Genomic DNA, 72,089 nt, shown 5'->3' on the forward strand with positions numbered 1-72,089 from the left:
TAACGATTCTTTATTTGCATCTTGTTTAATGAAGATCAATAGAACTTACAAACAAAAACTGCAAATTATTAATTCATCTTGAAACATTTTCACTAATTCACAGTCTCTCTCTCTCTCTCTCTCTCTCTCTCTCTCTCTCTCTCTCTCTCTCTCTCTCTCTCTCTCTCTCTCTCTCTCTCTCTCTCTCTCTCTCTCTCTCTCTATCTCTCTCTCTCTCTCTCTCTCTCTCTCTCTATCTCTCTCTCTCTCTCTCTCTCTCCTCTCTCTCTCTCTATCTCTCTCTCTCTCTCTCTCTCTCTCTATCTCTCTCTCTCTCTCTCTCTATCTCTCTCTCTCTCTCTCTCTTTCTCTCTCTCTCTCTCTCTCTCTCTCTCTCTCTCTCTCTCTCTCTTTTTCTCTCTCTCTCTCTCTCTCTCTCTCTCTCTCTCTCTCTCTCTCTCTCTCTCTCTCTCTGTGTGTGTGTGTGTGCTTGTGTTTATCCTACACTCCTGTAGTCGTGTTGTCTGAACACACACAAGCTCAACACTTTCACTAAATCATGTTTGTGTAGTTTTACATGGAGATGATGACTGTGTGTTTTTCAGAATCGTACATTTTGAAACTTGCTTTTAAAATATTTTCAGGCCTCCAAAACCCTGTTATCATGCAAATAATTAATGAAATGTCTAAATATATAAAGTGATGTAAATCCTATTTTCAGACAGGAGGTCAAAGAATTAGTAGTAGTAGTGGTATAGTAGAAAGTATTAAAATAAATAGCATGTATGGGAGTTTGTTGTGTTTGGGTGTTGGCAGGAACAGATCTCAAGAAGACAAAGGAAAAGCCCTCTTTAAAGGAAAATGAAACTAAATAGAGGAAGATGTTCTCCGTTTAATTTCCTGCTGTTGTCATATTCTGGGCTACTGTTTGTTTTTCTTTATCTCCACATGATGTCGCCATTTCCCCTAGTGTTTCTGTTTGGGTTCATCTGTGTTAATCTTGTTCAGCTGTGTCTTGTGAGACTATCCTATTTATTCTACTCTCTTGTCTTCACTTGTCTTTTGGTTTTCGAGTTTGATCTGCTCCTGTCCTTGCTGTGAGTTCTCTAGCCAGATCCTCTAGTTATTTATTACACATCTTTGTTTTGTTTGTTTTGTATTTTTAGCTAAAAAACATTTGCTCTACTGAGGATTTTAAGTTTGTTATTTGTTTGTCCTGTGGACTTTCTATTATTTTGCCTTGCTGTTTATTTAATGATATTGTTTGACTTCCTGAATAGACCCCTTTTTTGGACTAGACCTTGTGCCTTGGCAGTTTGGGGGTTATCACTCCTCCCTGTGGATAAACGGTAGAGCATTGGTCTACCAGTACAGAGACCTGGCTTTGTAGTATAGATGTCCAATCTGTTTAATCTTTGACATCAAGGAAATCTTGGGGATTATTTTCTAAAACTGAGTAAGCTACAGAGAAAGCCACACTATTAAATGTTTAATTTTGTTTAATCTAATGCTTAAATGTTTATATTTAAAAATAAGCAGGGTGTTTTCACACCTCTAATTTGGAAAAAGGAAGTGGGTGAGTCCAGCTCTGTTTAGGTGGGAGTGGCGAAAGAGGGAAGAGTTTGCATAAAAATGGGAGTTTTCGGTGCGAGTTCAACACAACACACAGACGCAGGGGAGAAAGGAAGTGAACATCAGTAATCAAATTACTTGCCAAATTATTAATTTGTCAACTTTAACTATAATTTGGCACTTTCACTTTCTATCAGGAACATTTCATGCATGCCCCCTGTGACAAACGAGATATTTGAAACAAGGAACTGCTGGAAGAGTGTAGTTTTAATGGAATGTTTGAAACGGCACACCTCATGGGAGAAAAGGTCCTCTGCATTTCTCTATGACTTAGATGCACTCAGTAGGTAGTGTAAGAAATCTGTGTGTGTATGGAATATCCTTTCACAAAATGCGGCGAAAATCCTACACGACAGTAATAGTTTGTTTAGGGTGTTTACATTTAGAGAGCAGCATTTACAGCAGATCTTTCAGTCCATAATGGCCCGTTTCCACTGAGTGGTACGGTTCGGTTTGGTACGCTTTTATGGCCGTTTCCACTGTCAAAAGGTGTACCGAACCGTACCACTTTTTCGGCACCCTTTCGAAAGGGTACCAAACACGAGAAAGGGTACCAAAAGGCAGAGCTAGACGCGCAGCTGAACGCTATTGGTTTACAGAGATACGTCATTCGCTTGCGCAACAAGCCAGAATGAAAACAAAAAACCTGCCAAGTTTAAAATACACAGCCGACGAGCCGAGACATTACAGCGGAATTATATATACATATAATAACGAGCCATGGTCAACCTGGGCTCAAACAAACCTTGTCGTCTTGTACGAGGCAGTCTGAAGCGCGAGTGATTTCGCTTTCTTCCTTGCGTTCGCCGCGCGTCTATATCTGAAATAACAAACTTCTTGAGCTGATGATAATAGCGTGCACTTGATTATTGACATGCTTTTGAAACCTGATCCTGTCAGACACTGACAAACGCGAGAGTGAAGCGCGAAAAAGCAAAGAAGACTATCGGAGACTGTAAGGGGCTGTATGTGTTTATATATGTTCATTTATATATTTATTTAATATAATTACAGACGTTACAGTAGGCTGTTTCGCACTGTTATAATCAACTCATGTTCAAAGAAAAGTTAGTAATAAACATTTATACAGAAATATTTATGTGTGTAAAGCATCTGTTTTGTGAGAAGAGCTTCTCATATGATATGTGAGCGACCCGTACAGCTTTATTGTAGACATTTCCTCGAGCCAGAATGACGTCATCTGAAACTATTTGTCATACACCACGCCCACCAAAAGGGTACCATTGTTAGTGGAAACGCAAGCCTGATAAAGGTGACCCGACCCGAACCGTACCAGTCAGTGGAAACGAGCCTTAATATTGTAGTTATATTAACACAGTGTAAACTTTAGTAACTTAGCAATCATTTTGACTAAGGTCTGTCTTTAAACACCGATAAAGTACTGCTGACGATACGAACTATAACTTTGCCATCTGAATGAACAAACAAAGGGCACTGATCGCACACACTTACCAAATCTGTAGAGACAGGACAATCAACACCAACTGGAGCCGTGTCTTTATTAAAAGGAGATCAGCGGCAAATCAGGACTTCACCATTTCCGGATGCGAAAAGCTCTCGGGTAAAACAAAAATTTCCTTACAAACGTATTTCTGTCGCTTGTTAGCAGACCACTGTAATCCACACGAGTCCAGCTGCGCTCTCATAGCAGGGAATTAAAAACAATACCTTTGTCGCAGCACATTTATAAACACAACACTGACGACCCGTATCTCCAAACAATTATTCTTCTTCCACTTGTTTTGACAACACAATATGTTGTCTCTCTGAACACTGTCAACAAAGCTATCATGCATTTTAATGAAGTTGCACCTTATACACAATAGAGAGCGCTGATTGGCAGTCTGGAAAGACTTGAAGTCTTTCTTATGAATTAATGCTGAAAGACGTCACGTTGTACTCGCTGGTACAGACATCCAGTCTCCACGCTGGAATTTACACAAGGATCTAATCTCCGGGACGCAGCTTCAAAATTTCTTTTCAAAACCAGAAGAATGAATTTGCTCAAAATAACACAAAAACAACCAATTTTTTACTTTTTTGTGAAATATATGTGTCCTAATAGTGTTTTAAATATTGAATGTTTAATGTAAGTCTAATTGACAGTAGTTGAAGCATCCAGTTTAACAACTTAAATAATGTGTACCTTTTTATATTGAGTGGACAGTTCCTGTGGAGTGACCATGTACATTGATATCACAAGGTGAAACCTTCTAATGCAGCATTAGTTCTGCCATACAATGTTCAGAAGTACATGGTATGCAAACAGGTGTGGGAGTGGGAAAACACCTGCAAGTACATATTGTTGTTACTCAATGCACTTACATAATTCTTAGTGTTGTTACCAAAGTCCTGTTACACATTGGAACTTACGCATACTCTTTAGTGGGTTGTTAGATGTGTGTAGTTACACCAGTATTACACAAGTAAATACTATGTACCAGTGTGTACATACACTGTAGATACATACTACTTACACATCTAGTTACCATATAAGTTCACAGGTATAAGCGACACTTAATATAAAGTGGGACCAAAGTTACGTGTGGAAAAGGGAAGGATCTGTGGTTTTAGGAAAACTGGACTGCTTTAAATAAAAACACAATCAAGTGATTTGTAAAACTTTATTTTAATACCAAACTTCAAATCTTTTGGACATTCCTGTAAAGAAAATCACAGCTGATTTATATAGTGGTTGTGTTAAAGAACACCGGAGTGATTCAGTGAAACACACACACACACACACACACACACACACACACACACACTGACAGTGACACAAATGAACAGGAAAGCAATGAGCATTCAAATCAGTTTTATTTATACAGTGTGAAATACATGTGATTATTATGCATAGTCACAGAAAATGATCAAGTATTCTCTTGTTAGTCATTGATTAATGTCCATGTCAGAAATTACAGTTTTTAATAGTAAGATGTTACACAGGCAATGCAGTGGCGCAGTAGGTAGTGCTGTCGCCTCACAGCAAGAAAGTCGCTAGTTCGAGCCTCGGCTTGGTCAGTTGGCGTTTCTCTGTGGAGTTTGCATGTTCTCCTTGCGTTCGCGTGGGTTTCCTCCGGGTGCTCCGGTTTCCCCCACAGTCCAAACACATGCGGTACAGGTGAATTGGGTAGGCTAAATTGTCCTTAGTGTATGAGTGTGAGTGAGTGTTTGTGGATGTTTCCCAGTGATGGGTTACAGCTGGAAGGGCATCCGCTGAGTAAAACATATGCTGGATAAGTTGGCGGTTCATTCCGTTGTGGCGACCCCAGATTAATAAAGGGACTAAGCTGAAAATAAAATAAATGAATGAATGAATATGTTACACAAAAAATGTATAACAATAATTTTCACCAAAATACAATTTAAATATCTGAACCCAAAACGCATACTGGTTTTTAGACCAATAGAGAATTGTGTCATAGGGGATTTCTGCAATCTTAAACAGCTTAATACTACCAACTGTCAATAACTGAATCTTTGCAAAAGTAGAATAAAATGCAACTGTAAAATTTATGAATTAGGACACAGGTGTCAAATCCAGTTCCTGGAGGGCCGCTGCTCTGCACAGTTTATTTCCAACCCTGCTTTAACACACTTACCTATAGGCTTCAAACAAGCTTGAAGGACTCAGTTAGTCTGATTAGGTGTGTTTAATTAGGGTTAAAGCTAAACTGTGCAGAGCCGCGGCCCTCCAGGAACTGGATTTGACACCTGTGAATTAGGAGTTGATGCAAAATCGAATCCAGGTCAGACGATTGGCTTTGTAGTAAAATGCAAATTTATTAAAGCTCTAAAAATGTCAATAATCAATAAAGAGAATCATAACTTGAAAAAGTAACTAAATGTAATTAAAATGTAATAGTCAATAAGCAGTAATATCAGCATTCCAATTATTAAGAGAACATATGAGACTAAAGATAATCCACAGACCAATTTAATTCACTAGGTAGTTGGGAACGCCTGAGAAAGAGGAAGTTTGAAGAGATGTGAGTCAAGGAGCTTTGCAGATTGCTGACAGAAAGTGTGAGCTCTATATTTATTAGGATTTAGTGTAAAACTTTTAAAACTCTGACTTGTGAAAATAACAGAGAATAAGATTTATAATGGGTACAAAGATTGTTATCGTTATAGTTGTCATCTTCTGCAATTGTTGATGTCCATTAATCTTCACAAAGGTTGGATCCAAACAGGTGTAATCTAATGAAAGCCACCTGCAAAAAACCCCCAAAAAGAAATATTTATTCTTAAATGAAAGTCTAAACAATTGTAAAATTACTAATATAAAACAAAACAGTTTGCTCTTGTTAACATATAATGTACAACTCTAAAATTGGATAAAGCTTATAAAGGAAATGTGTTCAAGTTTCTAATTTTGTCATTATGATAGGGTATTAAAATGTTTTGCATCAATATTTGAGAGTTTTTAATACCTGTATGTCTACATGACTGAACATGACACTTCTGATCCCAGAAAAGAAATACTGGTTCTTGGACCAACTGAGAATCCAATTCCCAGGACTTTGACCTCCAGGCCGTCCACACCAATAGATGCACCGGTGTCGACTCCAAGTCCTAGTTTCACACCGACTGGACCAGCATTAGCTGATACACTGCCGATTTCAGCTCGAGCCATTGCTCCTGCTGTTAGAGCTGTACTGGCTTCAGCTCCAGCTGATGCATTGGGGCCTTTAGCTTCTGCATCAAAAACACTGTATTCAGCTCGAGCTCGACCAACTCCTGCTTCAGCATAAGCTCCAGCCTTGGGGAGTCGTTTTTCCTGGTTATCTCTCACTACCAGTGCATATGCACCAGTGTTAACATAAACCCCTTCTGCAGTGGTCGCCGCTGGTCTGTCAATAGTGTCAGCCATGCCTATGACACCGCTTGCGGATACACCAACGGATCCAATATGCACACTTGGCTTTTTGGAAATCTCTTGTTTGGTCAACTTGCCTTTCAGTGTTGTTGACCTTTCAATCTCAGCAAAATCACTTGAAACAGTGAAACCTGGTTTAAAGGGTTTTTTACACAGATTTTTGGTATAAATTTCTTCATCTGAAAAAAAATGAAAATATAATTAGATATGTTAACAATAACACACTTTAAATGAATAAACCTCATGCTAAATGCACAGCACAAAGGAGGTACAGAAGGTGTCATTTAGAGTATGTGTATTTAGACAATGTTTACAGTTTTATTTTTTGGTTAGGTTCTATTTTCATAAGTAAGGTGTGCATAAAAATGTAATCAAACAACCCATATATATATCTGATATACAGCAATATGCAAATTATATATATGGCACAAAGTTTATTTATTTATTTATTTATTTATTTATAATCATGTATATAGTCAAGCCCAAAATTATTCATACCCCTGGCAAATTCTGACTTAAATTTACTCAAGCAGTAAGTTTTTTTTTTTGACAGGAAATGACACAAGCTTATCCAAAATGATAATAAGATAAGAGGAATCATTGTTAAAAATATGTATATGTTTCTCTTTTATTTACATTTCCATGTCCAAAATTATTCATACCCTTTGCAAACTGTCCAGTCTGTAGCCAAATGTAACCACAAGAAAACAACATTAACTTTAAACCAGACGTGCTGTAAAAAGCTCTTTCACTGCCACCAAACGTCTGACAGACTGTACTGTTTTATCAAAGTCATCAGGCAAGCATATCAGAATCTCCGAATAATTCTTCTACTACTTGCAACAACGTACACAACGTGCTGTCTCTCTGAACACTGTAACAGGTAAAAAAGAGCCTCAGTAGTTGCCTTGGTAAGGCAATGTGAACGGGTCCTTTTGTTCAATTTAAATAATAGCCGAAACTAGTTTTTTTTCAGCCTGATCTCACGAGAAAACATAAGTATTTTATGTTTTGTCAGTTTAGTGGCTAATTCGTACGAATTTGTACAAGTTCAGTCGTACGAAATGGTACGATTTTAAAAAGGAGGCGTGGCACCTAACCCCGCCCCTACACCTAACCGTCATTAGGGGATGAGCAAATCGTACTAAACTGTACGAATTAGATCGTACAAATTCGTACGAATTAGCCACTAAATCAAAAAGTTACGAATTGCCGTGAGATTGTGTTGTTTTTTTTATGTTCATAAAAGCGAAAGCAACCGCGTGACTAAACACTGCTATGCCGCTCTCTCATATAGGGGTGCTAAATATAGGTACATGTCACAGCACCCTTATGTATTTAGAGGTCATATGTTGAGCAGCTCTGGGCAAATTTCATTTGGACTGAAAATGACCAAAATGTAACGTGATGATTGAAAATGATTGGAGGGGAAATAAATAATACATTTCAAATCTCTGTACATAACCGAAAAATCAACAAGGATAATGCAACAATAATAGTGCATTTGTATTATAGTGGCTGAAATATATTTTTGGAAATGCCTTGTCAAAAGTGAGCGGGCACTAATAAAATATAATATATAATAAAATTTAGCACTTAAATTATTTCATTTTTAACAATCAATTAAATAACTCAGCGGTTTTATATCAAAAGTTGATAATGATATAAAATGTACTATATTTTGATGGTAAAATATAACCACCTCTAAGCTATGGCTGTTATTTGTTTCAGTATTATAACATTAAAGAGCCCCTATTATGGGTTTTTGAAAATGCTCTTCCATATAGTGTGTAACACAGCTCTAAGTGAAGTGAAATATCCAGCTAAGGCTTAAATCTGTAAGTGTACAGTGTTTAAAACTATTGATTCATCTATAAAAGAGTCGACTCATAGTGCTTCAAACGAGTCGTCTTGATAACGAGTCATTAGGTGTTTCGTGATGACGCGGCTACGAAACACAAGTAGTTGGGCGCGCAAACCCGGGAGATTTGAAACCTGCGGCCCCGCCCACTAACACAGAAAAAAAGCAACACACACACACACAGAGACACACACAGACACCGGTCTTTATTATTCGCGGATATAACTGAGGACGCGGGTGGTGAGGGAGGTGTCGCCGACGCCGCTATGGACGCGCCGGCCCTGTGTGTGTGTGTGTGTGTGTGCGTGTGTGCGTGCGTGCGTGCGTGCGTGCGTGCGTGCGTGCGTGCGTGCGTGCGTGTGTGTGAAAACAGCAGGTAGACTGTGATGGGCTAGGAGATCTCCTCGCCAGTTCTTGGACTTTTTGCTTGATAAAATAGTTAGTCGTCGGTATTTTCTAGTCCATCGTCTGTATTTACATTCACCCACTGGCAGCCAAAATCCACACCTTACACTATGAAGCGTGTGTGCACTGTGACTACTTTTATATTGTTGATTAGCAGCTGGGCATTTCACTCTGTCTCGCGCTGAAGCCTGTCAGTGTCGTCGACCAATCGCAACAGGCTGTCATCGGTCCAATCAGCGCAGATTAGCTTCGCGCTGAGGAGGGGTTTGGGAACAAATGAATCGCTGAACGATTCATATGGGAGTCGCTGGGATAATTAGGTAAAAATAAATGCAGATTATAAGACCATTAAAGTGTTTTTTGACCTTGCATGCATATTAGACTGTTGTTGGAGACCCTTACAACCTAAATATGACCCTATTTCATGTATAATATGGGCTCTTTAAATAACAAATGCATCAAGTGAAATAAAAAACGAATATGAAACTACACACATATATATATATCAGGATATAAAGCATATAAAGGACTATTATATTTAGCATAATGCTGCGCTTTTATCCTTGTATTTTTTTTATCATTTTATTTTGGTTATTTTAATTATTTTTTGTCTTCATAATTAGCTAACAAGCTGTAGGCAAATACTTGCTTGACATTTAGAAAATATTTGCGTAGCTACCTTCATTAAAGATCACCGAGAACAAAAAAATAAATAAATAAAAACACAGAAACATGTAACAGGCCCCCATAAATGTCAAACGGATGTAACTGAATCATATAATGGCGTATAGCTGAAATTATGAAAATTGCTCATTTTATTTTTAAAAACATTTGTCAAAACATATTGATATTTTTTGAGTAAAACCGACATTTAAGAATCTATATTTATTTTATTTATTCATTCGTTTGACTTGTTTATTGGTGCATATATAGGCTATGCTTTAAATCAACAGTACATTGGACAGCTAGTGTCACTCTATAAACCTTTCAAACAAAGTCCAAAAATGATAGAAAGAGTTGAGTTTCTACTGTAGACTTTTGGACGGCAGACATTACATCACACCATAATCGTCCTTCAGGTGGTCTAGCTGGTATTAACAAACCGTCTGGGCTTTGACTCAATAGATACTACGTATTTTTAGCTGCACAAACCACTGCAAATTGAGCACAGAAAAATGACACGAGTCTTGTGCAATTTAGAGGAAGTGCGGTGGAGAGTGACATGACATGGGCAAAACAAAAAGTTCACAGACCCTAAACCAGCACAATCCAAACAAGGAAAATAGATACATCATTTGTTTTAATGGCACAAATCGAGCACAAATGAACTGTGCTGATTTGGAGCAATATGAGCAATATGGGGTGGAGAGTAAAACCAGCCAAACTAGCACAAACTAATGGCATAGTTTTGGGAATCATTTATTTTTATTGGGTGCCAACTGTTGCCTTCTAAACAAGCAGAGAACACTTTATGAAAATATTCACAATTGCTATATACACACTTGGGCGTCGCTAGGCCTATTTTAGGGGGGCTGTAACCCCCCCCCCCCCCCCCCCCCCCTATATTTCTGCTCAGCCCCCTAAAACTTTTGCGATTAGCTCATAAACTTCAGATCAATTTATCGTCTCTTTCCCCTTTAAATTTGATATGAAGACGTCGGCAGAATTCGGCTCCAACTTTCGTTTTTCATTTGATTAAACCACAGCTGTGCTGAACGAGAGAACAAGGTGTGTGTTTATCGATAAATTGTTATAAAATATGCTTATTTGCAGTTCTTTGCTGGATACTCTTGTATCACTTGTACCCAGATGTCATATAGGAGCAATCGGATTTCCGATCCAGTTTCCTCAGTGCTCACCTCATAATCACAGCTGTTTCCTCCAGCGAAAATATAACTCTTAACGAGCATTTTACTATTTTTGCTTCAAAATGAACTACCATTATAAAACACATTACAGTGCATGTGGCATTATCTATACCACAGTCATGCACAAAGTATTACACACAGTGAAAGAACCACTTAGTGCATGGACTCAACTGTCAGAGTCACTGACAGAGATAGAAACATCATGTGCTGTCTTGTGTTAAAAATATTCCCTCTTTTAATTTTATGATTTAGTTCATGAATTATGTGAAATAGATCAAATATATTTATATATATATATATGAGCAATATCACACTCGTAGCAGTGTGGTATAGCTGTATATCAGCACTGATGGGAGGGGTGCGTTGGGCTGATATACAGCCATATCACACTGCTACGAATGTGATATTGCGTTTATACAACAGTTCGACGGTACAATTGTGCATATAAAACAGAAAATCAAACATGGAGAGTCTAAAAACCCTTTTGTATTAGGAACTACTTTCTTCCACCATTCATTCACATCTGCAGCTGACATCAAAACAGCAGAAGTTCACCAACGTCACATTAGAGGTAGTGTTTGAATGATTCTCTATAGCGTATAAGGTGATGACAAAACAGGTGATTTTGCTCACATTTTAAGATTATAAGGCTGAACGTGACATGAAAAGCCATCCGTCTACAGAGATATCTCTCTACAGTCTATTACAGTCTACAGTATATCTCTGTTGCTGTCGGTATTGTGACGGATGCCAGGTGTCCCAGCGTTTACTCAAAGACTTTAAGGAATAAAAAAAAGGAGACAGAAACTATTTCGCTCTTCCTATTGGCCTTTATGCATCTCTCCCAAGTGCTGTCGACTATATACATGCCAGTCAACGACAATGAGTAGGCAAAAGGAAAAGAAAAAGACCCTCAAACATCCGTCGCAAAATAAAATGTTACATTATTGAAATAAAAGATGATACAGCGGTAGAGCGACCATCACACACTTCTCAGAGCTCGCCAGAACTGAACTGAGCTCCCATACATGCGTGCTTACATCTAAAAGGTAAAACAACCACAGAAATAGTCCTCTTAAAGTAGACATTCATACACAATGCATATCAAACATTAAGCGACCGTTACAATAGCACAATAATTATCCTCGAAAAAAGCAGAGCAATCACTACTAGACTGCTGTTGTGTTTACGATAAGGAGGGACGAGGCTGAATCCAGCTTCTTATTCGCAGCTTCTTTATGACTCTATCCGGTCCAACTTAAAAACTGTGATGCCTTCGTTTTTCTGCTTTTTAATCACACTCAAGAAAACACACTAAGCAAGGGCTTATTATGCGGTCCTGGCGCATTCTTGTGGATAGACAACAACAACGTCAACGTCTTTGATCTACTACACTATATGGCAGAATAATGGCTGCCGACGAGCTCTCTCAGAAATTGTAAATATTTTAAAATAGGCACTCTTATTACAAATAAACTGCATAGTTGCAATCTAAACAACTACATTCTCGACTAAAAAAGCTTTAAAAGTACATTTTGTTGTCTAACAACAGTAATATTTTTCAAACTGTAGCATCTCTGCTTGTTGCTGGCTGTATGTGGGCGGAATAATACACAGAGGTGAAGGGTGAAGAGACCTTTGTGTGATGTTACTGGCAAAATATCGCACGGCTATCAGACAACCAGATTCAAGAACCAGACAGAACTGTTGGATAAATATACTTATATGTATGCAATTTAATTAGAAATGTGGCAGTTTTGTTTATTAAATGCATGGAAACAAAAATGGTACTTTTACTACAGTAAACAGCTTTGATGACTATACAATACAGTGGAATACTGCTAGCATACAACCCTACCATATTAGTCAAACATTTTTAAGTGTATTACTATTAATTTAGTACTTATAAATACATTAGGGATATATATGTATATATATATTTTATTTATTTATTTATTCTCATAAGGAGCTGAGCCCCCCCCCCCCCCCAAAATGAAAATCCTCAAATTGCCCCTGTATACACATGAAACATAGTTTACCACAATTAGAAAACTAAACACAAACAACCAAACTGAATTGAAAAAATGTGATTGTTTGACTGAGATGTACTGATTTTGTAATAAATCATGGATACCAACTTTATTTAAATGCAGGATTTAAATGCACTTACCATTTTCAGAACGTTGAACTTGTGTCATCACAGACATCTTAAAAGTGGAGCTTCAGAGGAACTGAATTCTTTTAAAAGTGCTTCTTTTGTCAAGCAGCTTCAAGGTTGCCAGGTCTCAGAAACTTTTATAGCCCTAAAGTGACTCAGACCACACCCAGAAGAAAAAAGAAATCTGCCCTGTCCAATCACAGCAATAATATGTCATGTGAATAATTTATGATTCAGTTTTTTTTATTCCTTTTAAACCATTCTGTTTTATTTTAATTACCAGCACTTCGCACGATAAGTTGGTTAAATAAAGTGCATTTAGTGAAGAATGACAGTATACATCTTATGAGTGTTATTTTATAGTAAGCTAGTGTTTGTTTGCTTAGAAGATTTTCTGCTAGTCTTTCTGCAAGTATTTTTGGCCTTCAAGTTTTGCAGTCGGAAATAATTACTTTGGGGTAACACTGTGGTTAGCACTGTGGCCTCACAGCAAGAAGGTCGCTGGTTCGAGTCCCAGCTGGGTTAGTTGGCATTTTGTGTAGAGTTTTCATGTTCTCCCCGTGTTGGTGTGGGTTTCCTCCAGGTGCTCCGGTTTCCCCCACAGTCCAGACACATGTGCTGGATAAACTAAAGTGGGCATAGTGTAAGAGTGTACAAATGAGTGTGTTTGGGTGTTTCCCAGTAATACTTCAGTCAGTAAAGTCCTGTGGATTGCCAAAGCAGTTCCATTCTGCTTTTCTGGACCTGTCTGCTGCTTCTTATACAGCGAATTACCAGATCAACACATTCAGTGGAACCCCGCTCTGCTTGTTGGTGTCTTACCTCACTGGCAGATCATTCAGGGTTGCCTGGAGAGGAGAGGTATCCAAAGTCCATCAGCTAGCGAGTGCCTGTAGGGATCTGTTCATCCAGATGACCCCACTGTAGCTGCAAGGATCTCAGACTGCCTGGAGGATATCTCGGCTTGACAAGACATTACTTGTGAATATTTCACTTTTATTTAGGCTAACAGTTAACACTTTTTTTTAGCCGCTGTGCGGAAGCGGCCTTTGACGCAATTAATTTCACCTTAATGTTATTTGTTTTTCTTGTTTATTTTGTAAATAACTGCAGGCAAAAATGTATTAAAATTAATATACAAATTAAACCTACATTTTTCAATAAAAATATAAAATTCTAAAAATAATTAGCATGCCCTTATGACAAACAAACGAAAAGCAAGTAATAGGATATTAAAACAAATAAAACAATTTTAAAAATACAACAATTTCCCTTGCGAGAGAGCGAATGAGTGTGCTTTGATGCACCGTCTGTCACTCTTTTTATTTTAAAAATAAGGTTTTGGTAACCCTCTATGGCATGATTTTTTGTTTTAGGGGGAAAAAATATTTCATCCCAATTTTTGGGTGCTTGGGGGTCCCTTATAATAAATCATTCGTAAAATGTGCTCCCACTAGCCCCCCCTGGCAGATTTTGGTTTGTTGTCTTAGGCAGGGCAACAACGTGCAGTTAGGGCACTAAAACACCAAGGTTTTCTGTATATAATTATATGTGAAATGAGGCACAAACAAGCCATAAATACATTATAAAAAGTGTTAACTTAACATAAACAATATCAGCAAGTAATATTTCATCAATAACTAGCTATATGGTGTATTGTGTGTTATTCCTGTGGGGTACCGATTGAATGTACTTATTTACCAATGTTTATTATTCACTGTGGAACTTCAGAAAGCAGTTGTTGTTGGATATGAAGCAAAGGTGGGTGCCACATTTTTGTCACTTGGCTTTAGGTCAGGGGTTTCTAAATTTGGTCCTGGTGGGCCGGTGTCCTGCAGAGTATCGCTCCAACCTCAATTACACACCTGAACCAGCTACTCAAGCTCTAACTTGCATACTAGAAACATATTAGCAGATTGACTGAACTAAATTTTGCAGGACACCGGCCCTCCAGGACAGAGTTTGGGCACCTTCCTTTAGATGAACTTTTGCATCCTCGTACTCTCACCTACAGGTTTCAAACAAGCCTGAACAGCTCAATAAGTTTAATCAGGTTTGTTTAATCAGGGTAAAAGATAAACCGTGCAGAACTGTGGCTTTTGCAAGTTCAATTCACATCTTTGAATGAAAGCTCACTGCCAGAAGGAATGAGCCTAACTACTCAATGTTGTTCTTTACATGTATGAAATGTTTGAACATCCATTTCCTGTGAGTAATAGTTTACAGTAAAACTAAAATATAGAAATTGGTAATAACTATACATTTCCGGACATTGTTTTTACAAAAGTGGTCCAACTGCACAATGTTGCCCTGAGGCAACCAATGAAAATCTAGCATTTTAGTATATAGGTAATAACAAAGTGTCTTTTATCAGTCAAATGTGCTTCTTCACATATCCATGCATATCACACATATTTGTAATATAAAGATATTTCAATTTAAACATGATAAAACATGATCATACTTTCTACTGGCAGTGTGCTCAAGCAGGCTATGGTCCCAAAAATGGCTCTTTTGCCCCCAGAGGACAGGTCAAATCCACACACACCTCAAATTTCATTGATCACCAACTTTTTTTGTGATATTTTAGTTTTTAAAAAATTAAAGGAGGGTCAAAAAAATGGTTTGTTGCCTGAGGGTAACACCATGCCATATAGGAACTATTCCAGTTAGCACTGGAACGATGTTAATTCTAGGCCATATAGTCATTTCGTTCTTATATAAGATGTCCTATTTTCACATCATATTTATATTCAAAGCTTCTATTGAGATATTAGAATTATGCATTGAATGCCTGTCATTAGATTTTAAGAAGTCATTCTAAAAGTGTTATCTTTTTTGCAATACATCCTGCAAATGTATATGAGGAACTAGACTGTCAGCACACCGGGAGAGCAAGTTTTACATTTTTTTTTGCAGACCCCTATGTTATTTCGAAAGACTTATCTGAAGTAAAGATAAGGGTTTTTTCCCCATCATAAAGTTATGTTTATGTTAAAAGGAAGTTGAGGAACAGAGGCATGAATATTCAAATGCACCGGGGAAAATAAGACTGAAATGCGGAAATTCTGACTGCAGGAAGAAATAATAAGAACTCTCTTGTGTTATGCAATTTATGGAAACACCAACTATTCCAGCATACGTTTTACACAGCGGATGCCCTTCCAGCTGGAACCCAGTACAGGGAAACATCCATACACACTCACATTCACACACACACACTCATACAGTACGGCCAGTTTAGTTCATCAATTCCCCAATAGCGCATGTGTTTGGACTGTGATTTTGTTATTTTTTTTTTTCTGTGGCATTAGAGAATATAAAAAATGTTTGGTCAAAGCAGACTTTACAAAGCACAAATCTCATGGTTGAGAACACATTGCTGTTTTTGAGTCACAGATCGGACCATTATTTTGAGACAAGTGTAATATGCTTTTCATTTATTGCAAAAACAGCACTGCAAGAAACTTTTTTGTTTTAACAAACAGAACATAAAACCTGTAATTTTATTAACAAAATTGAAGAAATAATCGACTGAATAAAAATAAATTGTAAAGAACACTGTAAAAATGAGGGTTCCATACGGTTTCTTCATGTTGTCCCAACACAAATTGATTAATTTAATTTAAGGTGCAGTATGTAAGTTTGACACCATGGTTGAACTAGGTATTGCACACCTGGATCAAAGCACATTTTCACATTTGAAGAGTTCAGCTAGTGCAGGTTGCCAGATTAGACTGTCGAGCCTAAAGGCTGATTTAAGGCTGATTTGAACAGTTTTCTAAATAACAGCAACGGCACGCAATAGAAAAAATATTTTCCATATTAAAAGGAGTTTTTGTCCCAACCAACACCTGAAATTTCTATTTTAGAAAGGACTTCTATTCCTTACAGATTAACAAGAAGATAAATGACAATGATCACCTCAGGTACAGTACACCTCATGTGCTTTATTCAGTGTTCAAGGGCTGTGAAACCCCCCTTTTTCAGTTCAAGTCTACCTCAGAAAAAAAAAAAAATGAGACACAAACTGTGAGACACATGATTTTATAGTTAAAATGCAAAGAAATAAACTGCAAGTAATGTAATGTCCTGCTACATTTGTCATTCATATTTTCATATACACATAACCACAATTTGTTCTATCACTATAAAGATAATCATGTTTAAATAAACACTATAAATGAGGAGGACTTCTCTCCTCCTGAATCCCCAGGTCTGAATGCAGACACAGATTTTAAACATAGGCGAACACAGCAGCACGGATATAGGCGATGTGTCTGAATGGTAACAAACTCAACTGATTAAAGACAAAGTCCGCCATTCTCCAATTCTCGTACAGCACTCCAGACAAAAATGCTTGCTGCACACAAACAGCTTTGCTGTATCGGCCCTGACAGCGTCGCAGGGAAAAACATGCAACAAACCCCGTGGATCATGGAAACATACATACGACCCTTTATGAATTGCTAAGAACTGCCCAACGTGTGCAGTCGCCGTCTCACCCAGTCAGTAGGTCTCACAGCTTGGCAGGTCTGCTTTGACTCCGGAAAGCATGTGTAAGTCATGAATAATTAAGAAGCAGGGTTTTCTCATTGGCTAAAAAAAACTCAGCTATTAATAATAATGAGAAACCGACATCTGTGGACAGGCAGATTGTCGATACGTCACCGATTTTGATCCCGCTCCAAAAATTATTTTAAACCCGAAATATGAAATTAGCTGACAAAAGCTATTATCAAGTTAATTATGCAGTTTTCTCCACAATTAAAGCTGACCGGTGCTAATGTTGTCTTAACTGATGCTCAACACACACAAATCTGTTAACATCTCAAAAAAGTACTCCAGGGTGTCTTGAACTTTAAATGCTAACAATGTGAGTTTGAATACCATTTTACAGGGCATTTATTGCCATAAACTGAAAGCAGCAGCAGATAGTTCACCTCAGATCTGGAAAATAAAATAAACTGTTTGAAATTGAACTTTAGAACTGTGAATCAAAACCAACACATATCAGTGATTCAGCATCTACATTTAATAATGTTAAAGAGTATGGATTAATTCGATTGTAAGCCTTACAATTTCGCTGGAGTGCAGTGAGTGCACTATTCTGTGCTTCTGAGTGGCTGTATTTAAAGTTTTGTCGTGTTTCGTCAGGTGCAAATCACTGCAAATCTCATCATGTAGCATGTTTTTAGGATACAATGTAACCTACTTACCTAATGTTTACGTTCATAATATTTATATTATTTGCTAAATAATAACCACCTCGAGTTTAAATCATTAAATTAGTTTGAACCAGCAGCAAAAGTAATTTTTGGAGCGTATTCTGTGAAAAATTATCTTCCCTACTGTTGCTAATAATAATAAATGTATAAATTAACCACATTAAACAATGTTTCCTGTATTGTCTCCAATGGAATAGAAGTCAAAGTAAATTTAGAAATTACTTCTTTCTATTTTTTATTTGTGTTTTCCAAACGGTCACAACTTTTCTGATTTGGGGTTGTAGGAAAATGAGCTTTATTTAGATGTATGCCATCATATGCTGCCATTTAAACATTGTAAATGCTTAATATTTCAAGCTTGTGTTTCTGTATTTGATCTAAGACTTAATACCTCTATTATTTAAAAAAGCCTTCAAATATATACAAAATATGTTATTAAAATAATTTTAATTGGGCACATACATACATTTTAATACAATTTTAGGTAAAACATGAGCAAATTTAACCCAACTTTGGGTTCAAATAACCCAGCTTTTTTAGTTTTTATGTTTAGCAATATATTTTATAATAATAAACAAAATATTTTAGATTTTACATTTTGTATTACAATGTAATTGTATTACAATGTAATATTTTGTAAAATATTATACCCATGGCATATTCTACACACTGGATGTTTGGAAAAAATCAAATAAATGTCTGTAATCTCAGTTGGAAAACAAACATAACACACACAAGTGAACAAACAACAGTAAGAGGTCGAGTGACTATTACAGTAATCATACCATTTTCCTCATGACGGGAGCGTTTGGTGATCTCAGACATTTCGAGGGGGGTCTCAGCCCTTCAGTGTCAGTAAGTCTTTTGTCAGAGTCCTCTGTTCTTCTTATTTATGCAGTCAGAGATGGGCATCAACTGAAACTGAGAGCCAAAAGAGAGAAGTTCATCAGTGGTTCTCACACAGAGCCTGAGGCTCTTAAAACTTAAAGGAACTCTTTTAAACACAAACGAAGTCTGAAATTATTTATTATAATGTCATGTTATTTATTGGCATCACTGTGGCTCAATGCTAACCACTTCTTGTTGCCTCACAGCAATAAGGTCACTGGTTTAAGTCTTGGCTGGGTCAGTTGGCGTTTATGTGTGCAGTTTGCATGTTCTCTCCGTGTTGCCGTGGGTTTCCTCCGGGTGCTCCGGTTTCCCCCACAAGTCCAAACACATGCGCTATAGGGGAATTGATGAACAAAACTGGCTGTAGTGTATGAGTGTGTGTGGATGTTTTCGTGTACTGGGTTGTAGTTGGAAGGACATCCGCTGTGTAAAACATATGCTGGAATAGTTGGTGGTTCATTTTGCTGTGGCGATTACTGATGAATAAGGGGACTAAGTCAAAAAAATAAAAATAAAGAATGAATGAATGTTTAAATATAAGCATTTTAAGCAACCGGAAAGTATTATTCTTTGACGTTTGAAACTATTATATTACATTAATACAGTCTATTCTAAAACACATTAACACTGTAGTCAAGGCGGTCATTGTGACAGTTTTTTATTAACTCTTAAACCTAAACCCACAAATCAAGACCCTGATTTTTCCTATGTGTAAACCTATTTATTTCAAACATTGTTATTTTATTAAAATGATATAACACAAAAGAGTTCTGATTATTTCTTCCTGCAGTCAGAATTACTGCGTTTCAGTCTTATTTTCCCCGGTGCATTTGAATATTCATGCCTCTGTTGCTTAACTTCCTTTTAACATAAACATAACTTTATGATGGGGAAAAAACCCTTATCTTTACTTCAGATAAGTCTTTCGAAATAACATAGGAGTCTGCAAAAAAAGAAAAGAAAAACTTGCTCTCCCGGTGCGTGGACAGTCTAGTTCCTCATATACATTTGAATGAATGATGATTAATGAATGAATGTTATTTATTAAAGAATAACATCATATTCAATCTGAAATAAAAAAAGGTAAAGAAGTTAAAGAAAAAGTCCAGTTTGAGCATCTTCCTGAGAGAGAAATACAACATACACATACACACACATACACACACACGCACAGTGAAACAGATAACAATCTTAATGCACTGTGTCTCACTGAAACCTGGCTGAAACAAATGACTACATTAGTTTAAATGAAGCAACTCCTCCAGGATTCTTATATAAGCATGAGGCTCGTCAAACTGGTCGTGGTGGTGGAGTCGCGTCAATCTTTAGTGATATTCTTAATGTTAATCAGAGAAACGGACTTATGTTTAGCTCCTTTGAAGTATTAGCGCTTAATGTTATGCTTCCAAACACTATGCAAAAACCTATGTTATCTCTCGCTCTAATCACCATATATAGACCTCCAGGACCCTATGTCAATTTTCTAAAAGAGTTTTCTGATTTTATCTCTGACTTACTAGTTAAAACTGATAAAATACTAATTGTAGGAGACTTTAACATCCACATAGATGACGCTAACGACACATTAGGGCTCGCGTTTATAGACTTACTACATTCACTAGGGATAAAGCAAAACGTTATTGGTCCAACCCATCGCCTAAAGCATACACTAGATCTAATTCTGTCTTATGGAATTGAGGTCATTGATGTAGACATTATACCACAAAGTGATGATATTACAGACTACTACCTACTACTATATAAGCTGTGTTTACCTGAAATTAGCAGATCCGCTCCGATATATCATCCTAGTAGAACTATTGTTCCATCCACCAAAGATGAATTTATAAATAACTTACCTGATCTTTCTCTACTTCGAAATGCACCCGCAAACGCAAATGACCTTGATGTAGTAACCAGCAGTATGGATGCCATCTTTACTAGCACTCTAAATACTGTGGCACCCATCAAACTAAAAAACGCTAGAGAGAATAAAACTACACCATGGTATAATAGTCATACCCGCGCTCTCAAAACAGCAACCCGTGCTCTGGAACGTAAATGGAAAAAAACTAATTTAGAAGTTTTTAGAATTGCGTACAAAGACAGTATGTCCAGCTATAGGAGGGCTTTAAAATCTGCCAGGGCTGAGCACCTCCGCAAACTGATAGAAAATAATCATAACAATCCTAGATTCTTATTTAACACCATCGCGAAATTAACAAATAATCGGTCATCTTTGGAACAAAATGTTCCACCGCAAATTAGTAGTGATGACTTCATGAATTTTTTCAGTGATAAAATAGAAGGCTTTAGACAGAAAATAGGAGATATTAAACTTTCTGCACCGCCTTATACTTCAGATCCAGTAAACACGCCTCTGAATCTAAATAACCTACAGTGCTTTAAAATCATAGAACAGGAAGAGCTAGACAAAATTATAAATAGCTCTAAATCAGCTACGTGTATATTGGACCCAATTCCAACAAAGTTACTGAAAGAATTGCTACCTGTTATAGGAGAACCTCTTCTTAACATTATCAACTCTTCTTTATCTTTAGGCCATGTTCCAAATCCTTACAAGTTAGCTGTTATTAAACCTATTATTAAGAAACCACAACTGGACCCCAGCAACTTATAGGCCTAAATAAGTTATAGGCCTATTTCAAACCTTCCATTTATGTCTAAAATACTAAAAAAAGTTGTTTCTGCTCAATTATGCTCCTTTCTGCAGACCAACAATGTGTTTGAAGTGTTTCAGTCAGGTTTCAGAGCTCATCACAGTACAGAAACTGCATTAGTGAAAATAACCAACGATTTACTCTTAGCTGCTGACCAAGGGTGCATCTCGCTATTAGTTCTACTCGATCTTAGTGTGGCATTTGACACCTTTGACCACGGTATCCTCCTTAATCGCTTAAAGTCTACAGGTGTCCAGGGACAGGCCCTACAATGGTTAAGTCATACTTAGCTAACGTAACAAGTTTGTGAATATTAATGGACAGCCTTCACAAATCAGCCCAGTAAAATACGGGGTGCCTCAAGGATCAGTTTTAGGCCCTTTGCTGTTTACAATATACATGCTACCCCTGGGAGACATTATTAGAAGACATGGGATCAGCTTTCACTGCTATGCAGATGATACTCAATTATATATTTCAACTAAACCTGACGAGACGTCTAATCTGTCCAAGCTAACTGAGTGTATTAAAGATGTTAAAGACTGGATGACCAACAATTATCTTCTCTTAAACTCAGACAAAACAGAATTATTACTTATTGGGCCTAAATCCTGTACACAGCAGATCTCACAACTCGACCTACAATTAGAGGGATACAAAGTTAGCGTTAGCTCTACTATAAAAGATCTGGGTGTCATATTAGACAGCAATTTAACTTTTAAAAATCATATATCCCATGTCACAAAAACTGCTTTCTTTCATCTGAGAAATATCGCTAAGTTACGAAGTATGCTATCCATCTCAGATGCAGAAAAGCTAGTCCATGCTTTTATGACTTCTAGGCTGGACTACTGTAATGCTCTGTTTGCTGGCTGCCCAGCATCCTCTATTAACAAACTTCAATTAGTACAAAATGCAGCTGCCAGAGTTCTAACCAGGTCTAGAAAATTTGATCACATCACCCCAATTTTATCCTCCTTACACTGGCTGCCTGTTAAGTTTCGAATTGAATTTAAAATATTGTTTCTTACATATAAAGCTTTAAATAATCTAGCTCCTGTTTATCTAACCAATCTTCTGTCTCGCTACAATCCAACTCGCTCTTTAAGATCTCAAAACTCAGGGCTTCTGGTAGTACCTAGAATAGCTAAGTCGAGCAAAGGAGATCGAGCCTTCTCATTTATAGCTCCTAAACTTTGGAATAGCCTTCCTGAGAACGTCCGAGGCTCAGACACACTCTCCCAATTCAAAACTAGATTAAAGACCTATCTGTTCAGTAAAGCATACACTCAGTGCAACAATTAGCGGTATGATACATGAATGTGCTTCACACAGGTTTTTGCACCTTGTTGATATACACTATGAACAGCAGCTACGCTAATTATTCTCTTTATTCTCTATTTCCACCTGGGGATACTCTTGCCGAGGCCCTCAGACTATGCAGCGCCATTGATTCGATCCAAGACCAGTGACGAGATGATCCCAAGGTTTTCATATCCTGGACCAGGCCGTACCCTTAGCAGCTGCTGTGGTGGTCATGGAGGAGTGGAGAACATGAGACTGATTCCTGTGACGACCCAGGGACAGACGAGTCTTTGCTGAGGTTCAGCTTCCAGTCTCCGGTGCCTTGACTGCAGCTCTGCACAAGACGTTTGGCCAGAGGAGAAATGGTCGTGCCCAACTGAGTCTGGTTTCTCTCGAGGTTTTTTAATTCTTCACTGTCGCCAATTGGTGAAGTTTTTTCCTCTCCGCTGTCGCCACTGGCTTGCATGGTTCGGGATCTGTAGAGCTGCGCATCGATGGATTTGCTCTTCAGTGTTTGGACTCTCAGTAGGGATTTATTAAACCACACTGAACTGAACTGAAAAATGAACTACGCTGTTTCAATTCCCTATAAATCTTCTATGTGAAGCTGCTTTGACACAATCTACATTGTAAAAGCGCTATACAAATAAAGGTGAATTGAATTGAATTGAATATATCCCATAAGTGTAGAAAATTATTTTGAAGAAACAGGAAACTGAAAATGCTAAAAAAATCTTCATAATATAATAAAAGCCACTTAGAGTAAATTAATTGGCTGATCATGATCAACAGTCTCTATTTTTAGAAAACAAACAAAAAAGAGTTGTTAACTAAAAGATTTGGTTTGTATTTCCACAGCATTGCAGCTGAAATCCTTTTTGGAAAACTGTCACGTGTGTTCTAGGAATCGCTTGGGAGAACTTGGAACTTTCCTTCGTGAAAGCAAAAGTGAAAGGGCTACCACCTGATTCTCATACATGGAAACCTCAGGGTTTGGATTAATGCCAGATTCAGTTTATGGGCACTGAGTCACTATCTGTGTCATTAAAGAGATTTTTTGGGACCCAAAGTTTTATGTATTGACAGCTGCGTATTATCATGTCTTAGTAAGAACATGTTATTATGTCCACAAGACGGAATTTGCTAAGAATCTGGAATGAAAAAATATGTTCCAACTAACTGTGATATCCAGCTGCACCTGAAGAAGGAATTTAAGGAGGAGTTTATTTTTATCATATACATTTATTTATCATATACATTTTATACATTGCTTTGATTTTTTTTCAATATTTATGGACTCTTTAAAAAGAGTAAGAGTTTTTTTTAGCAGCTTTGCATTGTGTTTACTCTTATGATTCACAAGTGTGAGAGCTATTTTGAGTATATTGAAGTCAGACTAACATAAAGTCAGAGTTAATACTACCAGCTAATAATAATCTGAAGTGACCCTGAGTATAAATCGGTATATACTGTATAAATTGTTTATTAGAACCAAAGTTGATGCAAAACTGAATCTTGGCCAGATGATTGGTTTAGAGTCAAATTCAAATGTTCAATAAAGAATAGCATAACTTTTTATCATAACCTTTAAATGTAATAGACAAAAAGCAGCAATATCAGAAGTACTGTACATTAAATAATTTGGTCAACAGCATTCCTATTAATAAGAGTAAAATATGAGTCTAAAGATAATCCAAAAACCAATCAAAGGTAATTAAGTTAAACTAAACCAAATTGAAGTCAAAATAATTTAGATTAAACACAGGGTTAAAGGGCACCTAGGTTACCCCTTTTTTCAGATTTAATATAAGTCTTTTTTGTCTCCAGAATGTGTCTGTACAGTTTCAGCTCAAAACACCCATCAGATTATTTTAAGAGTTCACACTTAGATATTGTTTGACAACTGTTAGCAGGTTTGGCATGCTGTCCCGGGAGAGAACCCTGAGCTCGGAGATAGGTGAGCCCAGGGCTCCCGCCTGGTCCATAGAGCATATGCGGGGAGTACGAGATCAGGTGGTTCTCGAGAGCTCCCCGTGGTAAGAGGTAGAAAGGAGGAGGAGATGGGGTGGATGGGGGGTTTCTTCGGAAAACGAAGATAAGAGAGTAGTTCTAGCTAGGCTACTTATAGTGAGTTGGGGTTAATCTGATTGGCTAACTAGTGAATGTAGATGAGTGGCCAGCTGCAGTCAATCATATCACGTGCTCCTCTCGAAATTAGTTTGAAAACTTCACTTATTATACCAGTCATAAATTTGGTCGGTTTTGTTGTACTGCACCTTTAAGGTTAGTCCTCCCCACCCACCGTTTCTACGTGCCTTTCAGCGTGCCTTAATCTCCTCCCTCGGCAGATTCAGACAACAGACAGACTTAAAGGAAGCAGATCTCACGTAGCGTTTGTGAGAAATACTACAGTAAGAACTTTACCAATGAGTATTTGATGCATTTGTTGTTGATTTGTAACGATCAGTCACACACAATGTCGTTACAAAGTTCACGCGCACACACACAGATGCGCACACACACATCGCTGCGCAGACACGCGCGCGCGCGCGCGCACACACACACACAGACAACGCCCTCGTTAGGCTTTGCACTCTTTTTGCACGCATATGTGACAGGATACAGGTTAATCTCCACTGCTGTATGGATATCTGTTATGTTAATGTACAAAATAAACCTGATTTAACGTCCACAAACCGGGACTGAAGCGTCTTCCTTTATAATTGTTCTGACATGCGGCTGTGCTGATGAAGTAAAGCTAAGCTAAATCGCTATAATTCATCACACACATGCTCTGTTTTAAAACATTTTAAACGTGAAACTCACTCTTGGTCACATTTGATGATGATTGATGATCCTAGCGAACTGAACACACTTTTTATTCCCGGTTGCTTTGCGCTTGTCCTGTCTTGTTGGTATGATTATACACGTGACTACCGGACATGTTAAAGCTGCGGTCACACTGGGCTTTTCCTCCCATTGACTTCCATTCATACGTACACAAATGCTCAGTTCAGTGTGGTTTAATTTTTACAGCTGAGAGTCCAAACACTAAGGCCCAATCCCAATTCTACCTCTTAGCCCTTCCCCCTACCCCTTGTTTTGCGAATTTTCGTGAAAGGGTAGGGGTGTCCCAATTTTCTTTAGCGTAAAGGCATAGGGCTAAGAACAAGAGGGACCACACTCGAAACCAAGGGGTAAGAAAATTTCCCGGAATTCACCAGCCACAGCTGCACCCAGCAGTAAGGAGATCCACAAGTTAATATTGTTTATCATTAATACAAATTTTACAACAAACAAGCACATGTTTTAATATATTCATAACCGTGTTCATGTTTTACCGTCATGCTTTTAATAAAAACCGCTAAAATAAAAACCGCTAAATTTTGCGATCTATAATCCATAATCATAACTCCTGTACAGCAGTCCCACACCATTCTGACACTCGATGACACTGGAATACCCTGTCAGAAAAGTCTAGTGGCTGTCAATGGGCTTTTTACAGTGTCTGCTATAATGTTAATGTGGTTATAGTGTGTTTACATTGATGAATATGACCACGGTGTAAATACACAGTATATTTATTATCTTATTGCCACATTAGATCTCTATGATAACATGATATATGCCTTCAGTGATCTCCTGAAGATCAATACCAAAAAATAGTACAACTGGAATCACTACAGCAATCGCCATTGTCTTATGAAGCAAGAGATCACGATGATGTGTGCAGGTGCTGTAGTGCTGTCTCAATTTTAAGGGGTAAATTTTGAAGCCTTCCCCTTCACACTCGGTTTTAAGGGCCATGGGGAAAAGGAAGGGGTAGGGGTACAAAAACAGTATTGGGATTGGGCCTAAAAGAGCAAGTCCATTGATGCGCAGCATGTGTACATGCAGAAAAAGGCACACAAACAGGAGGTCATTAACATACTGCTTATTACCTCAGATGTATTAGACAGATTGGTACAGGCAGTTCTTTGGTTTCCAACATGCCAACAAACAACTGGAAAAATACAGAACTCTTTGCCTATGTACCCAGTGAAGAAAAGCAGCAAAAACGTTTAACTAAGCTTTTGGTTGATGCAAGCATAAGTGCCACAGAACTAAAAAGGAATATTAATAAAAATATTATAATGTATAATAAGATACATCACATCTTATACTCCATCTATATATATATATACACACACACATACACATACACACACCATACCAATGTAACTGACAGACTTCAGAGCATAGCAGTGTTTTATAGCAGTGAGCAACTTGTGAAATGACTAGAACATTTATAATGGGTACAGAGATTATCATCATTAGTTGTCATCTTCTGCAATTGTTAGTGTCCATTAATCTGTTAGGGAAGCAGACGGACAAACAAGGTGAGTAAACAATGAATGATGTTTATCCTCACAGCGGAGCACAAAGGTATGATGGGAAGTAAATGAAGTTCGGTAGAACTGATTATCCTTCTTTGGAGTAGGATGGATGACAGACACTGAGGATGACCGAATGCACACACCAGAGGGCTTGCGGGGAAGACAGACTGACGACACACACAACTCTCACAGGACACCGGGAACGCTGGACAGACTGGAAGGAAACAGAGATCAGGTAAGTACAAGAGATGAGTTAAGTAGATCGGGACTACCAGGAGGTACTCTCTATGAGTCCACTTCATTGGACCAAGCCCGGACAATGAGTGAAGTGAGATGTGTACTTTTATAGTGAGTTGGAGTGATTAGGTGCAGCTGTGCGTAATTAGTACTCAGGTGATGATGCACATTGCGTGATACTGTTGGAATACTGGCCAATCCGTGACATAATCTTCACAATGGTTGGATCCAAACAGGTGTAATCTAATGAAAGCCACCTGCAAAAAACTTAAATAATTATTTATTTTTAAATGTAATCAAGTTGTACAATTAAAAAAAATAAAACAAAACATTTTACTATTGCTAAAATATAATGTATAACTCTAAAATCGGGTTATTAAAATGTTATGCACAAATATTGGAAGGTATTTAATACCTGTATTTCTACAAGATTGAACATGACACTTCTGATCCCAGAAAAGAAATACTGGTTCTTGGACCAACTGAGAATCCAATTCCCAGGACTCTGACCTCCAGCCCATCCAAACCAACAGATACACCGGTGTCGACTCCAAGACCCAATCTCACACCGACTGGACCAGCATTAGCTGATACACTGCCGATTTCAGCTCGAGCCATTGCTGACGCTGTTAGAGCTGTACTGGCAGCAGCCTCAGCTGGTGCATTGGGGCCTTTAGCTTCTGCTTCAAAAACACTGTATTCAGCTCGAGCTCGACCAACTCCGGCTTCTGCAAAAGCTCCAGCCTTGGGGAGTCTCTTTCCTGGTTTATATTCATTACCAGTTGCATACGCTCCAGTATTAGCATAAACACCTTCTGCAATTGCGCCTGCTGGTCTTTAACAGTTCCAAGTTGCACACTTGGTTTTTTAGAAATATCCTTTTTGGTCAGCTTTTTTTTCCACGTTTTTGACCTCGTAATCTCAGCAACATCACTTGAAACATTTACATTTACTTTAGGTTTTTTTTCCCGCAGATTGCAGGTATAAATTTCTCCATTTACGTCTTCATCTGAAAATGAAGGAAAATATAGTTTAGACATTTCAAAATGCTAAATGCACAGTGCAAACCAAGCACAGAAGGTTTCATTTTCAGTAGGTGTATTTACACACTTTTTTAATCGCTTTGTTACTACTTTCATAAGTAAGGTTTGCATTTTCAAACCTCTTAGTGCAAACTGATCACGCGTGTAACACCACTACACCAGTCATTCTTTCAAATCTGATGTCATCATTTCACTGCAGCTGCACAGATATGTACACAAATGTTTAACGATCAAAGATATTATAATATTATAAAATAAAGTACCGGCCCCCATTACGTTGGTAGTGATTCACTCTCTGTATTATGCTGCCTGACTGCCTGTGGTTTCAACTAGGTCCGGTGCTGATGTAATGGGGGCGTGGGGGCTTTCACTTTTCACTGCTACACCCCCTCACCTCTGCTCGTGTTCAAACCAAATTGAGATTGGTGCGGTGTTGCTTATTGCAGGTTTTATTATCCTTCATACATGTTGAGAGATCGAGTTGATCAATCTGTTAAGGGAATATGTCTTGACAATCCACAGAGACGTGACCTAATAAAGCATGAAGTCATGTACTTTAATCGTTGCATTAGTCTGAGTGTAAATCCCCTCATCAGGCAGCGCTTGAGCAGCATGAGAGAGTGGACCACCGCGCATCAACAGAACGGCATTATCAAAAGAAAAATACACAACTTAAGACACTTAAATGCCTGTATTTATTGTATTTGCAGCAGCTCTGTGATGCACGTCCACAACTTCATGCATTGGGTTAAATTAGGCTGTTCAGTCTCTGTGTTCAGTCCGTTACAATCACTGACAGTCAGTCAGGCAGCGTAACAGAGAGTGAATCAAAGCGCATGAAATGATTGGTAAATAAAAGGGGAAAAATAGAATAAAAATATATATTCTTTTATATTAGACACACATCTGATGCTTGTATTTGCAGCAGCTCCACATTCACAACTTCACACATTGGGTTAAACTAGGCTTTGCAGTCTCCTTTACTTCCACTGTATCTGTTTAGCTGAGGGAACGAAACCAACCCCGTGACGTCAGACACAGTGACATTCCAAGATGGCTAGGTCTAAAATCTATAGTAAAACATGCCGTTTTCTTCTAAATGGTTACATTAATTGAGTTTGTTTAATATATTTTCATTAAAGAGGAATCCAATGTACAAAATAAGGGAAACTTGACTGAGTGCTTACTTTCCCCTTTAAATGGTCTGTGCAGTGCAGCTTCTAGTTAAACTGCATGGTTCTTAAACCAAGATTACCCCTCAAAAACTATTCAATTGCACTTACCATTGTCTCCACTGTGTGTTATTTCTCGGTTTTCAGTCATTTTTTTCCTGCCACGCTGTTATGATGCCCAGGAGTTTGCTGTTCGTATCAATATTATCTGGATGCAGACTAGCATATGCAAGCCGACACTGTATGTTTCAGAGATGCACTAAGATGAGTTAGTGATTTCACTGTGAAGGTAAGGGTGGGGTTAGGTTTGCACATTAAAAGCATTGATTTCAGCTCAGATTACAGCAGCACCCGGTCTGCATCCAGACGGTTCGTATTGTTTTTTTGGTTTCGTTTTCCTTCTCACTTGCTTCCAAACTCCTATGTGCTCCGGGTGCTCCTAAAAAAAGACTAATTTTAAAACTACAAAAAGAAGTTTATATAAAATAATGTTGTTGTGTTTTTGTATTTGCAAATGGTTTCTTCTGTCTGAAGAGTGTGTTGTGGGGAAAAATAAAACAGGTGTTGAATGTCTGTAAGTTGAGGCTAACATTGTTGTTGTTTTCTCTTTAATGGTTTAACAATCTAGGCAATTTCTGGTAAATATACAACAAACTATACATTTTGAGTGTTTTTTTATATGATGTTTTTGAATATCTATCTTGGTGTTGGGGCAAATACCACCATCTGCTGGTTAGAAAAAAACGTGTTTGCTTTACTGATTGCAGTTCAAGAAAATAAGTGTTTGACCACAAGAGATAGCTGTGTTTTTGCACTATGCCATCTATTTGTTTATTTTACACACTTTTGCTAAAGGGGTTACAATTTTTCAGTAGTGAAGACTTGTTCAACAGATATTTGACCGTTCAAATATGTAAGTTGCTTTTAATGTGAGAGGAAAACAGCTTTTCCTCTTTTTTTACTGGAGAAAGTAATGTCAGAGATAGAGGATATTTATCAGAAGATAAGTTTTCAGTTAAACATAACTTAATGACTTTTTTTGTGTGTTAAAGTTTCTACCAGCTGTTTGGACTCTCATATACTGCACTGAGCAAGTAGTACATTGGATTAATTAATGAAACAAAAATGTTGTTGTGCCACCTGACCAGATTAGAACTGTAGATGTGAAAGAAAATGAATGAGAAGATCATTCTAATTCTGCCAAACTGACAGACCTGTGGAAAAGGAAAGATCTGTGGTTTTTAGATGATTGTGGACTGCTTTAAAGGTTCAAGAATCTGTTGAGTACTTTTTTGAGATTTTAACAGATGTGTGTGTGTTGAGCATCAGTTAAGACAGCATTAGCACCTGTCAGCTTTAATTGTGGGGTAAACTGGATAATTTTGAGCTTTTGTCAGCTAATTTGATCTTCCGGGTTTTAAATGATTTATGGCGCAGGATCAAAATCGGCAACGTAGCGCAAAACTGCAAGTGCAAAGATGACGTGTCGGTTTCTCATTATGAACATATGCTGCGATCACACTGGGCTTTTCTCCCCATAGACTTCCATTCATACGCACACGAATGGGTCAGACCGGAAACGCAAGGTCATGCGTCAAGTTTTGCAGGTTGCTGCGGTGCAAAGTTCAAGCTTGGTGAACTCTGACCTGCGAAATTGCGTCACTTGACTGCGTGAGACCAATCAAGGATCAAAACATGACCTCTCTGGACAGAAATTTGAAACATGGAGCAATCGCTCGCTTTTTTAAATGTTTAATCCTGCCCCTTTTCGAAGCGACGTACGACAGAATTTCGCAAGCTCAAACTCTAGTGTGACTGCAGCTTTATTTATAGTGGAGTTTTCTTATCCTATGAGAAGAGCCTGCTTTCTTAAATATTCATGACTGCGCGTGCTTTCCGAAGGCAAGTCAGACCTGCCAGCGCCAAGCTGTGAGACCCTATGTTGATCACTGGGTGAGACCGCGTCCACGGACCCACGGCACACAGTATTTAGCCGTTCATGAAGGGGCATATGTGTTTGTTTCCATGATCCACGGAGTTTGCTGCATGTTTTCCCCTGTGATCCTGTCAGGACCGATACAGCAAAGCTGTTTGTGTGCAGCAAGCATTTTTTGCCAGGAGGGCAGTACGAGTATGGCGGAGAATGACGGACTTTGTCCCTTATCAGTAGAGTTCGTTCACATTTAGACACATCGCTGTGTTCGCCTAAATCCTCCAGATTACCAGCAGGGCTAATGGTTGAAATAGACAGGGCAAGAGACCTGCTGCACTGAGTCTGCATTCAGACCCGGGGATTGAGGGAGAAGTCCTCATTTATAGTGTTTATATAAACATTACTATCTTTATAATGATATTAATTGTGGTTGTGTGTGTATATGAAATTACGAATAACAAATGTAGCAGGGCATTAAATTACTGTTCAGTCCATTGCAGTTTATCTTTGTAAACTATAAAATCATGGCTCTCCTCACGGTTTGTGTCTGATTTTGTGAGCTGACTGACAGTTGTTCGCTCCCCTCCTTCTCCCCTGCTCTGCTGGCCACGCCCACTCCTGCCTCTGATCGCGGAGCTCCACGCCCATTATGATGCTTTTTAAATTATGAGGTAGATTTGAACCGAAAGTGGGGGGTGTCGTGGCCCTTTGAATAAAAATACTACGAAGTGATTTGTAAAACATTACTTTAATACCAAACTTCGAATCTTTTGGACATTCCTGTAAAGAAAACCACAGCTGATTTACATAGTGGTTGTGTTAAAGAACACTGGAGTGATTCAGTGAAACACACATGCAATGACAGAAATGTAGAGGAAAGCAATAAGCAATCAATTCAGCTTTATTTATACAGTGTGAAACACATTTGATTATTATGCATCATTGCAGAAAATGATCGAGTATTCTCTTGTTAGTCGTTGATTAATATCCATATGACAGTAATTCGTTTTTTTGCATAGCTTTTGTTCTCATGGTTTAATAGTAAGTGTAACAATCATTTTTTCCAGGGTGAAAATGAAATTTCCGAACCAAAAAAAGAGATGCTGGTTTTTTGACCAATTGAGAATCCAGTTCCCAAAAATTTGACTTCCAGTCCATCCGCACCAATAGATGCGCCCGTGTCCAGTCCAACTCCCACTTTCGCACCAAGTGGACCGACTTTAGCCGATGCGCTGGCGAGTTCAGCTCGAACCATTGCTGATGCTTGATCATTACTGAATTCTGCTTCAGCTGATGCATTTGGGCCTTTAGGTTCTGACTTAAATACACTGTATTCAGCTCGAGCACGTCCAACTCCTGCTTCTGGGGGAAATATAGACAAACGCAACATTGAGTTGTTTTTTCAGTTAATTAAAATAACACTTTTTTTTTTTCTTTAACCCAAATGCTTGGGTTAAATATATTTCAACCAAATTCTGGCTAAATTATGGACAAAACCAACATATCTAACATTGTGGTTTGTCCTTTTTTTAACCCAATGTGTTCAAATAACCCAGCATTTTTGAGTATACATATTTTTAACACACATTTTGCATTGGGATACGATACCAATGACATATTCTACACTGTGAATGTTTAGAGAAATCAAACAAACTTCTATAACCACAGTTGGAAAACACAACACAACACATAACACTAAAAGGTAGACGGACTGTGTAGTAAACTTACCATTTTCCTCATGACAGGAGGTTCCCTTATGTTTGGCAATCTTAGACATTTTTGAGGGGTCTCAGCTCTTCAGTCTCAGTAAGTCTTTGGTGAGAGTCGTCTCTGTGTTTAGGTCAGTAGTTTTCCTCCTTATTTATGCAGTCAGAGATGGGCATCAACTGAAAGTGAAAGCCAAAATAGAGAAACTATACTCATCAGTGGTTTAACTGGAACAGCCCTTCATCACTTTGGTTCCCACACAGCGCGTAATGCTCTTGAAACTTAAAGAAACCCCCAAACATTTGGTGTTTAATCAAAACACAAACTATGACTGGAATTATTGTCATATGTGATGTTATTTATTAAAGAATAGCATCATATCCAATCTTCCTGAGAGAGAAACAACACACACTTAAGACTAAAGAGTCTTTATGTGCATCTGGTTTTATGAAGATCAGTAGAACTTACAAATAAGAAGTGCAAGGATTGATTCATCTTGAAATGTTTACACTAATTCGCAGACTGTACACTCTCAGAAATAAAGGGACACGAGCTGTCACTGGGGTGGTACCTTTTCAAATGGTACACATTTGCACCTGAAGGGTCCATATTGGTACCTCAAAGGTACATATTAATTTACATTTAGTCATTTAGCAGACGCTTTTATCCAAAGCGACTTACAAATGAGTACAAGGAAGCAATTTACACAACTATAAGAGCAGCAGTGAGCAAGTGCTATAGACAAGTTTCAGGTGTGTAAAGTCTAAGAAGCAAAGCATTAGTAAAAAGTTTTTTTTTTAATACCTAAAAATTTTAAGAGGAACACTTTTGTACTTTTTAGGTACTAACATGTACCCTTGAGGTATTAATGGGCCTTTTGGGTACAACATTGTACCTTTTGAAAAGGTACCACCCCAGTGACAGCTCGTGTACCTTTATTTCTGAGAGTGTGGGTATGTGTATGCGTGTGCGAATGTGTGTGTTCACCCCTGTAGTCGTGTTGACTGAAGATGCACGAGCTCAATCCTTATACTTAATAAATTTTGTGTAGTGTTTCCTAGTGATGGGTTGCAGCTGGAAGGGCATCCGCTGTGTAAAACATATGCTACATTAGTTGGCGGTTCATTCTGCTGTGGTGACCCCAGTAAAATAAAGGGACTAAATTGAAAATAAAATGAATGAATGAATGTTTGTGTAGTTTTACATGGAGATGATGACTGTGTGTTTTTCAGAATCGTACACTTTGATACTTGCTTTTAAAATATTTTCAGGCCTCCAAAACCCTGTTATCATGCAAATAATTAATGAAATGTCTAAATATATAAAGTGATGTAAATCCTATTTTCAGACAGGAGGTCAAAGAGTTTGTAGTTGTAGTATAGATAGTATTAAAATAAATAACGTATGCGAGTTTGTGGTGTTTGGGTGTTGGCAGGAACAGATCTCAAGAAGACAAAGGAAAAGCCCTCTTTAAAGGAAAATGAAACTAAATAGAGGAAGATGTTCTCTGTTTAATTTCCTGCTGTTGTTGTCATATTCTGGGCTGTTTGTTTTTCTTTATCTCCAAATGATGTTGCCCAATGTTTCTGTTTTGGATTCATTTAATCTTGTTCAGCTGTGTTTTGTGAGACTAGCCTACTTTCATTCATTCATTAATTTTCATTTCGACTTAGTCCCTTTATTAATCCAGGGTCGCCACAGCGGAATGAACCGCCAACTTATCCAGCATATGTTTTACGCAGTTCCAGCCGCAACTCATCTCTGGTAAACATCCATACACACTCATAAACTACGGACAATTTAGCCTACCCAATTCACCTGTACCGCATGTCTTTGGACTGTGGGGGAAACCGGAGCACCCAGAGGAAACCCATGTGTACGCAGGGAGAACATGCAAACTCCGCACAGAAACACCAACTGACCCAGCTGAGGCTCGAACCAGCAACCTTCTTGCTGTGAGGCGACAGCACTACCTACTGCGCCACTGCGTCGCCCAGACTAGCCCACTTATTCTACCTTTTTGTCTTCACTTGCTTTTCGAGTTTGATCTGCACTTGTCATTGCTGTGAGTTCTCTAGCCAGATTCTCTAGTTATTACATTGTTTTGTTTATTTGTATTTTTTGGCTAAAAGACCTTTTGCTCTATGGAGGACTTTAGGTTTGTTCTGTTTGGCTGTAGTCAGTCTTATGGACTTATAATATTGTTGGACTTTCTGTATAGACTCCTTTTTTTGGACTAGACTTTGTGCCTTGGCAGTTTGGGTTTATCACCTCTTCCTGTGGATAAACGATAGAACATTTGTCTACCTGTCCTGGGAGCCCTGGGCTCGAGTCTCAGGCTTATCACAGTAGTATAGAAGTCTAATCTGTATAACATTTGACATTTAAGACATCTTGGGGATTTTTTTCAGAAACTGAGGTAGCTTCAGGGAAAGTCACATAATTAAGTGTTTACGGATGTTTAATCTAATGCTCAAATGTTTAATGTACGTCCAATTGACAATAGTTGAAGCATCAGTTTAACAGCTGAAAACCGCTTCATAGACATGGACACATAAAACAATCAATTGAAAAGCTTTAACATTTTGAAATGTCTTTGTCACATTTGATCAATTTTAATGCTGTTTAAAACTATCTTTCATTATGATTAAACCCCTTGTCACCGTCCCACAGGTGAGATGTTTTTCGGTAGATAATGTTTAGTTTTGGTCTATACCTGAACTTATATTGACAAACTGTATATCACATACATAAATCAAATATCATTTTAAGGTCTGGGCTCAGAAAGTGTGTGAGAGTTCAGGGCTTACCTTTGACCTTTGAATTGTAGTTTATCAGGGTTTCCACAAAATATCAGGAGCACAGATGATTTCAACATTGGTAATAGTTAGAAATGTTTCTCGAGCTGCTAATCTGTAAACTACAATCATGTCTGGAGGATTATATGACACTGAAGCTTTGAATAAATTACTATTTACTGCATATTTAAATGGAGTATTTAGTGTTCTTTTAATGTACACTCTCAGAAATAAAGGTATGCCAGCTCTCACTGGGGTGGTACAAATTTGTACATAAAGGGTCTTCATTACCTCAAAAGTATAAATTAGTACCTACTGTAGCGGCATTATTGCTTTAAGCCGCTATCGCGGTAAGGGTAAACAATGACGCGTGAGTCCGCTGTGAATCCTTTTTCTCATGTTTATTTTATCACATCTTGTGCCATCAAATCAGTGACATAGATCATTGTTCCTCAGTAGCACCCGTCACCACAAACAAACTCACGGTCTGAAAATTGTTTCCTATTCCCTTTCCTACTTCACCTACTACCTGGCTTCCTTAAATCCCAATTTTGACAAAATAAAAGTCTTCATTAAAAAAATCACAACAATAAAGCTAATACTTAGACATGAATAATATACGAATACAAAATACTCAAATCTAAATACAATAATTATCAAATGTAAACTTAATAATAATAATAATCGTATCATCCAACCAACCCATTTAGTCCAAACATAATAATAATTAAAGAAAGAAATGGCTCCAACACCTACAAAATTTAAGAGGAACACTTTTGTACTATTTAGGTACTAATGTGTACCCTTGAGGTATTAATATGGACCTTTTAGGAACAAATTTGTACTTTTTTGAAAAGGTACCACCCCAGTGACAGCTCGCATGCCTTTATTTCTGAGAGTGTATTATATTTATTACTGTATAAAAACAGTTGTACATGAAGCATAACATATGAATTTTTAATGTCAACAGAGAATACAAAATAAATATTTACAATTAAAAAACAAAACAAAAAAGACTATAATCTTAAAAGGCACCTATGGTAAAAAATCTACTTTTCAAGCTGTTTGGACAGACATATGTGCATGTATGGTGTATAGACCGTCATATTGGGGTGATATAAACACACCCAGTGCTTTTTTTTCAATTTAACAACATAAAAACGGTGGACCAATTGGAGCTGTTTTCAGATCGACCGCAACTTTACGTAGGAGAGCGGTCCCCCTGCCCACCAATATTGATTGACAGGCGCGTCATCATATCCTCAGTTTGTTGATTCACGTCCGCCATTTTCAGCGTGAGTCGAAGCGATATCACTAAAGGAACACGCTAGCTCTATTTTTAGATGCAAGGCTCATTGGGCTCAACACAAGATCAATATTCTCCACATTATCGCTCTAATCGGAATTATTGGTTGTATCTTTAGGTAGGTTTGCAAACATGTGTACTTCTCATTGAGTCTACCTTATACTTCAGCCGTTTGCATTTCTCACGATCCCAGAAGCTCCCTGTGATCTTAACTAGCATGCGTTTTAGAATTCTAAACATCGGTTTCTATCAGGGTACACTCAAGTCGACGGCTGGGCGCCGCGGACCGCTGCAGATGTTTAGAATTCAAAAATGCGTGGCGCGACGATTTGGACACTTCATGTCTCTGCCGCGCCACAGAGAGTGTCTGGTGTGCTGTGTCGCGGCTTCGAGCGGCGCATCCGGTGCATCAGTCAAAGTTAATTCGGTGTGCGTGGTTATTAGTTTCTGTGTACAAGCTCGGCATGTACGACTGAATGCTGTACCTCTCACTCCAGCTCCTTCTCTGTCTGCCTGTCAGACTCTGTTGCAAACGCAGAGCGGGTGAGCTCATGGCCCCGCCCCCTTGTTACGTTGGCGGGAAGCCAAAACTAATTTACATGTGAAGCAACACACCCCTAAATCAGCGAACTGTGGACACGCCCCCAACATGACACTTTTTAACACATTATAATAAAAGATCTGAATTGTGTTTTAAACTGAACCTAAACTGGCACACTCAGAAGACCCATAATATTAATATTAAATCATAAAAAAGAGGTAAACTATGTGCCCTTTAATTAAAAAATAAATAAATAAATGAATAAAATGAAGTCATTTTAAATTGAAATTGTTCTTCTAGCTTTCTGATATACTGATGTTAAAATGGCTTCAAGATCATTTGAGTTATTTCATTAATAATAATTGTAATTTTGTTTTGCAGTGGCAAAATCTACATTAGCTAATATCATTTATTAATTTTCCTATATAGTCTCTTCATTCATCAGGGGTCCTCACAGCGGAATGAACCGCCAACTTATCCAGCACATGTTTTATACAGCGGATGCCCTTCTAGCTGCAATCCAGTACTGGGAAACACCCATACACACTCATTGGCGCACACACACTCATACACTACGGCCAATTTAGTTCATCAATTCCCCTATAGCGCATGTGTTTGGACTGTGGGGGAAACCGGAGCACCCGGAGGAAACCAATACGGGGAGAACATGCACACTCCACACAGAAACGTCAACTGACCCAGCCGGGACTCGAACCATCAACCTTCTTGCTGCGAGGCCACAGTGCTAACCACTGAGGCACTGTGTCGCCATACATTAGGTTATATTAAAAATGAAAATTAATAAAGTTGATTGTAAAGCATGCATTGCTTTTATGTTATCAGACTTAGTGGTGTAACAGATCTCAAATCTCGCTGTTCAGATCACATTACAGTTTTTGAGTCACAGATCAGACCATTTTTCAGAGACAAATGTCATTTGTTTTCTATTTATTACTGCAGTACAGTACTGCAAGAAACGTTTGGTTTTAACAACTTAAAACCTGTAATTTTATTCAAATTAAAATGCACACACACACACACACACACACAAACACACACAGATAATAACAGGAATGAGGAGGAATGCAATAAGCATTAAATCCGCTTTATTTATACAGTGTGAAACACATGGTTTTTACAGAAAGTGATCATTTATTCTCTTGTTAGTCATTGATTAATATCCATATTCCAGTAATAATTCATTTTTTTTCCTCAAGGTTAGTGAGATGTTACACAATGAATGTATAACGACAACTTTTACCAGAGTGATAATGAAAATTCCGAACCAAAAAAAGATGCACTGATTTTTGGACCAATAGAGATTCCAGTTCCCAAGAATTTTACTACCAGCCCACCCGCACCAACAGATGCACCTGTGTCCAGGCCAAGCCCCAATTTTGCCGCAATTGGACCGGCTCTAGCCGATGCGCTGGCAATTTCAGCTCGAGCCATCGCTGATGCCTGATAATTACTGAGTTCTGCTTTAGCTAAAGCATTGGGACCTTTAGCTTTGACCTCAAATACACTGTATTCAGCTTTAGCTTGTCCAACTCCTATTTCTGCGATATATCCAGACCTCCAGATTCTCCTTCCTGGTTTGTCTTCATATTTGACTTCATATGTTCCATTTTGAGCATAAATGCCCTCTGCGCTGGCGTCTGCTGGTCTGTCGTACGTGTTGTACATGTAAAAGGGCTGGTCTTCTGCGCTGGATGTACGTTGTGCTGTCGATGCTTTGATAACTTCAAACAAATGCAGTGTAAACATGCGCAGATGTATTGACCTAATAAATACACATGTAAAAATTAACACTAAAATGTAGAAACTATTACAGTACACTTACCACATTCATCATCATCATCTTGGAGATGATGTTTGGTTGAAGGAATATCAGCGTTTTCATCTGCAATTGAAACAAATAGACAAAGAATATTTAGGAAAATAGGCTTTATTTAAATGTATGCCATCATATGCTGACATTTAAACATCGTAAATGTGACGAGTTGGTTTTCGGTCAACCTTTCAAGCTTGTGGTTCTGTATTTGATCTGAGACTTAATAATTTAAATATTTATTTAGAATATGTTAGTAATTTTTACTTAATTTACATATTAATATATATATATATATATATTAAGTTATTTCAACCAAATTTTAGGTAAAATACGAACAAATTCACCAAATTTAACCCAACTTTGGGTTCAAATAACGCAGGCTTTTTTAATTTATACATTTTTGCATTATATTGGCATATTATATACAATGGATTTTCGAAAAAAAATCAATCAAACATCTGTATCACAGTTGGAAAACTCAAACACAACACAAGTGGACAAATAGCACTAAGAGGTCGAGCGACTATCACAGTACACTTACCATTTTCCTCATGACGGGAGCGTTTGGTGATCTCAGACATTTTCGAGGGGTCTCAGCTCTTCAGTGTCAGTAAGTCTTTGGTGAGAGTCGTCTCTGTGTTTGGGTCAGTAGCTCTCCTCCTTATTTATGCAGTCAGAAATGGGCATCAACTGAAAGTGAGAGCCAAAATAGAGAAGTTCATCAGTGGTTTAACTGGAACAGCCCTTCATCAGTTTGGTTCCCACACAGCGCGTAATGCTCTTTAAACTTAAAGAAACCCCCAAACATTTGGTGTTTAATCAAAACACAAACTATGACTGGAATTATTGTCATATGTGATGTTATTTATTAATAATAACACCATGTCCAATCTGAAACTAAAAAAGTCCAGTTTGAGCATCTTCCTGTGTGTTGTGTTAAAGAACAATGGAGTGATTCAGTGAAACACACACACACACACACACACACATACACACACACACACACACACTTAAAAATAAAGATTCTTTATTTTCATCTTGTTTAATGAAGATCAATAGAACTTACAAGTAAAAAGTGCAAATGTTTGATTCATCTTGAAAATGTCTGAACACACACAAGCTCAACACTTTCACTAAGTGAAGTTTCATAAACTAATTTCGAGAGGAGCACGTGATATCATTGAGCACGTCTGGCCACTCATCTGTAATCAGTAATAATACAATCAGAGTGATCCTAGTCTACTATAAATGGATCATTTTCTCCCTACTGTTTCTATCTTCGTATGGAAGAATCCCCCCTTCCACCCCATCTCCTCCTTTTCCTCCCTTTTCTAAAGGGGGAGCTCTCGAGACCTACCTGATCTCGGATCTCCTGATATGCTTATCGACCGGGCGGGAGCCCTGGACTCAAATATCTCCGAGCTCAGGGTTCTCTCCCGGGACAGCATGCCAAACCTGCTTTATACGCCAAGCATATCTAAGTGGGAACTCTTGAAATCATGTTTGTGTAGTTTTACATGGAGATGATGACTGTGTGTTTTTCAGAATCGTACACTCTTAAACTTGCTTTTAAAATAATTTCAGGTCTCCAAATCCCTGTTATCATGCAAATAATTAATAAAATATCTAAAAATATCCTATTTTCAGACAGGAGGTCAAATAGTAACCAGTTCTGGTTCCTCAGAGAACCTTCAGTAAGTTGAGACTGTTGTTATTATAATCATCATCATCATCATCATCATTCATTCATTTTCTTTTCGGCTTAGTCCCTTTATTAATCCGGGGTCGTCACAGCGAAATGAACCGCCAACTTATCCAGCATGTTTTTATGCAGCGGATGCCCTTCTAGCTGCAACCCATCTCTGGGAAATATCCATACGCACTCATTCACACTCATACACTTCCAGCAATTTAGCCTACATAATTCACCTGTACCGCTTGTGTTTGGACTGTGGGGGAAACCGGAGCACCCGGAGGAAACCCACGCGAACGCCGGGAGAACATGCAAACTCCACACAGGGACGCCAACTGACCCAGCCGGGGCTCGAATTAGCAACCTTCTTGCTGTGAGGCGACAGCACTACCTACAGCGTCTGTGAAAGGGGGTTTCACACTGCATGACTTTACAATAGAGGAATCAGACAACTTTGTCCGAACTACGTCTCACACGCGAGAAGTAACATGGAAACAACGCGAGGTGACAGTATATCTTTTGTCAATAACCACATATAAAAAGAAGCCTCTAGTGGGCTAGAAAATGCACTGATTTTGCTCACCTGGCTTTTGAAGGGAATTTCTCCGCAACTTTATTTCTTTTCGACCCGGTTGTGGTATTGCTCAGATGACATGTCAAACAGACACGGGTGCTCCTGTGGTGCCTCCTCCATTTCTTGGGTCCAAATAAACTGAAAATGAGCGCTTTTAACTTCTCCCTCAACCTCCCGCTGGCCTGCAGATACCCACACTAGTGAATGCTGCTCTCTCATTGGCTGTGATCGCTGATGTTATTATCAGCCAGTTCACATTTCACAGGGCATGATTTGAGTCGCCGACAGCTCCAGATATTTAGCATGCAAAATATCTTACAGGTGTTGGCAGCTCATCTGTGATTTTCTCGGATCTTGTGTTTGATCGTTCACACTGTGTGATTGTTGATCACATGAACAAGCACCGTCTGCGATTTCTCAAAACCTGGCAGCGAGTCAAAATCAGGGCTAAAATCATGCAGTCTGAACTCAACGTTAGGGTGTTGGCAGGAACAGAGCCCAAGAAGACCAACAAAAAGCTCTCTTTATAGACTAATTACCAGTTTGTAAACGCTCAGAATACACGTGCAGCGAGGTTGCAGAAGAAAAAAAACGAGAGCTCTAGCATTTACAGCGAGGGAATGACATCCGATGTGGGACAGAGTTCGTTGTTGTCTTAGAAATAAGTTATATTGATTACATATTATATATATATATATATATATATATATATATATATATATATATATATATATATATTTCACATAATGCTTTCAGCACATTATAACAGCTCGTCACCCAGTGATAAGCACAGTGATTCTGCTAAATTAACGTTAAAGTGAGCAGCGTTCATCTGACAGATCCATTTGCAATAGCATCCTCCCACTGGATATTGGATAAGACGAAATGACCAAGCATCCAGCCCCAAATATCTATCTCTCATGAAACTCCAAGTGATTTTACAAGAAGTTAAAGGCCTACAAGTCTTTGGATGCCTACAATGTTGTTCTGTGTGGTCATGTGCAAGAAATAATGCTCCATGATGACCAGATTCAAAACTTTGTAGCCTGCTTGCTAGCTAGAGGTGATTAGGCCCAGGTGGTGCTCATCATTGTGAGTAGGGCTGCACGATTCTGGCAAAAATGTGAATCACGATTTTTATTTTTTTTTTGCTTAAAATCAAGGTCACGATTCTTTCTCACGATTCTGTAAATGTAAAATAAAGGTTTATATGAGTAGCCTATTATTATTGTTAATTCTCAAACATGTGGTAAAACAACAACAATAATAATAATTAGGTCTGTGTGTAGGTCTACTGTTGCTTAAAATGCTAAATTTTGTATAATGGTGGACTTGAACAGACTTTCAGTATGTCCTGTTTGTTAATTCACAGTAAAATGATGACATCAGAATATAACTATTCATAATTATAAAGCTGATTTATTATATTTAAGACATGTGCTTCTCATCTGTTATTGACAACATTATTAGACCATTATATTTCCATTATATATAGGCTAGAGTAGTTATACTGACACAGTAAACATTTATCCTCATATCAAATGCTTGTCGTAATCATAACTGTAAAATGCGATATGAACATTTAAATGTGCGCACAGGTTTCACTTTCACTCCTGAAATGGCTGCTGTCACTGTGAGAAAAACACACACATGCAAATCAACTCCCGCACGGCCCTCAAACAATCGCTCTGAACAAACTGAATGTTATTTACAACTTTATTACCTGTTATTCACAGCCTATGCAGCTTCTGTTCACTAAAGTAGGCGTCATAGACGGCCACGCGCGCATTCTTGGCAGTAAACAAACAGCTGGCCGTCAGCTCACGTGCAATTTCGCGACCGTGAATACATCATGAAGCTTCGTCACACTGGGCTTTTCCTCCCATAGACTTCCATTCATACACACGCGAACGCGTCAGAACGGAAACGCAAGGTCGTGCGTCAAGTTTCGCATGTTGCTGCGGTGCAAAGTTCAAGCTTGGTGAACTCTGACCTGCGAAATCGCATCACTTGACTGCGTGAGACCAATCGAGGATCAAAAAGCTTAAAGCTGCGGTCACACCAGAGTTTGTGTGTGCGAAATTCTGTCGTACGGTGCTGCGAAAATGGGCGGGATGCTCCATGCTTTAAATTTCTGTCCAGAGAGGTCCTGTTTTGATTCACGATTGGTCTCACGTAGTCAAGTGATGCGATTTCGCAGGTCAGAGTTCACCAAGCTTGAACTTTGCACCAAAGCGAACTGCAAAACTTGACGCATGACCTTGCGTTTCCGGTCTGACGCATTCGCGTGCGTATGAATGGAAGAAAAAGCCCAGTGTGACCGCAGTTTAACATGAAGACAGAAATGACGTTTTGGGTGAATTATACCTTATAAATACAGAATGTGACACTTTTAACGTCATTTTAAGGTGTCAATGTTGCTGTGAAGACTTTCTTCTCTCCTGACCTTGAAAATATAATTGGCTGAATCGTAGAAAAGCTGAATTAGGATCGTGTGTATGGTCAAATCGAGATCGTGAGCTTGTTTCGATTAATCGTGCAGCCCTAATTGTGAGCGTGCTGCAGTGACACACTGCTACAAAAGAGCAGTGTGCCTCAACCCAAGGAGAGGTTCACTTCTCCCCTGCTCCAGGCTTGTGGTTGTTGCATACTTTGTGGGTATTGTCCAAGGGGCAACCTCCCGCTCTCCCTCGGGAAGCCAATACGGAAGTAACTAAAACTGCAATTCATCGACTCGCCTTGAGGGGCTGGCTCCAGGAAGTCCAGGTCATTTCTGCAATGGGAAATTGGCCATTTTTACCCCTGATAAAAACATGCTTACAGCCTGGTACAAATGATGGCTTTGGTGCATATAGCCATGATTAACCTTCATGACAACTGTGAGGGGGTGAATTTTATTTATAACTCATCCGTTTCGTTTTTATTAAGTTATATTAGGTCTGCATAATTAAGGGCGTGGCCACTTGAGTGACAGCTAGGTCTTGCTGCTCGCTGTCTCGTCACCTGAGCTGATTACGGCTAATTAGCCGATAAACTCGGCATATACATCGCATTTTTGTGTTGGTTAATGTTTTTTTACACAGTCAATTGCCTTTTGGGATTATTTCCTACAATTATCAGATGATATGGGATGCTGTGTGCACTTAATTGTGCTCACAAACCATTCACGTGGCCTCCGTTTCCCTGGTGAGTAAAGTTATATACTTATATACCATCTCTATAAATGTGTGTGTTTTATTTAAGATCATTTATCATTTATAATGTTCAGAGCTGTAATGCCCTCCAGAATCTGACAGATTGATTAGCTGTAGGCTCTAGAACAGTCATCTGAAGCGTTGTCATACAGTGTTATGCCTGGATTTCATCAATAGTCTTGCATTTACTAACACAGACTATAATTGAAGTGTTTGGACGTATTTCGGGTTTTCCTCCTGTTGAAAAACGTCATAAGAACAATGTTTAGTGGCTCACTGTATTACTACAGTGTTTTTAAAAGACTAAACACTTTATTGATATAGTGTACAGCCAAGCACATGTGGTCAGAACACAAAAGAGTCGCAGGTAATAAAGTATTAAGCTTTTTCACGAAGTAAGCTCTGTCTAAACCAGGTCCAAGCAAAATGCCAGCAGGTGTCTGTAGCTCCGCTCACTCTCCGCCTTTTTGCCCTTGTTTGGTATCCCGCCGTGGGTGCGATGACGCGCGAACAAAATGGGGACGGTTGGCCACGCCTACTTTTAGCTTCATTTGCGCTCTTCAGAAACCTATGGGTGACGTCACGGATGCTCCGTCCATATATTTTACAGTCTATGGTATTGTCCTGTTGTGTGATGTGAGAAGTTTACTGAGCTATTGGATACAATTTAACTTCTGTTTGTGTGAAGAAACTTGTTTGCCTTGTGTTGTGGAACTTACAGGCAGTGTGTTTGCTTTCTTAGTTGTATGATGTAAATATACTCTTTGCAATGAAAAAAATGATTCAAAGATGATTCCTTGGATTTACTCAATTTTTTTACGTTAAGTGGTAGTAAATTTATTTGGGCTGAATTTAAACAAACAAATTAAGTTGAACATTATCAAATTTAATTTGTTTAAATTCAACGCAAATAAATTGTTTGCAACACTTTTGCATGCAACACTTTTTTCAGTGTATTTAAAAGGGAATTGTATTGTTTCTTTGTCCGACTTTTTGATTTACAAAAGGAAACTCTAGGGAAAGGGTGACATTTTTATTTTTGTACCTGTTTGACTGTTTATTTATAGTAAGGGAGTTGAGGAAAGCCTTGGTTGTTTATTTATTTTCTTTTACCAGGTTATTTAGTACTCCTCCTAAGCTAGTTCCTGTTTTGTTTGTTGTTTTGGTTTTGGAAGACTTGTGCTTCCTATATGGTTGATTTATTGAGAACAAAAGAATAAAAGATTTAGGTTGTTTCACATTTGTGAGGCAGAGGATTGAAGAGTTCCCTCAATTTTGGTTTTTTATCCGTTACATGATTTATTAACTTGTTCTTCTTTCCTTAAATTATGAATTTGAGATTACTTTGTAACTTTCCTACCCCATCCCTAGACAAAAAGGGGAAGGAACAGCCTGATCTCATGAGAAAACATAAGTATTTTACGTTTTGTCAGTTTAGTGGCTAATTCGTACAAATTCGTACGAGTTCAGTCGTACGAAATTGTACGATTTTAAAAAGGAGGCGTGGCACCTAACCCCACCCCTAAACCCAACCGTCATTGGGTCATGAGCAAATCGTACTAAATTGTACGAATTAGATTGTACGAATTCATACGAATTAACCACTAAATCGAAAAGTTACGAATTGCCGTGAGATTGTGTTGGAAGGAACATAACAAAACTGGCAGATGTGTGGAAAAGGAAGGATCTGTGGTTTTTGGATAATTGTGGACTGCTTTAAATAAAAACAATGAAGTGATTTGTAAAACATGAAGTTTAATTATAAACTAATTTCGAAAGGATCACGTGCTTATGATGACAATTCTCCAATTCTCAATGCACCAATCAGATGACTCCTAAGCTACTACAAATACCCTGGGTTATGTACCACCGATATCTTCCTTTTGAAGAATCCCCCCTTCCACCCCTACTCCTCATTCTTCCTAGATGGGTGACATGGTGGCCCAGTGGTTAGCACTATTGCCTCACAGCAAGAACATCTCTGGTTCCAGGCTTTTCCAAACCAGCAGACGTTTCTGTGTGGAGTTTACACATTCTCCCTGTGCTCATGTGGGTTTCCCCCAGGTTCCCCCGGTTTCCAAAAGCATGCAACTTAAGTTAATTGACTAATCCAAATCAGCACCATGGACATGCTTCAAGTAAGTAGTTATCTCTTAAGAGCAATCTCCATCTGTTTAGATTAGATTAGATTCAACTTTATTGTCATTACACATGTACAAGTACAAGGCAACGAAATGCAGTTTAGGTCTAACCAGCAGTGCAATAGCAGCAAGTGCAGGATACAGGTATAAGTTATAAAGTGCAGTTATAGAAAAACTATGGTAATATTTACAGATGGATGTACTGTAAACGTTATATACAGGTTGTATTAGCTATGAACAGATTTACAATAAATGAATATATGTACAGGATACTATTAATAATCAGGAGTGAATATATGTACAGGATGCTATAATAACTGAATATATGTACAGGATGCTATAATAAATGAATATATGTACAGGATGCTATAATAACTGAATATATGTACAGGATGCTATAATAAATGAATATATGTACAGGATGCTATAATAAATGAATATATGTACAGGATGCTATAATAAATGAATATATGTACAGGATGCTATAATAACTGAATATATGTACAGGATGCTATAATAAATGAATATATGTACAGGATGCTATAATAACTGAATATATGTACAGGATGCTATAATAAATGAATATATGTACAGGATGCTATAATAACTGAATATATGTACAGGATGCTATAATAAATGAATATATGTACAGGATGCTATAATAACTGAATATATGTACAGGATGCTATAATAAATGAATATATGTACAGGATGCTATAATAAATGAATATATGTACAGGATGCTATTAATAATCAGTTCATTAGCTACTACAGCAGGGGAGTTCTCCAGATCTACCTGAGCTCAAACTCCCCTCTTGCTTGCAACAGGAGGGAGCCCCAGGCTCGAGGATCTCATGAGCTTAGGGCTCTCTCCCGGGACAGCATGCCAAACGAGCTTTATAATCAATCATCAGCTAAGTGTGAACTCTTAAAATAAAGTGTTTGTGTTAAAGAACGCTGGAGTGATTCAGTGAAACACACACTGACAATGACAGAAATGAAGAGGTAAGCAATAAGCATTCAGTTCAGCTTTATTTATACAGTGTGAAATACATGTGATTATTATGCATCATTGCAGAAACTGCTTGTTACAAACCCCTGATGTTGGTCTAGGATAAAATGGGGTTTGACATTTATGTGTAATTAAAATAAATTTATACAAACTGTGAATGAAGTGTAAAAGACACAATTTTACAATGTAAAAATGATCATTTATTCTCTTGTTAGTCATTAATTATTATCCATACGACAGTAATTGAAGTTATTTACATAGTTTTTGTTCTCATGGTTTATTAGTACACAACAAATGAATAATAACGATAATTTTTACCAGAGCGAAATTGTTAATTCCGAACCCCAAAAAAACACACCAATTTTTGGACCAATCGAGAATCCAGTTCCCAGGAATTTTGCCTTCACCCCACCCAGACCGATACATGCACCCGTGTCCAGTCCAAGTCCCAGTTTTGCACCGAATGGACCGGCTTTAGCCTTTACGCTGGCGATTTCAAATCCAGCCATTGCTCCGACTCCAACTTTACTGAGTTCTGCTTTAACTGAAGCATTGGGACCTTTAGCTTTGACCTCAAATACACTGTATTCAGCTTTAGCTTGTCCAACTCCTATTTCTGCGATATATCCAGACTTCCAGAATCTCCTTCCTGGTTTGTCTTCATATTTGACTTCATATGTTCCTTTTTGAGCATAAATGCCCTCTGCGCTGGCGTCTGCTGGTCTGTCGTACGTGTTGTACATGTAAAAGGGCTGGTCTTCTGTGCTGGATGTTAGTTGTGCTGTCGATGCTTTGATAACTTCATATGAAAATCAAACAAATGCAGTGTAAACATGCGCAGATGTATTGAAGTAAATAAATACACAAATGTAAAAAATAAGACTTAAATGTAGGGATGCTCTGATCAGGAGGTTTGCAGCCGATACTGATTCCTTGTCATGGTGATCGGCCGATATCGAGTACTGATTCTAAGCTTTATAATGCATCAAGCACATTTCCCCTCCAAGTATGATACTCACAGTTGAAGTCAGAATTATTAGCCCCCCTTTGAGCCCCCTTCTTTTTTAAATATTTCCCAAATGATGTTTAATAGAGCAAGGAAATTTTCACAGTATGTCTGATAATATTTTTTCTTCTAAAGAAAGTCTTATTTGTTTAATTTCTGCTAGAATAAAAGCAGTTTTTAATTATTTAAACACCTTTTTAAGGTCAAAATTATTAGCCCTCTTTAAGCTATTTGTTTCTCCATAGTCTACAGAACAAACCATCATTATACAATAACTTGCCTAATTACCCTAACCTGGCTAGTTAACCTAATTAACCTAGTTAAGCCTTTAAATGTCACTTTAAGCAGTGTAGGAGTCATTTGGCAACTGTTCCGCTAGGTGGTGCTTTTTAAACAGGCTTGATAAGTGGGAACGAATATTCAGGCGGTAGGTGTTAGACGGAAGGGAGAACACACAGTTTTGACCACATATGCACACACACTCACACACAGAGCTACATATACATAGAGCCACACACACACATTCATTCATGCTTTAGCGTGACGGTTTGTTTTGTTGGCTTGTAAGTCACGATATGTGGCAGTGTTTGATGTATACGAACGGAAACTTACCTGGAAGGAAACTTTTGAACTACTGGAGTTTGCAACTGCAATAAAACTAAGTATCTATGGAAACAAGTAAGACTGTTCATTGCGTATACACTTCATCAGCTAAAGGACAGTGTGCGTCATCTGGGTGCCTGTCTAACAACATCTCAGGGACTTCAAGCAATAGGCTTAGCCTCTACAAGCTGTATAGAAGTGTCTTTAAAATGTCTAGTCAAATATTCTTTACTGTCATCATGACAAAGATAAAATAAATCACTTATTTCTAAACATAATAGTTTTAATAACTCTCTAATGTGTTGAAAACCTTTCCGTTAAACAGAAATTGGGGAAAAAATAAACAGGGGGGCTAATAATTCTGACTTCACCTGTAAGTGGAGATCTCACCTTACCTAAGAAAATAAATTATGTTGCATATAATCCCTTAAACACGTCTCTTTTTTTACCATTTAGTTGTAAACATCATGACCAGAAGCAGCTTTACAGAAAATTATATAAGACGGATATAAAATTTGGTAAGAAAAATTACAATCAATCGCTCTGCTCATGTCACAGCAGCTCAAAACACAGTAAATGAAATGGTTGCACTTGCAACAAAGAGACCATCACACGTGAGTCGCGCCAATAGACTGTATAAACAGAGGTCTGTATATATTTTAGCTGTTGTGATGGGAGTGAATCGATCGTTCATGCCTCCACACATCATATCCCTCCTCATGTGTTATGGCTGCTGTAGGCTACGTATAATAATATACAGGAGTGCACGTGCGTCTTCCTCTGCTTGTAAACTCTTAAACCAGGGGTCACCAAACTTGTTCCTGGAGGGAACGGTGTCCTGGAGATTTTAGCTCCAACTCTAATCAAACACACCTGAACAAGCTAATCAAGGTCTTACTCGGTATACTTGAAACATCCAGGCAGGTGTGTTGAGGCAAGTTGGAGGTAAACCCTGCAGGGACACCGGCCCCCCAGGACCAAGATTGGTGACCCCTGTACTAAACAACCTAAAATCATTTCTAGATTGTGAGTGGCCAATCGAGTCATTAAATGTGATAATAAGCCGATTCAGATCTCTGGCTGATCGATCAGAGCATCCCTACTTAAATGTATTGAAATAATTGTATTTCACGCTATTATAATACACTTACCACATTCATCATCATCTTGGGGATGATGTTTGGTAGAAGGAATATCAGCGTCTTCATCTGCAATTGAAACAATGCAACATAAGTATTTAGGAAAATGTAAACATTGTAAATGTGACAAGTTGGAGTTCGCTCAACCTTACAAGCTTGTGTCTGAGGATTAATAACTAAATTTATTAATTCAAAAGACCTTTAAATATATTCAGAATGCCTTAGACACGGTGGCTCAGTGGTTAGCACTGTGGCCTCACAGCAAGAAGGTTGCTGATTTGAGTCCTTGCTTGGTCAATTGGTATTTCTGTGTGGAGTTTGCATGTTCTCCCTGTGTTGGCGTGGGTTTCCTCTGGGTGCTCCGGTTTCCCCCACAGTCCAAACACATGCGTTATAGGGAAACTGATGAACTAAATTGGCTATATGAGTGTGAATGACTGTGTATGGGTGTTTCCCAGTACTGGGTTGCAGCTGGAAGGGCATCCGCTGCGTAAAAACATATGCTGGATTAGTTGGTGGTTCATTCCACTGTGGTGACCCCTGGTAAATAAAGAGACTAAGCCGAAGGAAAGTGAATGAATGTCTTAGTATAATACTTTTTACATGCACGTTTACGAAAAAATACATTCAACGCCTGTTTTATTTTTTCTCTCAGAATACACCCGTCAGATCAAAGGAACCATTTGGAAATACTTAAAGATAAATGTGCTTATGGTAGTTTTGTATAACATGTTTTTATTGAGTTTTTTCAAGATTTTGCAATAATTCAACCTCCCATACCCAGAATTTACCCCAGACAGGTTTAGGAAAGGAAAAAAAATAAATAATAATCCTTCTTAAAAAATAATTAAAAATAATATTAAAGTTAATGAAAAATAACAATAATAAAATAAAATTCTAATCAAGCATCAATTCACCAAAATCAATTCAGCAAAAACACCTCCCAGATATCACAAAATTCTGAGGATTTTTCCCTTCCTATAAATGTGAGCTTTTCAAGAGCCACATAAGGTTTCTCAACCAAAGTCCAATGGAGGAGCGATTAACATTCTTCCAACATAAAGCAACACAACGCCTTGCTTGTATTAAACATGAATCAATCAATTTTCTTTCTTTAGTAGACAAAGCACAACTGTCTTCATACATATTCAATATATACATAAACCAGGACATGAAGAAATTGGAATGGAAATAAATTGTGAAATATATTGAGTCGCCTCCACCCAAAATTTTTGTACCTCCTCACACTCCCCACACACAATGAAAAAAATGTACCTTGTATCTTCTTGCATTTAAAACAAAGATCAGGGATATTAGGGTTGAATTTATTTAAAGGCCTACAAGACTTTGGATGCCTACAATGTTGTTCTGTGTGGTCATGTGCAAGAAATAATGCTCCATGATGACCAGATTCAAAACTTTGTTGCCTGCATGCTAGCTAGAGGTGATTAGGCCCAGGTGGTGCTCATCATTGTGAGTAGGGCTGCACGATTCTGGCAAAAATGTGAATCACGATTTTTTTTTTTTGCTTAAAATCAAGATCACGATTCTTTCTTACGATTCTGTAAATGTAAAATAAAGGTTTATATGAGTAGCCTATTATTATTGTTAATTCTCAAACATGTGGTAAAACAACAACAATAATAATAATTAGGTCTGTGTGTAGGTCTACTGTTGCTTAAAATGCTAAATTTTGTATAATGGTGGACTTGAACAGACTTTCAGTATGTCCTGTTTGTTAATTCACAGTAAAATGATGACATCAGAATATAACTATTTATAATTATAAAGCTGATTTATTATGTTTAAGACATGTGCTTGTCATCTGTTATTGACAACATTATTAGACCATTATATTTCCATTATATATAGAATAGAGTAGTTATACTGACACAGTAAACATTTATCCTCATATCAAATGTTTGTCGTAATCATAACTGTAAAATGCGATATGATCATTTAAATGTGCGCACAGGTTTCACTTTCTCTCCTGAAATGGCTGCTGTCACTGTGAGAAAAACACACATGCAAATCAACTCCCGCACGGCCCTCAAACAATCGCTCTGAACAAACTGAATGTTATTTACAACTTTATTACCTGTTATTCACAGCCTATGCAGCTTCTGTTCACTAAAGTAGGCGTCATAGACGGCCACGCGCGCATTCTTGGCAGTAAACAAACAGCTGGCCGTCAGCTCACGTTCAATTTTGCGACCGTGTATACATCATAAAGCTGCGGTCACACTGGGCTTTTCCTCTCATAGACTTCCATTCATACACACGCGAATGCGTCAGACCGGAAACGCAAGGTCATGCGTCAAGTTTCGCATGTTGCTGCGATGCAAAGTTCAAGCTTGGTGAACTCTGACCTGCGAAATTGCATCACCTGACTGTGTGTAACCAATCGAGGATCAAAAAGCTTAAAGCTGCGGTCACACCAGAGTTTGTGTGTGCGAAATTCTGTCGTACAGTGCTGCGAAAATAGGCAGGATGCTCCATGTTTTAAATTTCTGTTCATGTTTTGATTCTCGATTGGTCTCACACAGTCAAGTGATGCGATTTCGCAGGTCAGAGTTCACCAAGCTTGAACTTTGCACCGAAGCGAACTGCAAAACTTGACGCATGACCTTGCGTTTCCGGTCTGACGCATTCGCGTGCGTATGAATGGAAGAAAAAGCCCAGTGTGACCGCAGTTTAACATGAAGACAGAAATGACGTTTTGGGTGAATTATACCTTATAAATACAGAATGTGACACTTTTAGAATCAGAATCGGTTTTATTGCCAAGTGTGCTTCACACACACAAGGAATTTGTTTTGGCTACAGAAGCTTCCAGTGTACATAAAGTGACAAGTGACAACACAAAATAATCTGAAAAAATAAAATAATAATAATAAAAAATGATGAACATTAAACAGATGCGGTTAGTGAAGAAACCTGGATGTTGAGTTGTGTGTACAGATTGTTATAAATATACAGGTTATAAGGTGCTGTGTACAAGTGCGAATGTAGAAAGTATTGCATTGTATATTGATATAAGGTGCTGTGTACAAGTGCGTATGAGAAAGTATTGCACATATTTATTGCACAGTAGGGGAATATTTAACTGTTCATAAGGTAGACAGCCTGAGGAAAGAAACTTTTCCTGTGTCTGGCTGTTTTTGTGCTCGGTGCTCTGAAGCGCCGACCAGACGGTAACAGTTCGAACAGGTAGTGTGCTGGGTGTGAGGCGTCCAGAGTGATTTTGCGAGCCCTTTTACTCACTCTGGAAGAGTACAGTTCTTGAAGTGTAGGAAGGGTAGTGCCAGTGATTCGTTCAGCAGTCCGGACTATTCGCTGTAGTCTACGGAGGTCAGTTTTGGCAGCTGAGCCGAACCAGACGGTGATTGAAGTGCAGAGGATGGATTGGATGACAGCTGAGTAGAACTGTACGAGCAGCTCCTGTGGCAGGTTGAACTTCCTCAGCTGACGAAGGAAGTACAGTCTCTGCTGGGCTTTCTTCACAATAGAGTCTATATGAGTGTCCCACTTCAGATCCTGAGAGATGGTGGTGCCCAGGAACCTGAATGACTCTACTGCAGCCACAGTGCTGTTCATGATGGTGAGTGGGGGGAGTGCAGGGGGGTTTCTCCTGAAGTCCACTATCATCTCCACTGTTTTGAGCGTGTTCAGCTCCAGGTTGTTGTATCTGCACCATAACGCCAGCCGCTCCACCTCCTGTCTGTATGCAGACTCGTCACCGTTCTGGATGAGGCCGATAACAGTAGTGTCGTCTGCAAACTTAATGAGTTTGATGGAGGGGTCTTTTGCAGTGCAGTCGTTGGTGTACAGGGAGAAGAGCAGTGGAGAAAGAACACATCCCTGGGGGGCACCAGTGCTGATGGTGCGGCTGTCGGATGTGATTTTGCCCATTCTGACTAGCTGCTGTCTATCTGTCAGAAAGCTGGTGATCCATTGACAGACAGAGCTAGGAACAGAGAGCTGGGCCAGTTTGTACTCAAGCAGTGATGGGACGATGGTGTTAAAGGCAGAACTGAAGTCCACAAACAGAATCCTTGCGTAGTTCCCTGGTTTGTCCAGATGTTGTAGGGTATAATGCAGTCCCATGTTGACTGCATCATCCACAGACCGGTTTGCTAATGCCATTTTAATGCCATTTGAAGGTGTCAATGTTGCTGTGAAGACTTTCTTCTCTCCTGACCTTGAAAATATAATTGGCTGAATCGTAGAAAAGCTGAATTAGGATCGTGTGTAGGGTCAAATCGAGATCGTGAGCTTGTTTCGATTAATCGTGCAGCCCTAATTGTGAGCGTGCTGCAGTGACACGCTGCTACAAAAGAGCAGTGTGCCTCAACCCAAGGAGAGGTTCACTTCTCCCCTGCTCCAGGCTTGTGGTTGTTGCATACTTTGTGGGTATTGTCCTGTTGTGTGATGTGAGAAGTTTATTGAGCTATTAAATATCAATTTAACTTCTGTTTGTGTGAAGAAACTTGTTTGCCTCGTGTTGTAGAACTTACAGGCAGTGTGTTTGCTTTCTTAGTTGTATGATGTAAATATACTCTTTGCACTGAAAAAAATTATTCAAAGATGATTCCTTGGATTTACTCAATTTTTAGGTTAAGTGGTAGTAAATTTATTTGGGCTGAATTTAAACAAACAAATTAAGTTGAACATTATTAAATTAAATTTGTTTAAATTCAACACAAATAAATAGTTTGCAACAGTTTTGCATGCAACACTTTTTTCAGTGTATTTAAAGGTAATTGTATTGTTTCTTTGTCCGACTTTTTGATTTACAAAAGTAAACTCTAGTGAAAGGGTGACATTTTTATTTTTGTACCTGTTTGACTGTTTTTTTATAGTAAGGGAGTTGAGGAAAGCCTTGGTTGTTTTATCTATTTTCTTTTACCAGGTTATTTAGTACTCCTCCTAAGCTAGTTCCTGTTTTGTTTGTTGTTTTGGTTTTGGAAGACTTGTGCTTCCTATATGGTTGATTTATTGAGAGCAAAAGAACAAAAGATTTAGGTTGTTTCACATTTCTGAGGCAGAGGATTGAAGAGTTCCCTCAATTTTGGCTTTTTATCCGTTACATAATTTATTAACTTGTTCTTCTTTCCTTAAATTATGAATTCGAGATTACTTTGTAACTTTCCTACCCCATCCCTAGACAAAAAGGGGAAGGAACAGCCTGATCTCATGAGAAAACGTAAGTATTTTAAGTTTTGTCAGTTTAGTGGCTAATTCGTACGAGTTCAGTCGTACGAAATTGTACGATTTTAAAAAGGAGGCGTGGCACCTAACCCCACCCCTAAACCCAACCGTCATTGGGGTATGAGCAAATCGTACTAAATTGTACGAATAAGATCGTACGAATTCGTACAAATTAGCCACTAAATCAAAAAGTTACGAATTGCCATGAGATTGTGTTGGAAGGAACATAACAAAACTGGCAGACGTGTAGAAAAGGAAGGATCTGTGGTTTTTGGACTGCTTTAAATAAAAACAATGAAGTGATTTGTAAAACATGAAGTTTATTTATAAACTAATTTCGAAAGGATCACGTGCTTATGATGACAATTCTCAATGCACCAATCAGACGACTCCTAAGCTACTACAAATACCCTGGGTTACGTACCACCGCTATCTTCATTTTGAAGAATCCCCCATCCACCCCTACTCCTCCTTCTTCCTAGATGGGTGACACAGTGGCCCAGTGGTTAGCACTGTTGCCTCACAGCAAGAACATCTCTGGTTCCAGGCTTTTCCAAACCAGCAGACGTTTCTGTGTGGAGTTTACACGTTTTCCCTGTGCTCATGTGGGTTTCCCCCAGGTTCCCCCGGTTTCCAAAAGCATGCAACTTAAGTTAATTGACTAATCCAAATCAGCACCATGGACATGCTTCTAGTAAGTAGTTATCTCTTAAGAGCAATCTCCATCTGTTTAGATTAGATGATTAGATTAGATTCAACTTTATTGTCATTACACATGTACAAGTACAAGGCAACGAAATGCAGTTTAGGTCTAACCAGCAGTGCAATAGCAGCAAGTGCAGGATACAGGTATAAGTTATAAAGTGCAGTTATAGAAAAACTATGGTGATATTTACAGATGGATGTACTGTAAACGTTATATACAGGTTGTATTAGCTATGAACAGATTTACAATAAATGAATATATGTACAGGATACTATTAATAATCAGGAGTGAATATATGTACAGGATGGTATAATAAATGAATATATGTACAGGATGCTATAATAAATGAATATATGTATAGGATGCTATTAATAATCAGTTCATTAGCTACTACAGCAGGGGAGTTCTCCAGATCTACCTGAGCTCAAACTCCCCTCTTGCTTGCAACAGGAGGGAGCCCCAGGCTCGAGGATCTCATGAGCTTAGGGCTCTCTCCCAGGACAGCATGCCAAACGAGCTTTATAATCAATCATCAGCTAAGTGTGAACTCTTAAAATAAAGTGTTTGTGTTAAAGAACGCTGGAGTGATTCAGTGAAACACACACACACACTGACAATGACAGAAATGAAGAGGAAAGCAATAAGCATTCAGTTCAGCTTTATTTATACAGTGTGAAATACATGTGATTATTATGCATCATTGCAGAAACTGCTTGTTACAAACCCCTGATGTTGGTCTAGGATAAAATGGGGTTTGACGTTTATGTGTAATTAAAATAAATTTATACAAACTGTGAATGAAGTGTAAAAAACACAATTTTACAATGTAAAAATGATCATTTATTCTCTTGTTAGTCATTGATTATTATCCATACGACAGTAACTGAAGTTATTTACATAGTTTTTGTTCTCATGGTTTATTAGTACACAACAAATGAATAATAACGATAATTTTTACCAGAGCGAAATTGTTAATTCCGAACCCCAAAAAAACACACCAATTTTTGGACCAATCGAGAATCCAGTTCCCAGGAATTTTGCCTTCACCCCACCCAGACCGATACATGCACCCGTGTCCAGTCCAAGTCCCAGTTTTGCACCGAATGGACCGGCTTTAGCCTTTACGCTGGCGATTTCAAATCCAGCCATTGCTCCGACTCCAACTTTACTGAGTTCTGCTTTAACTGAAGCATTGGGACCTTTAGCTTTGACCTCAAATACACTGTATTCAGCTTTAGCTTGTCCAACTCCTATTTCTGCGATATATCCAGACTTCCAGAATCTCCTTCCTGGTTTGTCTTCATATTTGACTTCATATGTTCCTTTTTGAGCATAAATGCCCTCTGCGCTGGCGTCTGCTGGTCTGTCGTACGTGTTGTACATGTAAAAGGGCTGGTCTTCTGTGCTGGACGTTAGTTGTGCTGTCGATGCTTTGATAACTTCTTATGAAAATCAAACAAATGCAGTGTAAACATGCGCAGATGTACTAAAGTAAATAAATACACAAATGTAAAAAATAAGACTTAAATGAAGGGATGCTCTGATCAGGATGTTTGCAGCCGATACTGATTCCTTGTCATGGTGATCGCCCGATATCGAGTACTGATTCTAATGCTTCAAGCTTTATAATGCATCAAGCACATTTCCCCTCCAAGTATGATACTTACAGTTGAAGTCAGAATTATTAGCCCCCCTTTGAGCCCCCTTCTTTTTTTAAATATTTCCCAAATGATGTTTAATAGAGCAAGGAAATTTTCACAGTATGTCTGATAATATTTTTTCTTCTGGAGAAAGTCTTATTTGTTTTATTTCGGCTAGAATAAAAGCAGTTTTTAATTATTTTAACACCTTTTTAAGGACAAAATTAACATTTTAAGGTCAAAATTATTAGCCCTCTTTAAGCTATTTGTTTCTCCATAGTCTACAGAACAAACCATCATTATACAATAACTTGCCTAATTACCCTAACCTGGCTAGTTAACCTAATTAACCTAGTTAAGCCTTTAAATGTCACCTTAAGCAGTGTAGGAGTCATTTGGCAACTGTTCCGCTAGGTGGTGCTTTTTAAACAGGCTTAATAAGTGGGAACGAATATTCAGGCGATAGGTGTTAGACGGAAGGGAGAACATACAGTTTTGACCACATATGCACACACACTCACACACAGAGCTACATATACATAGAGCCACACACACACATTCATTCATGCTTTAGCGTGACGGTTTGTTTTGTTGGCTTGTAAGTCACGATATGTGGCAGTGTTTGATGAATACGAACGGAAACTTACCTGGAAGGAAACTTTTGAACTACTGGAGTTTGCAACTGCAATAAAACTAAGTATCTATGGAAACAAGTAAGACTGTTCATTGCTTATACACTTCATCAGCTAAAGGACAGTGTGCGTCATCTGGGTGCCTGTCTAACAACATCTCAGGGACTTCAAGCAATAGGCTTAGCATCTACAAGCTGTATAGAAGTGTCTTTAAAAATGTCTAGTCAAATATTTTTTACTGTCATCATGACAAAGATAAAATAAATCACTTATTTCTAAACATAATAGTTTTAATAACTCTAATGTGTTGAAAACCTTTCCGTTAAACAGAAATTGGGAAAAAAATAAACAGGGGGGCTAATAATTCTGACTTCAACTGTAAGTGGAGATCTCACCTTACCTAAGAAAATAAATTATGTTGCATATAATCCCTTAAACACGTCTCTTTTTTACCATTTAGTTTTAAACATCATGACCAGAAGCAGCTTTACAGAAAATTATATAAGACGGATATAAAATTTGGTAAGAAAAATTACAATCAATCGCTCTGCTCATGTCACAGCAGCTCAAAACACAGTAAATGAAACGGTTGGCCTTGCAACATCACACACGAGTCGCGCCAATAAACTGTATAAACAGAGGTCTGTATATATTTTAGCTGTTGTGATGGGAGTGAATCGATCGTTCATGCCTCCACACATCATATCCCTCCTCATGTGTTGTTTCTGCTGTAGGCTACGTATAATAATATACAGGAGTGCAGGTGAGTCTTCCTCTGCTTGTAAACTCATAAACCAGGGGTCACCAAACTTGTTCCTGGAGGGAACGGTGTCCTGGAGATTTTAGCTCCAACCCTAATCAAACACACCTGAACAAGCTAATCAAGGTCTTACTCGGTATACTTGAAACATCCAGGCAGGTGTGTTGAGGCAAGTTGGAGGTAAACCCTGCAGGGACACCGGCCCCCCAGGACCAAGATTGGTGACCTCTGTACTAAACAACCTGAAATCATTTCTAGATTGTGACATGTCTAGATTGGTGAGTACCGATCGAGTCATTAAATGTGATAATCAGCCGATTCAGATCTCTGGCTGATCGATCAGAGCATCCCTACTTAAATGTATTGAAATGAATGTATTTCAAACTATTATAATACACTTACCACATTCATCATCATCTTGGGGATGATGTTTGGTAGAAGGAATATCAGCGTCTTCATCTGCAATTGAAACAATGCAACATAAGTATTTAGGAAAATGTAAACATTGTAAATGTGACAAGTTGGAGTTCGCTCAACCTTACAAGCTTGTGTCTGAGGATTAATAACTCAATTTATTAATTCAAAAGACCTTTAAATATATTCAGAATGCCTTAGACACGGTGGCTCAGTGGTTAGCACTGTGGCCTCACAGCAAGAAGGTTGCTGATTTGAGTCCTTGCTTGGTCAATTGGTATTTCTGTGTGGAGTTTGCATGTTCTCCCTGTGTTGGCGTGGGTTTCCTCTGGGTGCTCCGGTTTCCCCCACAGTCCAAACACATGCGTTATAGGGAAACTGATGAACTAAATTGGCTATATGAGTGTGAATGACTGTGTATGGGTGTTTCCCAGTACTGGGTTGCAGCTGGAAGGGCATCCGCTGCGTAAAAACATATGCTGGATTAGTTGGTGGTTCATTCCACTGTGGTGACCCCTGGTAAATAAAGAGACTAAGCCGAAGGAAAGTGAATGAATGTCTTAGTATAATACTTTTTACATGCACGTTTACGAAAAAATACATTCAACGCCTGTTTTATTTTTCTTCCAGAATACACCCGTCAGATCAAAGGAACCATTTGGAAATACTTAAAGATAAATGTGCTTATGGTAGTTTTGTATAACATGTTTTTATTGAGTTTTTTCAAGATTTTGCAATAATTCAACCTCCCATACCCAGAATTTACCCCAGACAGGTTTAGGAAAGGAAAAAAAATAAATAATAATCCTTCTTAAAAAATAATTAAAAATAATATTAAAGTTAATGAAAAATAACAATAATAAAATAAAATTCTAATCAAGCATCAATTCACCAAAATCAATTCAGCAAAAACACCTCCCAGATATCACAAAATTCTGAGGATTTTTCCCTTCCTATAAATGTGAGCTTTTCAAGAGCCACATAAGGTTTCTCAACCAAAGTCCAATGGAGGAGCGATTAACATTCTTCCAACATAAAGCAACACAACGCCTTGCTTGTATTAAACATGAATCAATCAATTTTCTTTCTTTAGTAGACAAAGCACAACTGTCTTCATACATATTCAATATATACATAAACCAGGACATGAAGAAATTGGAATGGAAATAAATTGTGAAATATATTGAGTCGCCTCCACCCAAAATTTTTGTACCTCCTCACACTCCCCACACACAATGAAAAAAATGTACCTTGTATCTTCTTGCATTTAAAACAAAGATCAGGGATATTAGGGTTGAATTTATTTAATCTTACAGGAGTAATATAGGTTCTCATTACCAAATTATATTGTAGCTATCTCAACTGGGAGTTTAAGGTATTTGTTTGTGTTTGTGGTGTCCTCTACTGGGATATCTATTTCTGTATCTTGGATCCACGCTAGTCTTTTATTTTCAGAGTTTTCTTTATGATTTTCTCTTAATATGTTAAATAATTGTGTAATTCGTCCTTCAAGAGTTCCCACTTAGATATGCTTGGCGTATAAAGCAGGTTTGGCATGTTGTCCCGGGAGAGAACCCTGAGCTCGGAGATATTTGAGCCCAGGGCTCCCCCCCGGTCGATAAGCATATCAGGATATCTGAGATCAGGTAGGTCTCGAGAGCTCCCCCTTTAGAAAAGGGAGGAAAAGGAGGAGATGGGGTGGAAGGGGGGATTCTTCCAAACGAAGATAGAAACAGTAGGCAGAAAATGATCCATTTATAGTAGACTAGGATCACTCTGATTGGATTATTACTGATTACATGAGCGGCCAGACGTGCTCAATCATATCACATGCTCCTCTCGAAATTAGTTTATGAAACTTCACTTTGATGGAACAATCTTGTTCTGTTAGAGTTTCCAATAACGACCTTGGGGGGAGCTGTGTTGAATTTTTTAAATGTGTAAAAATAAAACTTTGTAGTTGTAAATATTTGTTAGTATATGTAAAAGTGTTTTTGAGGTATATTAAGCTTATGGTAGTTTTAAAAGGAGTTTTTAAGGTCAGTTTTTAGACTGCTATGGATCTGAAAAGAAGGACCGTTAACCCTTTGACTATTTCACCACAAAACATCGTCTCTAAAGATGACAATGGCTAAAAAACGACAAACTAAAATATATATGTACACTGAAAAAAATTATTCAAAGATGATTCCTTGGATTTTTTTATGTTAAGTGGTTGTAAACAATTTATTTGGCCTGAATTTAAACAAACAAAGTTGAACATTGCTCAATTTAATTTGTTTGTTTAAATTCAACACAAATAAATTGTTTGCAACAGTTTTGCATGCAACACTTTTTTCAGTGTATGTTATGTTTTGACATAGTGTTGGGTTTGTTTATATTTCATTCACCATTGAGTATTTATTTTTCAGTTTAATTTTAATGACACTTTTTAACCCAAAAGGTTGGGTTATACAGTTGAAGTATTGAATTATTAGCCCCTCTGGTTATTTTTCCCTTCAATTTCTGTTTAACAGAGAGCAAATATTTCTCAACACATTTCTAATCATAATAGTTTTAATAACTCATCTCTAATAACTGATTTATTTTATCTTTGTCATGATGACAGTAAATAATATTTGACCAGATATTTTCAAGACACTTCTATACAGCTTAAAGTGACATTTAAAGGCTTAACCAGGTTAATTAGGTTAACTAGGCAGGTTGGGGTAATTAGGCAATTTATTGTATAATAATGGTTTATTCTGTAGACTATCGGAAAACAAATTAGCTTAAATGGGCTAATAATTTGACCTTAAAATGGTGTTTAAAAAATTAAAAACTGCTTTTATTCTAGCCGAAATAAAACAAATAAGACTTTCTCCAGAAGAAATAATATTATCAGTCATACTGTGAAAATTTCCTGAATCTGTTAAACATCATTTGGGAAATATTAAAAAAAGAACAAAAAATGCAAAGGGGGGGCTAATAATCTGACTTCAACTGTATATATTGTATACATTTAACACATTTTACATTAATAAAGAAATATATATATATATATATATATATATATATATATATATATATATATATATATATATATATATATATATATATATATATATATATATATATATATATATATATATATATATATATATATATATATATATATATATATATATATATATATTTAAATATATACAAATGACATAAAATCACAGTTAGAAAACACAACACAAGTGAACAAATAGCACTAAGAGGTCGAGTGACTATTGCAGTACACTTACCATTTTCCTTATGATGGGACCGTTTGGTGATCTTCGACATTTTCAAGGGGTCTCAGCTCTTTAGTGTCAGTAAGTCTTTGGTGAGAGTCGTCTCTGTGTTTGTGTCAGTAGTTCTCCTCCTTATTTATGCAGTCAGAAATGGGCATCAACTGAAAGTGAGAGCCAAAAGAGAGAAGTTCATCAGTGGTTTTAGTTCATCACTTTTGTTACCACACAGAGCCGGATGCTCTTTAAACTTAAAGAAACCCCCAAACATTTGGTGTTTAATCAAAACTCAAACTATGACTGGAATTATTGTCATATGTGATGTTATTTATTAATAATAACATCATATCCAATCTCAAACAAAAAAGTCCAGTTTGAGCATCTTCCTGAGAGAGAAATACAACACACACACACACACACACACACACACACACACACGCACACACACACACACACACACACACACACACGCACGCACACACACACACACACACACACACACACACACACACACTTTTTTAACGTTTATTTATGTGCTTTTTGTATTTTATTAAACTACTACAAAATATAGAAGAGAAAAAAACAATACAATATTAATACATATAAAATACAATACAGGACAGAACACAAATGGAAAACTGCACATGAAAGCAAAATATAATTTAGCTGATCAGGGGCCTGTTTCAGTAAGGAGGTTTAAACTTGAACTCTGAGTTGATTTACCGAGAGAATGAAAAACTCAGTTTTCGGTTTCAGAATAGCGGATCTGGGTTAGGTCAACTTTGAGTAGACCAACTCAGAGTTAAGCGCACACATCGCAACTATAAAAAGGCATTATCAATGGAGCGCAGATATTAAGAGTGACTATGGCAACATCTTAAAAAGAGATCAGCATTTCTTTCTCCAGCTGAACTTGATGCGCTCATGCAAAGTTATAGCAAATATGAGTAATATTGAGCAAAATCGGTAATAGTTTGATTGCTGTGATTACATGTTTACACTCGGAGAGCCACATGCACAGCGGATATTTCAGTCCATAATGATGTAGTAATATTAACGTACTGTAAACTTAGTAACTAAATAATTTTGACTAAGGTCTGTCTTTAAACACCGAAAGAGTACTGCTGACCTTACGAACTAACTTTGCCATCTGAACACAGGGCACTGATCACACACACTTACCAAATCTGTAAAAGTAAATGTACTTGCTCCTCAGAAGACAATGCTTACACACAATGAATGCGTGGGGACGTTTGAAGCCATGAGACGTGGAGAACAGACGATTTTGACACACTTCAGAGAAAAAATCTATGCAGTTGTGGGGGTGGTGGTAGTGGTTGTAGTTGTAGTAGTGGTGGTAGTAGTAGTAGTAGTAGTGGTTGTAGTAGTGGTGGTGGCAGTAGTGGTAGTGGTTGTAGTTGTAGTAGTGGTGATGGTTGTAGTGATGGTGATGGTAGTAGTGGTTGTAGTTGTAGTAGTGGTGATGGTAGTAGTAGTGGTTGTAGTTGTAGTAGTGGTTGTAGTAGTGGTGGTGGTAGTAGTAGTAGTGGTAGTGGTTGTAGTGGTGATGGTGGTGGTAGTAGTAGTTGTAGTCGTAGTAGTTGTATTTGTAGTGGTGATGGTGGTAGTAGTAGTGGTGGTGGTAGTGGTTGTGGTGGCAGTACTGGTGATGGTAGTAGTGGTAGTGGTTGTAGTTGTAGTAGTGGTGATGGTAGTAGTGGTAGTAGTGGTGGTAGTTGTAGTAGTGGTGGTGGTAGTGGTTGTGGTGGCAGTAGTGGTGATGGTAGTGGTTGTAGTAGTGGTGGTGGTGGTTGTAGTAGTGGTAGTGATGGTAGTGGTTGTAGTAGTAGTTGTAGGGGTTGTAGTAGTGGTGATGGTGGTAGTAGTAGTGGTGGTGGTAGTGGTTGTGGTGGCAGTAGTGGTGATGGTAGTAGTAATAGTAGTAATGGTGGTGGTTGTAGTTGTAGTTGTGGTGGTAGTGGTTGTAATTGTAGTAGTGGTGGTGGTAGTGGTGGTAGTGGTTGTAATTGTAGTAGTGGTGGTGGTAGTAGTGGTAGTAGTTGTAGTTGTAGTAGTAGTGGTAGTAGAGGTAGTAGTAGTGGTGGTGGTGGTGGTAGTGTTAGTAGTGGTGGTGGTAGTATTAGTAGTGGTGGTAGTAGTGGTTGTGGTGGTGGTAGTGTTAGTAGTGGTGGTGGTTGTGGTAGTAGTGTTAGTAGTAGTGGTTGTGGTAGTGTTAGTAGTGGTGGTGGTGGTAGTAGTAGTAGTGGTGGTATTAGTGGTTGTGGTAGTAGTGTTAGTAGTGGTGGTAGTAGTGGTTGTGGTAGTGGTAGTAGTGGTTGTGGTGGTGGTAGTGTTAGTAGTGGTAGTAGTGGTTGTGGTGGTGGTAGTGTTAGTAGTGGTGGTGGTTGTGGTAGTAGTGTTAGTAGTGGTGGTAGTAGTGGTTGTGGTAGTGTTAGTAGTGGTGGTGGTGGTAGTAGTAGTAGTGGTGGTAGTAGTGGTTGTGGTAGTAGTGTTAGAAGTGGTGGTAGTAGTGGTTGTGGTAGTGTTAGTAGTGGTGGTAGTAGTGGTTGTGGTGGTGGTAGTGTTAGTAGTGGTGGTAGTAGTGATTGTGGTGGTGGTTGTGGTGGTAGTAGTGGTTGTGGTTGTGGTAGTAGTAGTAGTAGTGGTGATTGTGGTGGTAGTGTTAGTGGTGGTGGTTGTGGTGGTGGTAATAGTATTAAAATAAATAAAATGTATGGGATCTTGTTGTGTTTGGGTGTTGGCAGGAACAGATCTCAAGAAGACAAAGGAAAAGCTCTCTTTACAGGAAAATGGAACTAAATAGAGGAAGACGTTTCCTGCTGTTGTTGACATGTCAGATCTGTTTAACCACGTTTAAGAAATCTTAGGGGTCATTTTCTTATTTTCTGAATCTGAGTGAGCTTCAGGAAAAGTTACACTGTTAAATGTATTTTTTAAGTACAATTGACAGTAATGCAAGCATCTATATTAACAACAGCAGGATTCTGATTAATAAAATATTAAATTGAAAAGCTTTTATTTGAAATATAAAAAATATATTTGTCACATTCGATCAATTTAATGCTGTTTAAAACTAAACTGTTATTTTATGCTGATTTAACCCCTTATCACCATTCCACAGAAATCTTTTTGAGTACATATTTATTTTTCTGTTTTGGTCTAAAACTGAACTTATATCGGTAAACCGTATACACTGTAAAACATTTACTGCATATTCAAATTAAGAACTTTTTTTCCTCAACTGTAATACAATACAAACAATATTATTACTGTATAAATAACATATATTTCAAGATGAGAATTGCTGTCAGTAACTTAGTTTATCAGATAATTATATCGTAAATTGTAAATCATCACCACTTACTAATTATTTTTAAAGGCACCTAGGTTAGCCCTTTTTTCAGATTTAATATTAGTGTTTTGCGTCTCCAGAATGTGTCTGTAAAGTTTCAGCTCAAAACACCCATTAGATTATTTATTATACCTTTTATTAAATTCCTATTTATACATTTTTGCACTGGGTGGCGGTTTTGGTGTACTGCTCCTTTAAGGCTAGTCCTCCCCGCCCACCGTTTCTACGTGCTTTTCTGCGTGCCTTAATCTCCTCCCTCGGCTGCGTCAGACAACAGACAGACGAAAGCTGCGGTCACACTGGGCTTTTCCTCCCATAGACTTCCATTCATACTCACGCGAAAGCGTCAGACCAGAAACGCAAGGTCATGCGTCATGTTTCGCATGTTGCTGCGGTGCAAAGTTCAAGCTTGGTGAATTCTGACCTGCGTAATCGCATCACTTGACTGCGTGAGACCAATCGAGGATCAAAACAGGACCTCTCTGGACAGAAATTTAAAACATGGAGCAATCGCTGGCTTTTTTAATGTCTAATCATCTTGTTTAATCTCACCCCTTTTCGCAGCGCCGTATTACAGAATTTCGCACACACAAAGCCCAGTGTGACCGCAGCTTTAAAGGAAGCAGATCTCGCATAGCGTTTGTGAGAAATACTACAGTAAGAACTTTACCAATGAGTATTTGTTGTGCAGTTGCATCCATGAGTCACACAAAGTTCACGCGCGCACATGCAAATTTTTATTACAAATGCCACTTAAATCGCCCTGCACAACTAACTAAAATTTAGATTTTGTAACAGTTTACATTTTTTTAGTTATAAAGTTTATAAAATATAGTTATAAAATAAAAGTTTATTAATATAATCTTAATACAAGTGATGAAAGATTCTGAAATTCTACCTGTAAACAGAGCTACTGTAAGGTCATGCCTGCTTGGTATAAATGCTTGAAAATTATTTAGGTGAAAATATCCATTAGAAAATAAAAGTAATCGAAAAGTAATCCGATGTAATCAGTTACTTTACTTTTATAAAGTAATCGAAAAGGTACACTGGGTACACTACTTATTACATTTAAATAGGGTAATTTGTAATCTGTAATTTCCAAAGTATTTAGAGCCTACTGTAACGTCTGCAATTATATTAAATAAATAAATAAATAAATGAACCTCTTATCTGTGTATGTAATCTTCAGCAGCACATGTAGACTCTGTTAGACAGTAATTCCATCATTCCCAGTTCATATTAGTCCAAAAGGTGAAGATAATAGTTAATCATGGCATTTTGTTCATGTTTGCTGAATAATGTGCTCCTTTTTTCCAGCTTCTCCTTTGTTTCTTCACGCTTCACTCTCGCGTTTGTCAGTGTCTGACAGGATAGGGTTTCAGAAGCACGTCAATAATCAAGCGCAGGTTATTATCATCAGCTCAAGAAGTTTGTTATTTCAGATATAGACGCGCGGCGAACGCAAGGACAAAAGCGAAACCGCTCGCACTTCAGACTGCCTCGTAAAAATTACGAGGCACAGGGTAAATCTGCTCTACTCCATGGCTTTGTGCTGTTCATCAAGACGACCACAAGGTTTATTTGAGCCAGGATCGATATGAATATGTATAATATGATATGATATGTATAAATAATTCCGCTGTAATCTCTCGCTGTGTATTTTAAACATGGCAGTTTTTTTGTTTTCATTCTGGCTTGTTGCGTAAGCGAATGACGTATTTCTGTAAACCAATAGTGTTCAGCTGCGCGTCTAGCTCCGCCTTTTGGTACCCTTTCTCATGATTGGTACCCTTTCGAAAGGGAGCCGAAAAAGTGGTACGGTATGGTACGGTTCGGTACGCCCTTTGACAGTGGAAACGGCCATAAAAGCGTACCAAACCGAACCTTACCATACCACTCAGTAGAAACGGGCCATTGTAGTAACCTCCCCAACACTGGACACACTCCTCCTGTCTTAATGCGCCAGACATTTCAGAAAAACTCATAAGCTTTACATGTTTGTTTATATAACTATCATTTTCATTTATAACTGTTCATTTTTGTATCTTCTGTATAAATATACTATGAACAGCAGCTACACCATTTTCTTTATTAGCATTTTGAACACAAACACTATATATTCACTTTGTGTCAACACAGAACACAAAACAAATTAACAAACTTGCTGGATATTGTTATTAATTATTACATTATGCCAGCATTATTATTACAATTATTCCAAATAATGACAAAACCAGAATAAATTAGATGAAATTGTGTAAAGTTAGCGAAATGCACGTTTTATCTGATCACGTGCGTCAGCGTCATCCGCCGCGCGCTCCACTTTGACCCGTGAAGCGTCAGAAGTTTGCGCGTGACGTCATCTGTCTTTGTCCAGCTGCAGCTTCAGCTAACGATGCAGAAATGAATCCCGAGCAACACACAATGGTGTCTTAGTGAGATTTTAGACAGCGATTGCGTACAAACTCTGCAGCGTGTGTGAAGATGTGCGATTTGAGCTCGGCGCTTATTAAAGAGGGCTGGTGAGTCTTTAGTCAGTGCTAACGGCTAACTCTTTAGCATGCTACTGAAGCTAACTCATGTTTACATGCCTTTACTCACGCAGCGGGATGTGCTTATGCCATGTGTTTAAAAGGGGTTATTTAACAGTGTGCAGCTGATTTCAATTCATCCGTTTATATCAGTATTACTTTGGCGTTTGGTTTGTTTACGTTACAGTTGTTAGCGGCTAAATCATTAGCACGATAATCAATATTAATTTACTGCTATCGTTAGTCTCTTGGAAGTCACTCTGAATCATTGCGTGTTATAAAATATATGTGGCATAAAGTATAGTTTATTAATCTTCTCCTGGAGTTTATTGTTGATCCTGTTTAAATCTGTCTGTACTGTCACTATGTGAACTTTGACAAGCTCCGTTAAACTTTCTCCAAATCTTACATCATTAAAGGAGTTTGAGGTTTCATGTTTATTTATGTGTTCAGAGTTGACTTTAATTTCATTTATATATCAAACTTTGTCGTCTATATTAAGTCTTAATGTGAGAAGGAGCAGGCCAATGCTAATATGACACTTTAATGCAATGGAATTTACATACTACTGAAATAAGTCTAATATTTCACCTGCTAATTAATAGCAATATAATACTAAGACCGCTATGTTGTGTTTGAATAAGCAAATTGAGCAATTGCATAGTTTTTAAACTTTATATCTGAATACTTAATAAAGCTAGGTTTATTTGTTTTTATATGATTCAATTCATGTTTATTTATTTAGCGCTTTTTACAATATAGATTGTGTCAAAGCAGCTTAACATAGTTCTAGTAGGTGTACTACTTGATATAACCACGTATTTAAATAATATACTACTATTTAACCTTTAGATATTAAAGTAATACCCAAAATCAGAAGTGCCCAAACTTTTTGTTATGAAGGGCCAAAAACCGAATTTAACTGAGCGCTGGGGGCCGAAGGTAAATATACTAATCTGTACTGTAGAAAATGCAGGCTTCCACATAATTCATTCAGGTTGTCCAAACACAAATCAATTAACACATTTAAGTGGATTAAACATAAAACAACTAAATTGTCCCCAAAAAGAATAATCTGAGAATGTCCCCAAGAATTGTTTTGTTTAAGCTCATGTTACTTAATTAGGTTAAACGAGCAGCAAAATGTATAATTTTTGAGTCGTTATTACATTAAAGTTGCCATGGGTAATTTCTTAATTTATTTAATATTATTAATAAATATATAGACTTAATCATAATTAATAATGCAGTAGAATTTTTTTTACGTTTTATAATGAACTTGTTAGAATAAGAACATAATAATTTTTTTTATATATATATATAATGGAGAGCAATGCCATATCCACTAGTAAAGCTGCCCCTGCCTCTGCTGATGTCTTCTGCATGGTCTTCTATCCATCAGTCACAGTGTACTTTTTAAAGCGGATTCATTTACAACCTTTAATTGAAACATTATTTTCAGTTTGCTTTTTTTGTAGCTCAACAATAAAACAAACTACCAAAAAAACTACCTACCTTCTAAATAAACCTTTAAACAGTCCATTTATACAGTCTTTTTAAACCTATTACTGTAAATAAACCAGAGATGCCCAAAGTAGGGTCTGCGGGCCAAAGTTGGCCCATTGTAAGCTTTGATTTGGCCCACCATCCCATCTGAGAGGAGAGTGAGAATGATGGAGAGGGTTGGGGCGAATGCCTTTAACTCAGAGATCGTCATTTCTAATTTGACGTAACCTTTTTTTTCATGCACAATATATGAATAGTAAAAATGATTAAAGCAGAACAATTTCTTATGCCTCAATGTTTTTATGATCATCACAGGCCTCAAAAACACATCCAAATGATACATTTTAATACAAACTCAAAAGTGCATGTCATGCGACGTGACTATTGGGAATGATCACGTTGCGATATCGATGCTGAAATGTTATATTATGCATCCCTACTGTAACTTAATAGACAGTAAATTTGCTCAAAATGATATTTATAAAGTATTTTTAGTTTAACTTTGGTGTTTGTGCAAAACAGTGTAGAAATTCAACTAAAACATGGATTCTTCATATATTTAGGGCATCAAATAAGTAAAAAAAATCATGGTTGAAATCCAACTTTTTTTTTACAGGTACCTTACAGATGAAGGAATCGAGGAGTGTAAGAGTTCTTCAGAGAAGGAGAAAACATCACCAACTGACATCATACAAGTAGCACTAAACGTAAGCGCTTTAACAAACACTTTTATCCTTTTCAATTAGACAGTGTCAATATTTATAAACCAGTTTCTTACATAATATGTCTTTGTCCATCTGGAATCATGTATGTATTTGGGTTTCGGCTCACCATAGAAT

General features: G+C 37.9%; 2 protein-coding genes and 1 pseudogene across 4 annotated transcripts in view; 1 reads left to right on the top strand and 2 right to left on the bottom strand.

Annotated features, from left to right (window-relative positions):
• Positions 1-4,432: 4,432 nt before the first annotated feature.
• On the bottom strand, positions 4,433-12,901 carry si:ch73-106k19.5 (uncharacterized protein LOC322510 homolog). Its single transcript, XM_056468330.1, has 3 exons — positions 12,816-12,901; positions 6,066-6,690; positions 4,433-5,846 (listed from the first exon to the last, which is right to left on the bottom strand). Exons 1-2 carry the CDS (start codon positions 12,850-12,852, stop codon positions 6,074-6,076), a joined length of 654 nt encoding a protein of 217 aa, XP_056324305.1. The 5' UTR covers positions 12,853-12,901; the 3' UTR covers positions 4,433-5,846; positions 6,066-6,073.
• A 14,268-nt stretch (positions 12,902-27,169) lies between these two features.
• On the bottom strand, positions 27,170-33,446 carry LOC130237106 (uncharacterized; annotated as a pseudogene).
• Positions 33,447-69,557: 36,111 nt separating this feature from the next.
• tdrd3 (tudor domain containing 3) overlaps positions 69,558-72,089 on the top strand; it is a 47,732-nt gene continuing 45,200 nt past the window's right edge. For all 3 annotated transcript variants that reach the window (XM_056468125.1, XM_056468126.1, XM_056468127.1), the window contains exons 1-2: positions 69,558-69,735; positions 71,867-71,957. In XM_056468125.1, the coding sequence (XP_056324100.1) occupies positions 69,698-69,735; positions 71,867-71,957 (129 nt within the window). In that variant the 5' untranslated portion in view covers positions 69,558-69,697. The remainder of the gene's footprint in view (positions 69,736-71,866; positions 71,958-72,089) is intronic.

This window comes from Danio aesculapii, chromosome 11, assembly GCF_903798145.1.
Source record: "Danio aesculapii chromosome 11, fDanAes4.1, whole genome shotgun sequence".
Taxonomy (NCBI): Eukaryota; Metazoa; Chordata; class Actinopteri; order Cypriniformes; family Danionidae; genus Danio; species Danio aesculapii.

Excerpts from the sequence above, each read along its gene's own strand:
- si:ch73-106k19.5 (XM_056468330.1), bottom strand. The coding sequence starts at position 12,852 with ATGTCTGTGATGACACAAGTTCAACGTTCTGAAAATG. Across the intron at positions 6,691-12,815 it reads AGTTCAACGTTCTGAAAATG|ATGAAGAAATTTATACCAAA; the intron begins GTAAGTGCATTT and ends ATTTTTTTTCAG.